Source organism: Chelonoidis abingdonii, chromosome 5 (genome assembly GCF_003597395.2).
Source record: "Chelonoidis abingdonii isolate Lonesome George chromosome 5, CheloAbing_2.0, whole genome shotgun sequence".
Taxonomy (NCBI): domain Eukaryota; kingdom Metazoa; phylum Chordata; order Testudines; family Testudinidae; genus Chelonoidis; species Chelonoidis abingdonii.
Window position 1 is genome coordinate 6,790,147 of NC_133773.1, and position 72,089 is coordinate 6,862,235.

A 72,089-nucleotide genomic window follows, 5' to 3' on the forward strand; every position below is an offset into this window, starting at 1 on the left:
TTTAGTAGCATCTTACTCTACAAGGAGTTCTACTGAAGTCAATGAAACATCTCACAGAGTAAGCAGTTACTCTTACTCACACCGAGTATCAGAAAGAGCATGCAATTCTCTGTTTTTTTCAAGACAGAGATCTTGATCTTTGCTTGCTCCAAAGGTATTTTGCATTTACATAACACAGAGGACAACAGGATATTTAAACATGAAAGCTAGCACCAAATCAGACTAGGCAGGCACCTAAACTGCCCTAGCACCATGCTGGTTCCACAATTGTTCTCACCAAGTGCCCTAATCGCTCAGCAGTGTTGCTATAGACATTGGGTGTGAAGTGACACAGAATTCAGAGGTTTCTAAATACATCATGATATATGTTAAGGTATTTTGTGGCTCCAGCTATCTTCAATAAAGCATCATGCATATAAATTATTTGGATTGCCATAGCCTGGAAAGCCTCTAACTAGAGCAGGGCCCCTTTGAGCTGGGTGCTCTACAATCTCATAGTGAGAGAGTCCCTGCACCAAACACACTTCCAATCTAAATGCATAAGACAGACGAATCGTGGCTGAAATGAAGGAGTCTCATTCCTATTTTACAAAGAGGGAATCAAGACTCAGTTTACATGACGTGCCCAAGTTTTGTGGCAGAGCCAGAATTTGAACATAGACCTTGCATGATGTGTTCTAGTACCTCACCAATAAAACTATCCCTCATACACTGGTTTGGGCCTTTTCTTATACCTGAGCTACAGAAAAATCTATTTTGCAAAACAATAACTAATGACATTATATATAAAAAATGGAAACATTGAATCAAGAAATGTTAGTGAAATGGTAGACTGAAAAGATGGGCTTCCCGTGAACTCTCAAATGCCAAAATTCTTTCTGATGCACACAATCAAACAGTGAGCACAGCTGATGGCCAAGTAGGAGTTAGTACATTACAAGTTGGGTGACCAGACAGCAAGCGTGAAAAATTGGCAGAGGGGGTAGGGGGGCAATAGGAACCTAGATAAGAAAAAGACCCATAAATTGGGACTGTCCCTATAAAAACCGGGACATCTGCTCACCCTAATTACAAGGCCATTCAGGATGGAGCTAGACATCATGTTTTATGGAAGAGGCAGCATCAAGAGAAAATGACAAGAGGGTCGTGTTGTTTCTCTGCTCAAAGAATGTGCTTACCCCAGGTTCAAGAAAAAGGTAGTACAGACGTTCTTTTTAATCCTCTTTTTCTCTGTCTCTAATGTTTAGGTAGATCTGCACTAAGTCATAGTTGAAGATTCCCAGCTTTGGATGGCTTATACACTGAAAAATGTTTTTGTTCTCTGCCTTCTCTATGGAGCAATATCCTACTTGATAGACCAAGAATCTGTCACAAAATTAAAAGTGTTCTTAGAGGTGACACGTAATTGGGCATGGGAAGGAGGTTGAGAGGTGTTTTTTCTTTTCCTTTTTAGTGATGTATAAAGACGGTTTGGTGTCAGCTCCTCAGCTAGTGTAAATCAGTGTAGATTCACTAAAGTCAATGGAATGGGGCTAGTTGACACCAGCTGTGGATCTGGCCTTTTAAGACTTCTCATCTGTGTTAAGAAGCATACCAACTGAAAATATAGTCTGAATGCAGGGCATCTGCAGAGGAGAATAAATACTTCTAAATGACTAAAAGCCTGTGTACGGCATAATCCAATATTGCCGCAGAAACAATTACATTCAAGGAACAAAAAGCAATTGATACAAGGCCATTTTGAAGGCATTGAGAACTTGTTATGCACTTCAAGAACAAGGAAATTAGTTTGCTAATTAACACATTGTTCCCAGTCATTGTGATTTACGTCTTTAACGGTTAAAGTGGTGTTAGTTACTTTTTTTTGCCCTAATATTCCCTCCAACAGAACACTTACCTTAAAAACTGTGTTTTTTAAGCCATATAATAAAAGCCAAAAATTGCAACTAGTCTTTACCCTTCCTTTTCACCCAATGCCTCATATAGAACCTTTTTAATCTTGGCTAATGTCTGTCACATAATGAGTCCCATTATATGTTGACACTCTAATGGTTAGAAAGAACTTGTGCAAGCCTTCAAGAAAGAAATAAACTTTAGATTTTTTTTTCAACTTTTAATTAACTGTGGTGCTCAGGGCACTGTTTAATTATGAATTACAATGTGTAATATCCCACCTGTACTTTTATCTGATGTCAATGGCAGATTTCATTCCGTTTTTTTCATACTGGTTCTGTCCACCTGATATGTGATATCCAATGACTTTGAAAGACATTCAGTTCACTGACACTCAACACATGTTACATGCTAAGGGAAAATTGGTGTGGTCTAGGGGCTAGTGCACTGGATTCAGACTCAAGAGCCCTAGGTTCATGTCCTAGCTGGTCTGCTAAGCGGCCTGGAGCAAATTACTTTCTTTCTAATGCCTCAGTTTCTCATTTATAAAACGGGGATAGCCATATTAAGCCTTCTTTGTAAAATGCTTTGAGGTTTAAAGATGGAAAGAATTGTATACTGGCTAGGCATTATTATATAACTGCACTGGTACTGGCCACAGTTGATGAGGGGATGTAGGAATAGATGGTCCATGTTACAGTGTAATGCTTTTTCTCCCAGGGAAGATTCTTTTGTGTATTAAATTTGGAAAATGACCAGTGACCAATACAATGACAAGTGGGTAGTGTGTGTCCAATACTAATCCCTAGCTCTTTGTGTCTGTAGACCTTCAAGTGCTTTATAAGGGTGATAAGTGGCATGATCGTCTACTTTATACATGGGGCAGACTGAAAGGTGAAGGGACTTGTCCAAACTTCCTCAGCAGGCTGGTAGCAGTCAGAACTAGAATAGAGGCTTCCTGAGCCCTAAGCTAGTCTCCTGTGTACCTGGCCGGCTGCTTTCCTTCACAAGCACTATGGTTTTGGCTCACACCTAGCTGAAGAGCAGAATTACTATATGTTTGAAGATTGCCATGCCCAAGGTATTGTAACAAATAGCAGGGCTCAATGTGGGACAAACTAGATACACAAAGTGCCACCAGGATTTCAGCTCCATTCAGTGGCACAACTTCGCAGCTATGTGCCTGCCTCCAGTTCTACATCAGTGCCCTTGCGCAAGTATGGAAAACATTTCAAAGCTTCTATGGGTGGGATCGTTCGCTAGCAGTCCTTTTGTACTGCAGTAGCAACAATGCCACTGAATGTTGTAGTCAAGGCACGGGTTATGGCCAAGGAACATCCCTTTTAAAGAGGATCGATCAATCGATGGATCTCTTATGGTCATGAATTTTACAGATAAGACTGAATTCCAGCTCCCTTTCTCATTCGCTTTGTCAGTGATTCATACTTGTTTACTTCTCTTTAGGCTGAAATATTTGTTTCTTAACGCCAAATTCTGCCGTGGTTTATGGATATGTAACACTTGTTCAGCTCCATGAGAGCTCTGCGTGCCTTATGGAGGGTCCCAAATAAGCAAAGCATCAAAGCACATATATAAATCCCCTAGACGTCAATGACACTGAAGGTGGTGCTTACAGTCAAGCACAAGCTTAAGAGCTTTGCTGCATCAGGGTGTTAAGGCCTGGTCTACACTAAGGGGCAGGGATCGATCTAAGATAGGCAACTTCAGCTACGAGAATAGCATAGCTGAAGTTGACGTATCTTAGATCGAATTAAAATTACTTACTTCATGCCTTTGCAGCGCAGGATCGACAGCGTGCTTCCCCGTCGACTTTGCTTCTGCCTCTCGCGCTGCTGGAGTTCAGCAGTCGACAGGAGAGCGATCAGGGATCGATTTATCATATCTATACTACACACGATAAATTGATCCCCACTAAATCGATCGCTATCTGCCGATCCGGGGGGTAGTGTAGACATACCTAGGGGTGCTTGTCCTTAGTCAAAGCCCCAAAGTGAACTTTTGGCAAATGTGAACAAAATTTGGGTTAGCTATTTTTCAGGTAAAGGAGCAAGGTTCCAAATGGTATGTTTGGGTCTGTACAACTCAGAAATGTTAGAAGGTTGGAATTTCAAAGTTGGCTTTGTTGTTGGCTGTAAGTGGCCTGTTAAAGAAGGAAAGACAAACTAAGGGCCTTCTTTGCAAAGAACTTATGGCTGGCCATGCTGGGTCAGACCGATGGACCAGTGCCAGATGCTTCATAGGAAATGAATGGAACGTGACATTTATTGAGCTATCCATCCCCTGTCATCCAGTCCCAGCTTCTGGTAGTCAAGGTTTAGGAACACCCAGAGCATGAGGTTGCATCCCTGACCATCTTGGCTAGTGACCATTGATAGACCTATCCCCCGTGAACTTATCTAGTTTTTTTTTAGCGCTCAGTTATAACTTTGGCCTTCACAACATCCCCTGGCATCAGCTTTCCCAGGTTGACTGTGTGTTATGTGAAGAAATATTTCCTTATGTTTGTTTAAACCTGCTGCCTGTTAATTCTGTTGGTGACCTCTGGTTCTTGTGTTGTGTGAAGGGGTAAATAAAACTTCCTAATTCACTTCTTCCACACCATTCATGACTTTTTAAACCTCTATCAGATCTAAAGAAGTCATCTCTTTTATAAGCTGAACGGTCCCAGTCTTTGTTAGTCTCTCCTCATATGTTGCCCTCCAATACTACCATATCTTTTTTTGAGATGGGGTGGCCAGACCTGCTTGTAGTATTGGAGGTGTAGGTGTACACTTACCCAAGCATAGAAGTGTTTGCTGAATTAGGGGATCGAGGCAGAAAGAGATTAGTTAATAGTTCTTAAATTAGTTGATGTTTGAAAATAAAATATTGGGGCATATATAATAACCCTATTAAGGCCAGCTAGGGGTTTGAAGGTTGGGACCTCAGGTACTAAAAGTCTGACCCCCATTACCTGAGTTAAAGGCATAAATCAGCAAGAATTTCTTAGGTGGCAGCTGTAGTAGATTTTCTCCTCTTTCATGTGGACCAGCCAGCAGAGAAGGACAAAGACTATCATAATATCTAGTCTGCACAGAAAAACTGAATCTACATCACCACCAGAAAAAAAAACAACCTGCTAGCTTATTTTTGATCAGTTTGATCTTATAATAATAAAACTGGCCTTGACTCAAGGACTATCCTGGAACTAAGGGGACTATCTGAGGCTGTGTCTTGACATCCCAGCTAGTCATGATTCCCAAGGCCACACCCAGCACTAAGGTCATTATTGCATAGTCTCCCATATGACAGGTGAACTGTAATCTCTTCTCTGTCATGACTCTCACAAACACAACACATAATGTGTGATAACACTGCTTCTGAGCATCTCCCACCCAGTATTGCCAAAATATTGTCCTTTAAAAGACTACCGGTTGTTTACTAAGATCCTATACCTCTTTTTTTGTTCTCCCCATAAATCTTTGAAGTAGTCTAAAGCATTTAGAAACATATGGTTTCTCTTTGGGTGCCAAGAAGTGCTACTTAATTGCCAATTACCCACAAGATCTGTGTCAAGTGTTGCCACTCAATTTAATGTGCTTCCTGACAAAGGATATCTTCCTGGGGATATCAGCATGAACATAGGAAAGTTCATAAAACCAGAGAAAAAAACTGATGAAATGATTGTCCATTAAGGCCTTTGACCTGCTGTTTGAGTGTGCATAGCCGCTGTGTGACAAAAGAGGAAACAGGCCCAGGAGAAAAGAGGTAGCAGGCAATCCAACAGAGAGAGAGAGATGTATTTACTGACAGGCCTTGGATTTCACTAGAAATAAGCATGAGAGACATCTGTCCAGCCGAAGGAAAGTAACTTGACATGCATTAATATAGTCCAGTGCTCTGACCATGGGTGCTGAGGCTCCCCCCAGACCTGCGTGGGAAAGGCCTCTTATAGGCCAGCCCAGAAGTCACCCTAAAATCTGAACTTGACCTTGCTTAGGGCTTGCTGGAAGCTACAGAGCCTATTTTATCTCTATATGTGTTAGAGCAACCAGCCTAGAAAAGCTCCTGCTGCTGCCACTGTTATAACAATCTCATTTCCTAGGAGCAGACTCCTGCTACAGCCTGTACATTCTAAACATCTCTCCACTACAAGTAATGATAGCATGGAAGGAGCAATCAATTGCTTTATACTGAAGAGCGAAGAAGTGGGAAGAGGGACAGTTGTCTATTGGGGGAAAAAAACAGTTTGTCAATTGCATGTTTCCATTCCAATTAATGTGCCAATTTAGATGAGATTTTCAACAGGAAAAGGTTTAAATGAGTCCTTTTGACTTTATCGTTTCATTGAGGTAAGAATTTTGATATGCTATATGAAATTATTAAATTGAATATATATTAGAGAATGGATATCAACATTATGCAACATTAAAATATTTTAATATCTTATAAAAGTCCAAATGAAACTAACTGAAACAAGAAAGTCAAAATGAAACATTTGATTGTATTGTGACAAAATGGCCAATGTAGTGTGGTGGGTCCTGTGCTTTTCTTGGTGGGAGGCTAAGATGCCACCCCTTGCCCCTGATCTTGGCACACTGAGGGCCCCACTAGTGGCCTGGGAAGGTGGTAAAGGGGGGAAGCAGAGGAGGGGTCTGGGTTTGCTCCTCACTCTGAGTCCCAGCCCCTCTCAACCCCTGCGGGTCCTTACCCTCTTCCCCCTTGAGTGAGGTACCTTCAGTCCTTAGATGTTGGGGCAGGGTCACCCTTACTCTGGTTTTCTGATCTTCCAGGTCTCACAGCACACCTCCAAGCTCCAGTCCTCTCTCCTTCTCCCCTGACTGCCTGAAGCAGGGGGTTTTATTAGGTTGCTAACAGGGCCTTAATTGTCTACAGGTGCTCCAATTAACCTGTAGCAACCCTCCCTAGTCTTCAGGGAACCACACCTTAATTAGCCTGGGGCTTATATACTTCTCCTCTCCCACTCTCCCACTGCTCCCTGTCCCTCCTGTATCACAGTATCAAAACATGTTTTAGTCTAAATGAAACAATTCAACATTACTGAGATGAAACATTTTATTAGACCTGAATCAGAAATCTATGGAATTTTCATTCTGTTGGAATTTTTTATTTTTCACTTGGGTCTGGAATGGAAAAAAAAAAAAAAAGAGATTTCAGAATTTCCTGCGGAACAGAAATTTCAATTCCTGACCAGCTCCACTCAAAAATGAGACCTTCTCATTCTCCCATACATCTTGACCATTTGATAATGTGAATATCCTCTTTTAAACTCAGTGTCCACTACTGAACACAATGTTCCAATTGTGTACTAGGAAGGTTTTGCATAATATAGCCATTATCTCTCTTGCTTTATAATGATTAGCCTGATTATGCATTCCAGAATTTTTAAGTGGATAATTTCAAAAGCACCCAAGAGATTTAGGTGCATAATTTCAATTGATTTCCATTGACATTTATGATTCTTAATCACTTGAGCACTCTTGAAAATCTCCCTCTTTCAGCATTTTATCTCCTGTTGGACACGATAGGTATTCTCTTCTTCCCTATTTCCATTTAATCAGATCAATATTTGAAATGCATCATGTCCCAGTGTTCCTGCCTACTTGCTAGGAAGAGGCAGATTTTTGCTTTTGTTATGCCAGCCTGTCAAAAGTGGGAAATTTCCCTTGCACAGAGGGTTATTCTAATAAATTATCTGTGTTGATTTCCTAAAGTATTTATCTGGCTAAAGGGTCTTCCATTATTTTAGCAAGACAACAATTCTGTTATACCCATTCTGATTATTCAGATCAGCAACACTGGCTTTTTAAAAATTGACATAATTGACACCCTTCTCAAGAGATATCAATTTGTATTTTACTCACTTATTTGTTAGGATGGGGCACTGGTTAGGAACTTAGATCTGGGGTTGATTCCCCACAGACTTCCTGTGTGACCTTTGGCAACTCACTTAGGGCCACATTTTTAATGGTATTTAGGCTTTTCACTAGGGCTAATAGCCTAAGTTATAGTCTATAGGCGAGTCTGGGGTTGAACTCAAATTTCTAAGATGAATTAAAAGATGAGCGGTCATGTCTTCACTGCTATTTTAACCTGAGTTATGTAACAAGAGCTAAGAGCACACCCTTTTCCCCCCACCAGTGAAAATATACTGTCAAAGGGAAAAGTAACATTCATTTCCTGTGGCATCTGATTTTTCACTGGCAGTGTCATTTCCATATTCTGACATGCTCAGCATGATGGGTTCACTCCTTAAGGTGAGAAGTCTGCAGAAATAATAGTGAGTTAAATCCTCATTCAGTATAAATTGTCTTAGCCCCATTGACTTCAATGGTCCAATTTTGATTTACACCAGCTGAAGATATGGTCGATTTTCTTCCATTCAAGGCCTGTCATTCTCATCTAAGAACGTCACAAGTAGAATAGAACAGTGCACCAAATGGATTTTCTATTACTCCAGTTGTGTTATGCTCCTACTCCGGACTGTCTACCATAAAAAGATTATTTTCATATAAAAACAATCAAAATAAGGTTTTTTTAAAAATAAATCATCTCTAACTAATACTTCCCAATAACAGCCTCAAAATCTGTAAAGAATATTACACTAGGAATTCTTCAACATTAAAGATGAAAAATATTTCATCAGAGAGAGTGCTTAACAGCAGGGAATCTTAAAGAAATCTGTAATGAGATCCAGAGTCACAATGTAGTTTAAAGTTAAAAAGTATCTTGTTATCAGAATTATGAAACTGGAGGAGATAGAAAAGGATTGCAGCATCTAGCTTATCTGGTTACCATCTGCTATTGCACAAATATATGTAGGTAATTATAAAACCTGACGTGCTTAGGGTATTACTAAATTAATGCACATTTGACTACTGAACACGGATTTCATACTTGAAAATGACTGTGTGGAGTTCCACTAAATATTGAAAACTCCTCTCCCAAATAGTTTGATAGCTGAAGGGATTTGAGTGACGTTTTTAATATATTAATATAATCTCAACATTCAGAACCTTTGCCAAAGTACCAAACTGTAGAGCCCAATTGTCATTAATGTTCCTTTATACCTCTTTGGCAGTATAAAGGAGTCTTCAAGTGGGTGGGAAGGTACTCAAATCCACTTTTAGGTCCCTTACATGGTGCAAACGAACTCTAATACAAATGGGAATCAGGTCCAGACCAGTCTGCTATGCTTGAGTTTTGAGGAGTTTAGTGCAAGCCACAATATCCCCTGCTCAGTTATGAATTCCAGACTGAAATAATCTCAGTGTTGCCTAGCGGTTTTACCATGAATCTCTCAATACCATGATGTCTTTCCTAAAGCTACAGCTCCTGGAGTCATGGGACTATGTGAAAATATCAGCTTTTTTTTAGTAAATTTCTGGCCCTCACAGTTGTAGGGAAAGTTTTATAGCTTGACCCAGGGCACTTCAAGTCTCAGAAATCAGAAGACCAAAAAAAAAAAAAAAAAACCCTAAAATTTATTACTTTTAAAATCTCTTTTTTTAAAAAAAAGTCCTTACTCATGCTGTTTGTCAGCGTTTGGCAAGTGCGTGGGGCTGTCAACACTCATCTCCTTTCCCCTATTTCAGTAGTTCTTACCCTTCTCTGACTACAAGCGGAAAAAATCATACCACCTGTAGCATTCCCATATCCAAGCAAAATCCAAAAAATGCCACTACAAGACAGCAAATAACATTCGAGTTCTGGCCAGCTTCTTGGATCATCCAGATTTATTTCCTTTTACTGAGTTTTTTGTTCCAGTGAATGTTCAGGGAATGAGTATTCTCTGATACACATTTTTTTGCTTGCATATTACTGGATGTGTGCCTAAGCAAAGCTATTTGGTGTTAATCATTTGTCATTCACTCTTTATCATTTGTTCTTTGTTCTGTCTGTCAGGTACTAAGTAGAGCTGAGTGAAATTTTGTGACCAAAACTTTTTTTTGTAAAAAGTCCAGATTTAGCGAGACCAAATCATTCAACAAATTCATATTGTTTTCAGTGAATTGTTTTGGTCCGAGAAAAAAAAAACTGTACTAAAATTCTGAAAAGATAGGTTTTCTTTCAGCATATTCAAAATAAAACATTTCAATGTTTCTGTTGAAAATGACTTTTCATTTTGAAATTTCCTTTTTTATGTTTAAATTTTTTTTAAAATTCTCAAAATCAAAATGAAACAGTCTGCTTTACATCAAACAAAATGTTTAGTTCAACCCAAAATGACTTTTTTAATTCACTGAACATGTCAAAGTTTTCTGTTCAACACAACTTTTTTTCCCCCTAAATGAGAAAATCCATTATTTGTCCAGGTCTAGGGCCAAGCAGCTTTAACTATAAAGATAGGACCAGGCATTCTGTCCATCTATTTATCTGGATATTTCTTGTGTCTTCCAACTCCATCGTATCTATATCCTTTTTTTATTCACCTTTTAATAAATGCTCACTCATCCAGTCAGGGAGCCAGACCTAGATAGTAGTAAATAGTCAGGGTAATCAGTTCACAAACTCCCTGCCTATGATTTCCTTGACTACTCATTGGATACTTATGAATAACAAACACAGTTGCAGTAATCAACACACGTCTGTGAATAGCAAATATGAATGAACAGCCCAATGAGTTTGGCCTAAGAGTGACTCAGCCAGCTATGCAGAGCCTCCACCTTCACTGTGACAATCTACGTTGGGGTGGGCAAACTTTTTGGCCAAAGGGCCACATCTGGGAATAGAAATTGTATGGCGCTCTGTGAATGCTCATAAAATTGGGGTTGGGATGTGGGAGGAGGTGAAAGCTCTGGTTGGGGGGGATGCAGGATCGGGGGGGCAGAACTGAGGAGTTCAGGGTGCAGGAGGGGGCTCCAGGTGAGTGGGGTGTGTGTGGGGGGATGAGGACTCTGGGGTGTGGCTGGGGATAAGGAGTTTGGGGTGTAGGAGGGCACTCCAGGCTGGGATTAAGCGGTTTGGAGGGTAGAAGGGGGTTCGGGGTTGGGGCAGGGGCTTGGGGTGCAGGGAGAGGCTCAAGGGTGCGGGCTCCAGGCAGCGCTTACCTCAAGAGGCTCCAAGAAGCAGCAGCATGTCCCTTTACTGGCTTCTATGCGGAGGTGTGGCCAGGTGGCTCTGCACACTGCCCCATCCACAGGCACTGTCCCTGAAGCTCCCATTGGCTGTGGTTCCCATTGGGTTGAGATGGAGACAGCATGCAGAGTGGATGCCCCTGGCTGCCCCTGTGTGTAGGAGCTGGAGTGGGGCTATGTCGCTCCTTCCAGGAGCTGTGTAGAGCAGCCCCTGACCCTACTCCCCAGTGGGAGCTCGAGGGCTGGCAGGCTGGATCCGGTCCACAGGTCATAGTTTGCTCACCCCAATCTACATGTATGAATGGTGCTGAGGGAACATAGACAGACAGAACTGCTTTTATTGATAGGTGAATGAGTCAATACCTCAATTGAATATACACATTCTAGGAACCCCTGAGAATGGCCTAGCTGACGTGTTTTATCTTGATATTGTAAAAGTTCTAAATACTGGGATTCGATTACAGAGGTACCTCTACTGAGATCAGGGCCCCTTTCCACTAGCCCTTGTTCACTCATAGGGTAGGGACAGTCCCTGCCTTATAGAATTTACCGTCTAAACAGAGGCACAGAAAAGGGAAGTGAATTGCTCACGGTTGCTCAGTAGATGAATGGCAGAGCTAAGACCAGTACACAGTACTATTCAAAACTTTAGAGACCCTCCGTAAGCTATGTAGCTTTCTGTCCTCTCAAAATCCCTCCCCAGCCAAAAGGATCTGTGACAGAACATTTTCCACAACCTGCACCTCAATCCTACCCACCCAGTGATGCATTTATACAGGGAATGGGGCCTGCATGCACCCCCTTGCGAGTCTTTGTTAGATGACTGACTATTCTTCCCAGTCTGCAGTGTTGTCATAGTACTTATCTTCAAAGCGCTCCATGGCTTGGGTCTAGAATATCTAAAAAATGCCAAAAGCTTCAAGATGAAGACTGTGGTTCACAACTCTGCTTCTCAGGCACAATGAAACAAAGCATGAGGCTTATCTGGGCAGGATGCAGAGCTTTCTTAGGGGCCAGGCCTGGACCATGGATCCAGCTCTCCCAGGAACTAAGGACCATCCCAAACCTCCCCAACTTCTGCCCCAAGTGCAAGGAGAACTTCTTTGACCTGCCTTCTCTGATATAAACACAGGGCACTGTGCATTTTCATAGCAAAAATAAAACCCTATGAAAACAAAACCACTGCACACACATTTCTCCGCTAGACATGAGGGAGAAAGAAGGAACGACACATGACAGATGTTAATCATGTCACTTGATGCACTATTGGCAGTCACTCATATTTCACTGATGAGGGTGGGATAAGAAGCTACAGAGACTAGAATAGATCTACTCCATCCCCCAAGCAATGTTAATAGTAAGTCCAAGAGGAGCAGTTTGCTGTTGAAGGACATTGCACTGAAAGTGGGTGCGATTGGGGGAAAATATTTCTTTTGTGCCTAAATACCGTGGTGTTTGTTTTTGTTTCTGTAGTTGTAGCAGTCATTGCCAAAGACTGCTCTATTATTACTTGTAGATTGTCCCTTTAGTCTCCCAAATTGTTCCTCTGGGCAAGCAAGAGTTGACTTCAAAGAAGACAATAGTAGAGAGGCACAGCAGACAAAAATCCAGATAATTTAGCCAGCACTAAAGCATACTGGGGAAAAACATGAAGGGCAGTAATGGAGGGAAATAGTCAAGCCAGTAGAAAACAATCTAACAATAACTCAGGAGCCAATGGGACATAACAAAGGGATGCTAATGTTGCGGGGACAGGAAGGAGGAGAGACAACCTATGAAGCTCATAATGTTGCAAATGAGTTTCATCTGGATAAAGACAGGAATTTCCTATATAGGGGCAAACCTAGATTGTGCACAAAGCCCTGAGCAGGAGGCAGAGTGGAACTGCACCACAACTGGTGACACACTCAAAATATAACAAATGGCACACTCAAGGTACATGGGGTTGTGCATCCTGCATCATCCATTAGGATGGCCCAGAGACACAGATTTCCCCCAGCTCTGCCGTCCCAAAGGTTCTAGCACTACTCCACATGTCAGTGTGGAAAGCAGGCAGGGTCATAGCTCCACTTCCTCCTTTTCTTTCAGAGTAAAATGCTTCTTGGTGGGAAATAGGGTCACCCAACAGTGTAAAGGAGATGAGAATTTGTCCTCTGGAATATTGCAGCTTGCTATTAATCCATCTTTATGTCTGCAATTCATTCACACCACAGTCAGAAATGAATTCAGGCACATTTAGCTTATTTAAGCCAACGGTACCTTTTCCCAGAGGCTAGAGCACCAGCCTAAAGCTCAGAAGACCTGTGTACTGGTCTTAGCTCTGCCATTCATCTACTGAGCAACCGTGAGCAACTCCCTTCCCTTCTCTGTGCCTCTGTTCACACTGTAAATTCTATAAGGCAGGGACTGTCCCTATCATGTGAGTGAACAGGGGCTGGTTGAAAAGGGCCCTGATCTCAGCAGAGGTACCTCTGTAATCAAATCCAAGTATTTAGAACTTTCATAATATTGAGATAAAACACGTCAGTTGGGCCATTCTCAGGGGTTCCTAGAATGTGCATATTCAGTTGAGGTATTGACTCTTTCACCTATCAATAAAAGCAGTTCTGTCTGTCTATGTTTGCATTATTCTGAAGTCTGAAGAAACAGAACATCAAAAGAGCTAAGCCAGAGAGAGGATGGAGGAGACATACAGGAGCTCTGTGGTATGCTTTCAGCTGCAAACCTGTAAGCTAAACATCTGATCTCCTTATTAAAACCCCACTCACCGTAGAGTGAAAGCAGATGCAAAGTCATGCTGGAACCTCCAGGGGAAGTGGATGCAATCTTCATATGACCACACAAGACTCAGAAAAGCCACCTTCAAAATACAACGTGCTGCTCAAACAAAAGTCATCCCAGGTGCATAATTGAGTTGTTCAGTAAAGATTATTTAACAATCAAAATTCAGACTTTAATATTTAATAGACCTCTGAGATCACATTGCATATTTTAATGTTCACGCTGGATAATTTGCTGATCAAGGTCCATATTTCACATTAAGTTGCCTTGTTGCATACTTTGCAGGTAGCTGAGTCACGCAGATATTTGTATGTAATGATCACTGTCTCTCTTCACATTTCGTCTTCTTCATTGAAGAGTGATTCTTTGTGCAGCCAGTTCCTTATATTGCACAGTGATAACCTCTATTTACCTCTATAAGTAGTGGGCTCCTCACCGTATTGCATCTTAGGCTGTCTGGTATGTAGAGTATAAACACTGCACATACTCCTAGCACGGTTAGAAATAGCAATGTAGACAGGGAGGCATGTTGGTGAGTAGAATAAATATATGACGACACCTTAGGGAATAAACCCTACATAGCTCTCTGCATGTCTGAGCAAGTGCCTCCCCGCTATTCTTAGCACAGTAGGGTCCTGCTGTCTTCCCACTTCCAGAGCCTTTCCCTACTTCATGTAGCTACTCACCGCAGTGCGGAAGCAGCCTGCTACTCACTTTGGCATGTAGCCACATGCACTGTGCATGCCACTCCAGAGTAGACAAAGCTTTTTTACGATGGACAGGTGCCACTGAACTGCTGTTTGAGCTAATTTACATCTTCATAACTTCAGCCCAGAGGTATTTAGCCTCCGAACTGCCAGACTAAAGTAATCAGCAGACTGAGGAAGATTCATCAACCTTGTATCCTGTTTCTGATGATGCTTGGCACCAGATGCTTCAGAGAAAGGAGCAAGAAACTCTGGGGTAGGCAGCTATAGGATACCTACCTAGTTTATATTTCTCTGATCATGTCACCTCTGTTCTGCCAGTGATACCCAGCCTTGATGCCTCCTTTCTCCATTTCTCTGACAATCTCACGGCAGCCTTCACTACACATGAAATGCCCTCTCAGTTCTGGACTACTAAGCAACTCCTGTCCTCTGAATCAGATGCCTCCTTAGGACTCACTCATCCCACAACGTCTACCAAAAGTCCATTCAGAAAAGCACCTGTGCCTGATAAAAGGGTGGCAGAGCTCAGCAGAAAGGAGGTGATCCCAGAGATAGGAACTCTCTCAGATGGTGGAGAATGAGGACAGCAGCTATTACCTTCTCTGAGGTGAGAGGAATGAATAAAAAGGGGCTAGCTGTGAAGAAGCTCACTAGGGTGGGTGTACTCTGTAACGGGAGTGACTAAGAGAGGTCCCACAAAGGGGTTATCTTGTTCTCAGAGGTCTGTGATATTGCAGGGGAGGCTGTCATATCATAGACAGGCCCCAGAGCAGCCCAGGATCAGGAAGGGGCAAAGGTGACTTAAGGCGATCATCTCTTTCACCTCCTCCCTGCTTGCCCTGGGCTGCAGCTCTGTTTGCTCTATGCTAGGCCTCTTAAAGTTGCAGAACAGAATCTCTTCCAGAAAACTGAAGTTGCTCGTCTGCATACAAACTAGGAGCGATGCTCATATTTTTTAATAAACTGTCTCTTTCTTTTTGCTGGTATCATAAAAAGGTGCTGCAAATTCTTCTCGGGAAAGACCATAAAGACGTATTGAACTGTCCTTGCTTTGTGCAATACAGGACATGCAGGTCATCTAGGATGACTATCTAAGTATGACACCTCACAGAGCTCTTCCATTCGAGAGCATCTGTTATTCCGCTGAGCTGCAGACTTGTTTCAAGTGTTGACACCCCAGTGCTCAATAACATGCCAGTATTGAGAATATTGAAGTGCAGAAAAGCTGAACTTCTTGGCCATGCCCCTTCCACACATTGTAAGCAGCAGCCACCCTTTTCAGTGAAGCTGTGGCCTCAGAAACAAGGCTGAAGTTCATAGAAAGGAGTGGGATATAGGAGCTATTCAGCAGATGGCATTCTCTCTCTCTCAGATCCACTGTGCAGGGCTCACTTCTGTTATTCCACTCGCCTGGCACACAAGGTCTCCTAAAACAAACTGCTGTGTCAGCCTGAAAAGTTGCATCAGCCTTAACACTGAGTTTCACAATGAACCAGTTCTGGGTAGCTACGATCTGCCCTGACAATCTGTTCTCTTGGTGACTCATTTGCAGCACTACCATATGTTCAAAATCATGTTCAAAGACACTCCTTCAGGCACAGATCAGCTACCTCCTTGGCATTGCTGCTTAAAACTCCATTGCCATGATGCCTGCACTGACAACGGTAGGCAGCTAGTGTGTTGAGACACCTGCTGCCAGTATGGTCTCATTGTTTCCTGGTGCTCCCCTGTCTGTCTTTTGATTCATACTTTGTTCCTACTCCAAAGAGCTTACAGTCTCTTTTCTTGTTTGCTGTTTGTACAGCCCCTTGCACAACAGGAGCCTGGTCCAAGACTGGGGCTACTAGATATTACTGTCTGGGACTAGAGAAAAAAGACCAGGAGAGTCATAGAGGAAGACCAGGGGGAGGGTTAGCCATGGGATTCTTCCTCATGTAGAAAAGTCTAGCAGAAGGACAAGAGAGACATGGGAGTGTGTGATGAACTGTACCAGGCCTCGTGGTCCTACCACATCCCACCCCAGAAGAGCACTGGAGGTGGGTCTTCTAGACTGCATAGAGACACTGCGGGAGAAGCAGCCAATCAGAGTGTTGCAGGCCCAGCTAAAAGTGTTGCTGCCTAGAGTTAGAGGAACAAGGCTGACTGAAGGAGCTACAGTACCAGGGACAGAGCAGTTGCTGGCAGGAGCCAGGGGAGCAAGAAGGAGTTCCTGACCAGCTGCCGTGACTTAATCTGGAAGAAGCCTAAAGTAAGGGCAAAGCCAAAGGTGAAGGGGCCACATGGGAAGGGAGGGGAAAGAGGCTGAAGACCCAGAAGAAGGTCAGCATTTGTGGATTCGGATATACATTCCTGGAAGGGAACTGATGTGAACAGTGACTCAGCTGCTGAGCTGAGGTCAGAGACAGGCTGCCAAAGGCGATGAGTTTCCAGAAAGGAAGCGCTGGGGGCACAGCCCATTCCAAGGGGGAGAGATAGCTCAGTGGTTTGAGCATTGGCTTGCTAAACCCCAGGATGTGAGTTTAATCCTAGAGGGGGGCATTTAGGTATCTGGGGCAAAAATCTGTCTGGGGATTGATCCTGCTTTGAGCAGCAGGTTGGACTAGATACCTCCTGAGATCCCTTTCAACCCTTGTATTCTATGATTCCAAGGTCAAGAGACAATTGAAACCTTGCCTGCAGTGGGGCTGTTGACATTGGTAATGGAGGGTTTGGTGATAGACTCCCAGGAGTAATTGAGGCCTGAGCCCAGGGGCAGGGCCACAGATAAAGCTATTGTTGAGGGCACCGTGGAAGGCCCTGTTGGACTTGTACCCAGGAAGGGCTCTGTTCTGTTTGTGGTTCACACAGACTGCAAGTAACTCGGCCAGAGGAAGGTGAGTCACTACAGGCCCAGAACGACTGACAGTGGGCACCACGAACAGCGCAAGCTGAGAAGAGTGCAGGCCTGGCTAGAAGGTGCTTGCATGAAGTGAGTGGCACCCTGTTACAGAGTGGAGAAGGCTGTGGTAGTGAATGCTGATAAAAGAGCAGGATATGGATTTCCAGGGAGAGAGTCCTTGGAGGTGTTCAGTAGGGGAACAGAGCAGACAGGAAGTTAAGAAGCAGGAAATGTCAGGCCCAAAGAGAGCGGAAATGGATTTGTTTACATTTTTGGTTTGAGATTTATTGGGGAAGTCCTGCCAATCCAGGCCCTGAATGAAGGGTGACTGTAGAGAGGCTGTGCAAGAGGCCTGCTGATAGGCTTGTTTAGAAGCCACTACAGAGGACAGGCCTGGGTTTCTGTATGAGCTGCTCATTGGCAAAGTGGCGTGAAGGGGATATGGACTACTGGAACCCCCTAGTAATGGGTGTATGGACCACTGGGCCCAGAATCCAGGGGCAGCAGACCAGATGGACGGATAAGATATTTGTTTGCATTGGACTTTGTTACCTCAGAAAGGGTGGGACTAAGCCTGATGTGGCTAGAGGGCTGAGCCATGAAGAGAAGCAGGCTACTGGAGGCCCAGGGTGATCATCGGCAGGGGGCACTAAAGAAGGGAAGCCCGCCGCAGCATATCCAGTCATGACAGAGCATGCCAAAGGTTCATTTCTGCATAGTGCCCCTCTAGAATAGTTGATTCACAAGTTAAGCCCCTAGAGCAATTAGGTAGATGCACACAACCACATCTGTCTACCTTTAGGGTGAACAAGCTATTCTCAACCAATTCTGAAATAGAAACTCGTGGGAAAAATGAGTGACAACAGATTAAGGGAAGGAAGAGGTAAAGGGCCAGATTCTCAACTAGGGTAAACCAGTGTTGCTCCATTAAAATCAAGAGCCATGCAATTTACATCAGCTGTGGACTTAGTCCACAATCTCCAAATCAAATAGTTCTTTGACAGTACAAAGTGGCAGAATATCCGTGAATTATGTGAGCTCAAATAAAGGCAAATTATTCTGGGAGGCAGTAACATGGCCTCATGAAAGATCCAGACAGTGAAGGGTAAACTCTAAAATCATTCTTCAGGGGTTTAGCCAAATGACACCCATTTTAACACCCAGTCCCAGGCACCGCTTTGAAAACTCTACCCCCAAGTCTGAATTTCTCAAGATTTATCAAACGCTGTATGCCAGAGATCCCAAAATGTGTGGCAACTTACAAAGGTTTTTAAATTTCCTTCCTGTCTGCAAGCTCAGTCAAATTGATAGGAATATATTGGATGAATGAATCATACAGGAGGAAATTGAGCTGGCTATTAAAGATCTTCAACAGCAAATGGCCCCTGCGCCAGATGAGCTCCCAGTGGAGTGTCACTACGTTTTAATGAAGTCTTTACACCAAAACTTTTAAAAATGATACTGTGAACTTTTAAGTATTTCACAGCCAGTCTCTCCCTGTCCTTGGTGCACCACCATCACAAGGCAATATTCCAGGACAATCAGTGCCTATTGGTCTTCCATGGAGGTATATTCTACCTAGTCATGATTGAAGCATACGGCTGCAGTCAAGAAATTAAGGCCAAACAACTAAGAAGTCACTATGCTCCTGCTACTTAAGTTCAGAGTAAAATCCAGAGTGTATCCCATCTCATGCGCATCAAAACAAACAAAATGTCAGAGCCTCAGCTGGGGTAAATCAGCACATAATGATTCATATCAGCTGAGATTTTGGCCCTGTACTTTCTTAACATGATATATGAGTAAGTTCATAGCTTTTCTGAAATTCCAAGTACACTACATCTACTGGATCCCCTTGTCTACAGGTTTGTTGCCTCCCTTAAAGAATTCAAATAGATTTATGACACAATATTTCTCTTCACAAAGGTTGTTGAGACTTCCCCTAATGAATTGTGTTCATCTGTGTCTGATAATTCTCTTCTTTATTGTAGTTTCAACCAATTGGCCTAGTACTGAAGTTAGGTTTACTGGACTGTAATTGCCAGGTTTGCCTCTGGAGTCTTTTTTAAAAATTGTCATTACATTAGCTATCTGTCGGTCATTGGGTACAGAGGCATGGATAGCAGTTTTGCAATTTAATATCTAACTTCCTTGAGAACTTTCGTCTCCTCCTCCTATCTAACCTCAAGTGAGATTGTAGGGGGAAGGCTTAGGTTTAGGCTTAGCCATTGTAAGGATTTGGGTGGGTTTGTGCATGACCACCAATGGAAGCTTAGATGCCTAGAGACTTTAAGAACCTACAAGATTAGGTGGCAGATAAGCAAGGGTTTTGAGAATTTAACTTTTGGACTTAGGTACCTAAATCCCTTTATAGATCTAGCCCAAACTGGGCCCCGCAAGGTGATTGCACCATTGTTTTGTTCACTGAGCCAAAAGAGAGTCAATTCAGTAGGGACTGTGCTAGACTTATCTCTGACAGTATCTTTTTTCTGAAGCTCAGTGGCTGGCAAACTTTTTCAGAGAGAACATATTGTCCCAATGCAAGAACAGCATATGGCAGGTGCATGTGGCCCTGTACGGCCCTTCTTCACAAACCTCTGATCCTCATTGCTGTGCAAAATGTTCAATTCTCTGGACCACCAAGAAGGACTTCTTGAACCATGGATCATGCTCTAAGACTTGTTATGGCTACTCCTTCGACCCTTCCCCACACACTCCTGCCTTTGCAAATCTATCTCCTTATAGCTTCAGACTGTCCTCAGTATACCTCTACCTTCAGAGCTTGCAAGAGGAACCAGCATAGTACCAGTTGCAACATCACTACACTGCTACTGCACTGGGATATTTCTTTCCTAGTCCCTTGCAGCTCCTATACTATCTCTACATGCAACTGGAGCTGTTCACAAGGGCTGGAATTGGCCATGTTACAATTTCCATCAATATACCTCCTGTCCAGCTTGCACCTGATGATTTGTTATGGACTGAGACACCAGAGGGCAGAAGGATAGCTCAGTGGTTTGAGCATTGGCATGCTTTGAGCAGGGGGTTGGACTAGATCAGTGGTCCCCAACCTTTTTCGTCTGGCAGGTGCCAGACACTGAGCCATGAACGACTGTGGCGGTGGACGAGCATCCTCCAAAATTCGCTGACAAGTGGCAACATTAATGGGTGTCGCCGTCAAAATGCTGCCAACAAGTAGCATCATCCAGAGGCGTCACCACCGAAATACCACTGAAAATCAGCGGCATTTTGGCAGCGATGCGTCTGGATGACACAGCTTATCAGTAGCATTTCAGCAGGTGCTTGTCCACCGGCTAGTACGTGGGTGCACTTAGACGCCCCAGCGGGAGCCATGGTGCCTGCAGGCACCACGTTGGGGACCCCTGGACTAGCTGACCTCCTAAAGTCTCTTCCAACCCTGGTATTCTATGATTCTACCAGTGCTGAAGAATATGAATGCCATATCCTCTGACTTTTCTTTGTAATTCCAGTGTGGCTTTGGTCATTCACAGCTACAGCCTCGGATGCTAAAAGGAATTTCAAGGAGTGTCATACCAGCCATTGTCTGCAAAAATTCAAGAAGTTCCTCAGCAGTAAGTTTCCAGCCACCAATATCATCCTTAAAGGGAAACACAAATGAAACACTGCCATTCAGCCATTGTGATGTCTGATCCTGGCACACAGTCAGTACCACAGGTCAGAACCTGATTAAGCTCAGTGCTTCACAGATGCTTGCAATGGAGCACACTTCAAACCAATCCAGTTCTCTGAAAACCTCTTCTGGTTAAGAGATTTTAGACTGTAAGAGCCTGAAACACAAAAGCACATTTCACGACAACTTCTCTGGTGTTTAAGGAGCAATAAATGTTTGAAAGGGCCCTAAAGACAGAAGAGAATGATGAAGAAATGGCAGGCAAGAGCAAATGGAGAAAATGATCATCCATCTGTGAGTTCCTGCTTTCACTTGCCAATAGTTAAAAGGCAGGAAGAGCCCAGGTCAGTGCCAGCTAAGGCCCAATTAAACTTAGCAACTTGCAGGAGTTTAGAGTGGAGTATTTCCTCAAAATCTTTTACTTAAAAGAGCAGAGTTCAGGTCCTCAGCTGGTGTAAACTGGCATTGTTGTGTTGACTTCAATGGAGCTATGCCAATTTATTCCAAATGAGGATCTGGATCATAGGACTTTGCACTCAACAATGAAAAGTGTTTGCTTAATTAAAAAGTGTTTAATTTTAAGTAGAAAATATAATGCACTCTGTCACAGTTCAGGGCAATGGCACTTGTACTCCTCCTGTTGTCTCTTGAGGGCACCCACTCTAGGCCACAAGCTCCTAAGCTATCACCTCTGTCTCCCTACCTCCTGACAGGAATTTTTCAGGCTATACATTTCCCTGCCAGCAAGTGAGACTCCTGAACCATGCAATTGCCAGCAATTTTAAGTTACAACACAGCTCTTTCTAAGCAAGCATGTTTAATCCTTCAGTGAAAGCATTACAGAGAAATCATATTAAAAATAATTAAAAAAAAAACTACACAAATTCTAAAATGCTTACCAAAGGTCATCCCACCTCACAGCCTTGGGCTCTGGTAGGTGTCAGTCTTTCAAAACTGGAAACTGGATCTTCTATCTGGTTACAAGTTCAAAACTGCCTCATATTCAGTATGAGAACAGGCATGAATAATTCCATATGTCTTTGATACAGCTTTGGCTTTTGATTTTTTGCCTCACATAACAGGTGATCAGCAGATAAAGGCCCCCTCTTGGGCTAGGTTTTGGGTAACCAAAGGAGGACAATGTGCAGGAAATCCCCTTCACAAGCATTGTCCTCAAAATTCCATTCTTGTATGGCACATTGTTCATATAGTCCTTTGATCACCCCGGCCTTATATGTGTCACAGCTCCCTTTTCAAGAATAGTTACATATAATCCTGGTCCACTGTAATACATAAACCAGTCTTTTAATAAAATAGACCTCAAAGATACTTAATCTTAGTTCTATAAAGTCTCCTGAGGATATGGCAGGAAATTTTGCTTGCCTAATAATTATTTTGCATGAATGAAGAACAATGATGCAGCTTGAACTGTATGATCATTCAACTAAATAGAGTAAAATTTCACTTATCTACCTATTTTATATTTCAGACTATACTTGGCTCCCTTTTCTGTTTATCGGGGGGAAAAAATTATTGCAGAGATAGTTCTGTAGTGAGGCCTCTTCTTAATAAAATGCACTGAACCTGGTCCTTTTCTCATTTCCACCTGTGTGTATAAGGAATAACTCCAATAAAGCCAATAGAAGGCAATGCAGATTTAGTCCAGCTGAGGATCTGGTTTTAAAAACAGTGCAAATCAGAGGAGAAACAGACCATTTTTTTTTTCTGAATGAATAAATACATTTTGGGATGTAATGTCTTTACTCTTCTATTATTGGGCTGCTCTTGTGCTTTCTGTGAATCTTGTTAGTGCAAATCAGAGAGATACTCCTGCAGTTTAAAGGTGTATTGTCAAGCATACAAAGGGAATAAACACAGTGTGGGGCTTCAGATCTGTGCTCCATTAAATGTGTCCTTTGATCCTCTTGACTAAAAACCAAAAGACTTTGGTCTGCCTTGTATCAAAGTTACTCACAAATTGCATCTCCATAAATTCAGTTCCACACTAATCAGATGGAGCAGTGACCTGAAAATACCTTTATAGTGTCTTTGTTTCTATCTGCTTCCTTATTTCTGTTGTGAAGATAAACATTATAGAAATTAAAGGTACTCTTTTTGCAGGGTAATCTGAAATCAAAGCTGGTTAGAAGACAGAAATCAAAGGGACAGATTCTGATACCCTTATTTATTATGCATAGCATGTTAATAGATCTTTGGTGGTGTATTGTACTATTCTGTGTCAGTAAGGCTCTCTGAATCAGAGTGGGAGTAAAATAACACTAATGAAGGTGGATAAAATGTGTGGGGTTAGACCCTCAGTTTCTTCAGATTGGGGTAGCTCTGTTGAAATCAGGGACACTACACTGATTTACAAGAGTTGAGGATCTCACCCATTATAATTCAGAGATTGCTATTTGGGTCGTGGTTCAACTTAAACAAAAAAATAGACAGACCAAATCCTCAGAAGTAATCAGGCTCCAAACTCCCATTGATTTCAAAGGGAGTTAGGCACCTAAATACTTTTAAGGATCTGACCCTTGCTGGCTAGAAGAGTGTCTACATAAAGCAGCTTTGACTAACCATAGTAAATGCTGGAGATGTCACCAGGCAGTAGCTAATCTGCTTCACCTTCTATTTTCTTCCCATATTGCACTGGGTAATATGTAGAAAGGCATTTCTACAGTTCTAACACAGAGATCTGCCTCTCTTGTAAAATCTGCTTGCTGGAATGAGTAGATGAATTAAATCGTCCTTCAAATTGCAAGATATAGGTACAGACATATGCATAGCATACCATTAATGGCAGAATGTGTAAGGGTGAGAAACTAGAAATTTCACACACTTCCAGTTAATCTGCAATTATTGAAAGAATGGACAAGCACAGCTCTGAGAGGCAGTATGGTATAGTGGAAAAGGCCTTGTATTATAAGCATTCCCAAATCTGGACCTTAGCGTCCAGAAATCTGGGTGCCTGCATGAACCCCTCTAAGCTTAATTACCAGCTTAGCTCTGATCTCGCTGCCACCATCCAAAAATTCCAGGGTTTTGGCTCCCTCTGGTCTCCCCAATCCCTTCCCTGGGGAACCCCAAGACTCAGAAGCCCTGAGTCTTACCACAAAGGGAAATAACCCACTTCCCTTCCCCCTCTCTCTCCCACCCAGACTTTCCTCTCTGGGCTAACCTGAGAGTTACTGATGCAATCTCTTTACATCACAATACCAAGAAGCATGTCTCCTCTATTCCACAAAGAGACAAACCCCAAATACAAGGAAACAGAAATGATTCTATCTCTCTTCCCCCTCCCACCAATTCCCTGGTGCTGCAGAGCTTACCCTCCGTAGATCTAACACAAAGAGAATTCCCCTTCCCTTCGTTCCTTAGCCTACCCAGAGAGAAAAACTCAAACAAGTCTTAAAAAGAAAGCTTTATATAAAAAAGAAAAAAAAAACACATAAACATATGATCTCTGCATTAAGTTGACAATACACAGGGCTATTACTTAAAAGAAAAATATGAATAAACAGCCTTATTCAAAAAGAGATACAATTTAAACATTCCAGCAACTACACACATGTAAATCCAAAAAAAACAATAACAGCCTATTGTTTTTTCTACCTTTGTACTTACAACTTTGAAACTGAAGATTAGAAGCTTACAGATAGAAAAGATCCCCTCTCATAGCTGAGAGCCAGACAAAGACACAGACACAAACATTCCCTCCCCTGAGCTTTGAAAAATCCGGTTTCCTGATTGGTCCTCTGGTCAGGTGTTTGGTCAGGTAAAAGAAACATTAACCCTTAGCTATCTGTTTATGACACCTTGGACTCAGAGTGAGGGTCTGTTCCTGGCACTGGCTTGACATGCTGTGTGACCTTGCATAAGTCACTTGTCTCGCTGATGCTGTTTCTCTTTTGTCCATCTCACCTGTTTTGTCTGCGAAATCTTTGGGGCACTTGCTATGTGCACATCTCTTGTCACATGTATGTGCAGTGGAGCTTCTAAGTGTTACTGTATTATGGATAATAAAGCTTGATAGAGAAAATATTTTCTCTTTCAGTGACAAAATGTCGGGTGAGGAGGAAATACACTCAAAGTTGATGTCTCCATATTTTTCTTTATCAAAAACCTTTTGTCAACTTTTAACCAGCTTCTGTCTGATTTTTATATTGTTTTCACGGAAAAAATAGGGTAATATTCTGATCCCCTTACATCCAGTGGTATCTTAGTCCTACTGAAACCAATGAAATACTCAAGGAGTAGCATACTCAGCTTTAGTAAGGACCATAACAATTTAGTCCTTTATAAAGAAAATTGTGTCTCTATATAGACGGGATGCAAACTGGATTTTGATTGGAAATAAATTGGCCAGAAGTTTGCTCCAAACTTGAAATCAGCTTAAACCTTTTTTTCAACAAGTTTATTTATTTTTTCCCACTCATTCTTTGCAGACCCCTCCAAATTTTGGCTTTAGTTTGGACAGGAAGTAATTATGCAAGAGAGAAGGTGTTTTCAGCTTCTGATCTGATCAATAGCACAGATAACTAGAAATAGGGTGACCAGATTTCCCGATTTTATAGTGACAGTCCCAATTTTGGGGTCTTTTTTCTTATATAGGCTCCTATTACCCCCTACCATCACCCCATCCCAATTTTTCACATTAGATATCTGATCACCTTAGCTGGAAATCTCCAATGGAGGGCTCTTCTCCCATGATTCCCAGCCATATTGCCTGAGCAGAGTTTTGTCGAAGTGTCTGTGTTCTGACCTCTGAACTGTTAGCAGATGGCTCAGCCCCAAGCCATGGACTGATGAATGATCTGATGGATGAAGTTCCATATCGGAACGGTGACATTTCCTGATGGTACAAAGGGCCTTGTTGAGAACCTGTTCCTCTCATTGGTGAGCTCACACTCAATTAGCTCAGGTTCCCTGGTGCTACAAAGAGGAATAAGATGCACTGGGCCTACACCTGACACAGCGTACATCTGCCCATGTGCCAGCATAGCTGTGATGCCCCTTCTCACCCACCTGAGGGTGACATAGCGGCTCTTCACAGCCTGCACCCTTCCCACCCTGAGTAGCAGTACAGGTAGCCAGCCAAGAGGGTGCAGCTTATACCTCCTTTACCAACTTGCATGAGTCTGCAAGACAGGCCATAATCGGGCCCTAAGAGAGCAAAGGCATTCCAGTAGGACCTAACCAAACCTGAAGCTTTGTGGTGCCACCCTTACTCTCCTAAGGTAGTGTCACACTCCTCCACTGGTGCCAGGGCCTATGTGAAGCACCTACAGCTGAGACAGTGGCTCAGCCACCTCTTGGTACCACAAGCATCCAGAACCAAATCATTGTCTCGAGGTCCGGGGTAAGTGGGCCCATGCTGGGAATGCCTTAATAAGTTCTCAGACCCTAGAATGGCTTGGACAGTGCAGACACCTCCTGGAGTGCCTTAGGGGCCTCATCTTTGGAGCTTTCATGAGCACTTCCAGGAGAACCAAACAGTTTTTGGGTTCTCCAGGTTGCACACTGTAAGTTAGATTTCTTCTTGGTACATACTATGAGTCATTCTACTGATGAGTAAGTTTAAGTGCCTGGGAATTGTTGTACGTTAAGACAAGAGCTGAATGAAGATAGATGCACTGTGTAAATCCCCTAATGTGCATAATGTCCTTTGTCTTACGCCCAGAGATGTGCAGGTGCCTAACAAAGAAGATGAATCTTTTGGCAATAATGCTGCCACCAGGTGCAAATACATGGAATGGCAGGCAAGCGGCTAAGCATGGCATGAGGAGCAATAAATCATGCCAAGAACACTTGACAGCTTTATCAGTGGAGGGAAACAGCTAGTCACAGAAGTGTAAGACATTTTTTCACGCACCCATTCTCTTTATTATGAGATCCCAATATCAGATGCCTGCCACTTGCATTGTGAGTCCTAATTGGAATGCCAGTTCTCCACCTCCACCTTCTGTTTTTATTGTAGCTGCCTTTTATCCCCATAATCCCACCAAATAGACTTGCTTTGTGTCACATAGATTCTTTACTAGACTCAGCCTTAGGTCTTTTGAGGTAATGACAGAATGCTAAGATCTAACAGATGTGACTGTGGACTCTGTCAACCAATCCCCAGCTTTTCACCAATGGCCAAATGACTATCGTCTTTTTATCAGATTATTCCTGATATGCTGTGTTTTATTTGTCAGTCTGCAGGTGCCTTGCTTTCAACAATTAGGAAAAGCATTACAGAAAAATCCATCATCATTAAGGATTTTTTTCCTGTAGCTTGTACTGGCTCTGAAGTACAAATCAACACTATTTTGAAGCATGTACCTTTTGGGGGTCAAATCCTAGGCCGGTGTAAACTGCAGTAGCTCAAAGGAGCTATGTTAAGTTACATCAGCTGAGGATCCAGCCCTTTGAATTTCAGGGTGCTACAAGAGTGTGTAAATAGATGTCTGTATAGATGTAATTAGTTTGCTAGTAAGGTGCCAGTAGATGGTGCTCAAGAACAGGTAGCATGGTTCCTGCGTTTTGTAGGAATAATAAAAACACATTGTGTTGGGCACTACCAATGACCACAGGTGCATCTATTTACATGGAACTTTCAACATAGCATCAGAAGTAGGATTTGAACCACTTACTACAGCTTTTGAGGCACACGGACAGCTGAATAAAATTAACTTGCGTGAACTAATTTTCTGTTTCAGTGTTTCTGCTTCCTCCAGTTCCAGAGTTGTTCACGGTACTTCGATTGTTCTTAATGTGAACAGCTGCTTGGAGTCCAATTAGTAGAGAAGCAGGCAGCAAAGGTCATCTGCATTGAACAAGTTCAAATCGAAATGGGGCCTTTTCATGGATTATGCTTGTGAAACCGAAATTGGAAAACAACGAAAACCTAGCTAGTCTGGATTCTGTAAATGACTATTATTTGGATTTAAACGGCATAGGAATCAAAAGTTGACTCTGTTTGCTGATTTCACCTCATTGTTTCTTCTTGAGTCTCCTGCTGTTCATAGAATTGAAAAATCAAGCTGAGCTGAAAGTCCATTGCCTTGGGTATAATTGAGTATCTCTTTCTCTCCATGATAGACACTATCAGAGAAAGACCAGTGAAGAAAATGCTTTCCTCACTAGTCTAACATGCACAGTAGAGTCTCTTCTTTTTTGTTCCTTCATGCCGTGAATTCACATGGGCAGTGAAAGGAATGAAAATGGTAGAATCACAACATTGCTTATAATGTCGCAATTAGAGCTACACGACTGACAGATTTTTTTTTCCACTTCACTGGCAATAATTAAAATCACTTTGGATCAAACCAAAAACATTTTTTAACAACTGGCAAATAAAAATATTGAAAAAAAAATTTCAGGTCAAAAAAAATGTTTTGATGTTGTCAGAACAATATGTTTCATTTTCATTTTAACCATGTAAAATATTTTTGGTTTATCATTTTTTAAAAAAAAAAAAATTGAAGCCAAAAGGTGTTTCAAATCAAAATGTTTCATTTTGATACTATGAACATGATTTTTTTTTTAAATTTTGGGATGTTTAGGTTATTTTTCAACTGAGACAACTTGGTGAAATCAAGACAAACTCTTTAAATGTTTCTGTGTTGCTGACTGCATTTGCTGGCAAAAAAAATGCACAAAAAAATTCACCTCATTCTAGTTCTAAATGTTAAGTTGGTGTCAAGACATCCAAAATAAGGGAAGTCTGGCAAAACTGTTTGTCAGTTGGACTTGCAAAATATTCCTTTTCTCTCTTCTCTTTCAATAGCGAAGCCGGTGGGGGGGAGTTCCGCCTCTATCATATGATGCAAGTTTTAGCAATAAACAAAAAACCCCCACAACTATTAAAAACATCCTGGAATGATTCTGAAGGAGTAGACCCCTGCATCCACTGACTATATGTGTGCTCTGAACGCAGATCACGACACAGAAAGAGGGTTGTGTGATTAAGAGAATGCCATGGACCTTGGATGACGTGGGTCTGGGAGCAGAAGCGATGGCAAGCGAGACGCTACTGGGAGTGGGCATACCGACCTGCAGCGCGAATCCCCAAGATGACCAGCAGGAGGTGCTAGCGTTGTGAGAGGAACCCGTTCCACATGGTATTTCCTCATTTACCTTGGTGCATGACAGAGGGATTAGGGACCAAAATATCTGTTTCTAACATAATGTTCTGGGATTTGAAGTCACCGATCATTAATTTATTGCCCAAGAAATTGCAGAGTTATGATACCAAATGTAATGGGTTGGACTCCCCTTCTGGGATGCCACCTGATGTACTGGGGTTTCACTGAGCCCCTCCTGCTCTACAGGCCTGGATTCCCTGTCCCTCTTTTGCTGAATTAGGCTCTCCGGCCTCTTGCAGCACACACCAAGCTGCAGACACAGACTGAAGTCAGCTCTGTGTGAGAGGACTCAGCCAGCCCTCACGTGCACACCTCTGCTGGGGGATAAACCCAAAATAATACTGTCTTGTGCTGTATAGAAAGATTTGCACAGCGCAAGCTCATAAAAATGTGCCCTCTCCCTCAAGATGAAGAGAGATATGCATACCTTCTTCCTCCCCAGTTAGTAATTGCACAGAATGGGTTTAATAATAAACAAAACACTTTTATTAACTATAAAAGGCAGGTTTTAAGTGCATATAAGAGATAGCAAACAGAACAAAGCAAATTACTGAGCAAATAAAACAAAACATGCAGACTAAACTTAATAAACTAAAGAAATTGACTACAAATAGTAATTTCTCATCCTAAATGTTATTTCAGACAGATAGCAAAGATTCTTGAAAGTCAGTTGCATTGGCCTGCAGTTGAAACATCAGGTATTATTACTCACAGGCTAGTCACCCTTCCAGCCTGGGCTCAACTCTTCTCCCCCTCAGTTCAGTTCTTGTTTCCAGGTGTCTCCCAGTGTCTCTTTGGGTGGGGAGGCAGAAGAGAAACCACAATGATGTCACTCCCCTGCCTTATATAGCTTTTGTGTATAGTGGGAACCCTTTGTCTTTCAGTGGAAAAACACGGGCATTCCAAGGCGGGGTCCGGTACCAGGTGGCTCAGTCACATGTCTCTGCAGGGTCCTAGCAGCGATTACTTGCAGGCTGTTTGGAGCATCCACAGGAAGACTAAGCTCTTTCACAGTCCATTGTCTAGAACATTTGAAATACAGATACATAGTCAGCATTCCTAGCTTCAAAGGCAGAAATGATACAGGCATACAGATTGAACAATCACATTCAGTTAATCGTAACCTTTCCAATGATATCTTACATGAGCCATCTTGCATAAAGTATATCTTAGTCATGCCATATTCATACCATAACCATAATTCTATGAAGAATATGGAGTGAAGCGTCACACCAAACATGACCTGCTTCTTCCAGGATTGGTAGGCTTTTTGTCTGCTGAAAAGTGTATACTATACCGTGCATTGGGAGGACTTTTCAAATGTATTAAGACACAATCTCAGAGGTATGATGTGGGTGTTTCTATGGTGCACCTCTGTATAGCACCTGAAATAGAAACACAGGTGAAGATTCTCAAAAATGGGATAGGGCGGTTACAATTAGATTCTAAGGTCCAGATCCTCAAAGGTATATAGGTGCCTAACTCCCATTGAAATTAATATCTTAGAGCAACATTTCTCAAAGGGTGCTCCAGGGGGTCCATGGGACCTGCTGATCATCTCCTCCCCCTTCCTCTATCTCCTAGAGGCTACTGAAGCCAACCGGAGATTTTAGGTGCAAAAGTCTAGCAGGGCTAAGGCAGACTCCCTGTCTGTCCTGGCTCCATGCCACTCCCAGAAGCAGCCAGCACCCCCCTGTGGCCTGTGGCCTGGGGCAGGGGAGTGCAGAGGGTCTCCGGCCTCAGCCCAGAGCCTGCATCCCACACTCAAACTCCCTTCCAGAGCCTGCCCCCTGCACCTCCTCCCACACCTCAACTCCCTGCCCCAGCCTGGTGAAAGTGAATGAGGGTAGGGGAGAGTGAGTGACAGAGGGAGGGGGGATGGAGTGAGAGGGGGGTGGGAAGAGGCGGGGTGGGGGTGGGGTCTGGGGCTGACTGGCAGGAGTTGGGGAGGTCCCTGAAAATTTTAAAATCAAAATGGGGGTTCTTGGCTTGCAAAAGTTTTAGAACCATTGTCTTAGAGGATTTGGCCCAGGGGTCTCAAAGTCCCGGCCCATGGGTCATCTGCGGCCTGAGAACCTCCCCACTGCACCCCATGGAGGAGCGACGCAGGCAGCCATGCTGCCAGCAATGTCTGCTGCATGCGCCACCCCCCCCACAGCTCCCATTGGCTGGAGGAGAGGGACAGAGATACCATCTGGGCAGAGTCAGTCCTAGAGGCAGCATCACTAGTTACTGGTCAGAGACAGCCATGGAAGCAGCGACACTTTTTTCCACAATGAATATAAACAAGTCAAAATACCGAACACAGCTACCTGATGCACACCTTGCTGCAATCCTGAAGGTTTCAACTGCTCAGTCACTGAGGCCAAACATCAACAAACTGACAGAACTGAAGTGTTGCCAGGTGGCTGGCAAACATTAAAAACTCTCTGGCAGGAGAAGAATTGTATAAAGTTGTACGACAGTTTTATTATTTCTAAGAAATTCTATATAAACAATACAATATAAATATTTTCTTTTCTGAACACCATCTTCAGTGACGCTGTTGGCCTGCTGGGAGGATTTGAGGACTGGCACTGGCCCTAAGGCCAGTTGAATTTGAGACCCTGATCTAGACTGAACTTCATATTTAGGCACCTAAATAAATGGCAGGCTTTCAAAATTGCTGAGAAACTAGCGGCTGTCATTGAAATCAATCAAAGAATATTTCTGATTCTTCCCTTATGGAGAAGCCCCACTGAAGTCAATAGTAAACAGAAATCTGGGCAAACAATAAAGAAAAATCTCATGAACATTTCATTGCACCTTCCTTCCTTTGCCTTTTCTTCCTTTTATTTATTTTTTAAATGAAAATTCTAAATATTTTGACTGGCTTTATTGCTCAGCATGTTGGAAAGCACGCCCCATATTTAAGCACTTAAATATGGACTTTAGAGCCTAACTTTAAGCACCTACATTTTGAAAATCTTGGCTTCCCATATAATTTATCATAGAACACAGAGGAAAAGGGACAAAATGTTAGTAATTAAAAGCACAGTGTTGCTTTATTTCTGTGAAATCAGCAGATTTAATCCAGTAACAATCTCTTTACATTTTATTGGTGCATTTTCTACCTTGCATGTTAGACAAATACTAACATCACGTATGCCATCTGTTCCCAGAATTTGAGATGACTACACTTAAACACATGGATCAACAGTGATGATCTTTACCTGACTGCTAATATGGCCAAGCATATTTCTTTGACTCAGGGCTTTAATTTAATAAGACTTTTCTGCTGTTGGGGAGTCATTGTCCTAGTATTTAGGTTAGAACTAGCACAAAAACTGCAATATTTCCAGTTCTTCTAATGTGGCTCCGTTGGGAAGTATGTTCCCTGCATCCCAGAAGCTATTAAACATAAGAACAGCTTGACACTGAATCATCTTTATACAAGTGCTGGAAAATGAGTCTGCAATAAACTGCATTTATGTAAATCAGTACAGTAATATTAGTCACTGCTCCCCACCCCCCTTTTTTTAAGAGGAAAAAAGCACAGATCCAGCCATACCCTAGAGTCCAAAGTAGCATTCACTGGAAACATTAGTCCAGCTAAAAATCAGTTAAACGACCATTAACTGCAACAGGTCTTATTTTTAATAGCTTTTGTATGGGAGCCCAGAGCTAGCAGAAAGTAAGCAAATTTTCAGAGCTGTAGTGCCACCATTCAGTCATAAAAGCTATCAGCCTTAATTTGGAATGCTGAAGTCATTACTCCCAAGTGTTCTCAGTTCCTCCTCTCTTATAATTTGATGTCTTGGGTAGCTTATGGCCTTGTATGCTCTGTGGTCAGTTCTTCCAACAGATGTCAGCTCAAAGTCAGAGGGATTTCTTTGTCATCCTCTATAGAAGTTTTTGACATCTGTATTGAGCCTGATCCTGCTTCCATGTAAGAGACAGATTTTTGTCTCAGCCCTCAGCAGCTCCCACAGAGTAAGCTCAAAATCCAGCCACCTACAGAAGTGGCTAAATGGGATCTGCTAGGTGAAATTTTCTGTGCACAAAAATAGTTTTTTCATTGAAAAATGAAGATGTGGGTTGACCACTATGACCTGTGAATTCAGATTATTTAAGCGAATAGTGTCTGGAAAGAAAAAGAAATGTCAAAACAGTTCAAAGAAGCATTCCTGAAATTAAAATTTGTCTTTCGGGTTTGGAATTTTCCTTGTTTATTTATTTTTTTAAAATATTTCATTTCAGCTGAACATAACACTTTGTTCCATCTGAAATCCATTTTTTTCATTTTTGTTGTTGTTGTTTTCACCAAGAAATTTGAAAAAAAAATTGTTCTGAAACTTTTTTTCAGTTTGACCAGTGACCCAAACAACCGGTTATTAGCCCAGTTCAGGTGCTGAGATATTTTGTAAATCTGGCCCTGAGCTGCTGCAAACCTCTTACTGGGAACAACATTGGATCAGCTGATTGTCACTGAAGACTTTACTATGCTAAGAAAAATCAGGTCTTATACAGGAAGCTCCCCTCAACCTTAACTATGGTACAATAAGATCAGCTGTGTAAAAAAAGAAAATCCCTACAGTGAAGATCATTAAAATGTTAGCATTAACTAATGGTTCCCCTATAACTATAAGGACCAATATTTTCAATTATTGGACTCCAATTACGTGTCTACATCCCTATTCAGGCATCTACTGGATTCAATGATAGCTGTTGGGTGCTTAGCACCTTTGAAAATCAGATTGCTTATTTCAGCGGCTGAAGATGGATTTTAGACCTTCGACCTGTGACAGAAATGGCAATTTCCTGCAATATACTGGACAAAGTTTACTGAATTAAGTTGAAATGTCTTAGGAGTTCATTGTATTAAAAAGCATATGTGTGCATATGATTGTGGGATTGCATGTAGACCTGGCTAATGTAAACCCTGAGAAGAGTTATGAGCTTCAAAGGACTATTTGAGATAATGTTCCAGATAAAAATGAACATTTAAAGTAAAGTCAGCTTCCCAGAAAATCTGGGGTGTCTGCAATGTACTTCCTCCAGTTATGTAAGAATTCAGCCTTCGAAGCTTCACTCTGAGAAGGGGACCTTGGTCTGCTAATTACATGTTACATGAAGAAAAGATCAGAGTCCCAAACTATATAAGAAAGTGACTCTCACATCCAGGGGTGAGCTTGTTCTGAACCAAGGTGATTAGGCAGTAACCATAGGAAAAACCCTGGTTAGAGTTTTAAGGTCTGACTTCTGTCAGGTCCCTTTTTGGAGTAGGGGTGATCTCTGGTAAGCTTATTAGCACACATGTAGGTTTTTATGGGTTTAACGTTCTATCTGTAATGCTTTAACCTTAAGAATAAATGTGCTTGCTTAGCAAAAGCGGTGTGGTACCTTTATGACTGTGGACATGTTTTTGTAACCTCTGAGAAGAAAGGAACACAGTCCTGCTTAGTCAGTCTGACTTGCTGGGGAACTCACACTATAGACAGGGAACTGGGCAGCCTGGAAATACCTTCGTCAGGAGGGAGAGAGATGTGAGCTGAGGAGCTGGAAGTCTGAAAGTAGGTAACATTGGTGGGCCATAGACAGGGCCAGCTCCAGGTTTTCTGCCACCCCAAGCGGTGGGCGAAAAAGAAAAAGCTGATTGGTGGCACTTCGGGAACAGCTCAATCACACCGCTCCATTCTTCAGAGGCAGTTCAGCAGCGGGGCCTTCACTCCCTCTCTTTCTCTTTGGTGACACTTCGGCGGAAGCTCAAAAAGGAAGAGAGGGACTGAGGGAGATGCCACCGAATTCCTGCTGAGGACCCGGATGGGCCGACCCAATAGCAGACGGAATGCTGCCCTTTGTATTGGCCGCCCCAAGCACCTGCTTCCTTCGCTGGTGCCTGGAGCCGGCCCTGGCCATAGACAGGGAATACATATGCAGTTGTCCTGAACTGTGACAGGGGCTTTGTACTGCCAATCAAAAACATTGTGTTTTTTTTTAATGTTTTTACTGACAATTCTATTTTTGGAAGCTAACTAAACATTTTGGACGATATTTTTCTGTTGATAATGGATGGATTTTTTGACCTGTTCTAGGCTCTATTTTTTAACAGTCTTGGCCTTAGTGACTTGCCCAAGGGCACCCAAAATCCTGAGAGGAAGCAGGGATTGAACCCTAGTGTCCTTAGTCCCAATCTAGTCCATCCCAGTCGACTGCATTTCCACAAGATCCTCCTTCATTCCTTGTGCCTCTAAGACATTCCTCCCCCCTTTCCTTTCCTTTTTGCTTTAGAGCTGCTCTAAACATTTTCTAGCTAATCTGCTTTATGATGAATCAGGAATAAGGGGGAAGAACATTTGTTTTTTGTTGACATATTTGTAGGTTTTGACTGGAACACAAAAAATACTGATTTTTTTTAAAGATACATTTGTGGGGGGGGGGGTTCAAAATGTTTCCTTGCTAATAAAATAGATTTCTCAACCAGCTGTACCAATTTACCCATAGCACTTCCTCTCTTTCACACTCTCTTGTCTCTGCCCAATTTTCCCCATCTCTATTACACTCCATCATTCTCTCTCTCTCCCCACCCTGGGGCCTTTTTGTCTTCCAAGCTTCCCTCATCTCTCTTGTCATTATTCTCCCCTCTCATTGAGTCGTTGCCCTCATTGGGAAGATTAAATGAAATCACAGCCTCACTGGTAATAGAAAATGGCTGTGTGCTCAGAGTCTATGCAAATAAAGGTAAGACAACAGGAACTGAAGTTTGGGCAAGCAAAAAGGAGTGTTCTGTTTTGTTGGCTTGATTCTCAAAGGGCAGTCGTGATCCATGGCCTTTTCTAAACAGTATAGCTATATGTCAGGAAGGTGCGTTTGTGTTTTGTTCTATCCAATGCACGATCCCTAATGTAGACTAGAACTGGGCAGGAAATAGATTTCCCGTCCTGGGAAAAATTGAGAGAATTCAAAAAAATTTCCAATCTCGAATTGGAATGAAAAATCAATCTAAAAAATGCCATGAACTGGCAAAAATAAAATATCAGCTCAGGTCAATCAAAATGTTGAGATTTTGAAATATGGGTTTAATTTGTCTATTTTATTCTCGTTACAAATACCTGAAATGTCTATAAAAATTCATTTCAAAATGTTGAAATGGAATGTTTTCCTTTTTTTAAAAAAAACAGACCTTTCAAAAAATAGGAGGGGAAGTGATTTGCCCAAAGTCATATACCAAGTTAGTGCCAGAGCTTGGATTTTACCCCATTTCCCTCTGTCTTAGGCCAGAGCCCTAACCACTAGACGTACTGCCTCAAGATACTAGCATGTGCTTTGCAGCTGAGGCCCATCTCTAACACATACCTTCTTCACAGGGGGGTGTATAAAGATGTTCCTTGAGATCCATGCCTGAAAGGTTTTTCATAAACAGGAAGTCCAGTACTGCTCTCTAATACACATCTTAGCATGATGTAAGTGTCTGAGGTGATGCTTTCAGTTTCTGCATGCTTGATATTGTAGCTTTGAACTTGGTTCCCCCCACGAGGCAGCATGCTAGAGTGTCCACAGGTAATCAGATTGGTGCAGCTGCCTACATGTTCTTTTTAATTGGATTGAAGTTAATCACAGCAGGATTAATTTGAAGAGATCAAGGAAACAGTGATTTTTGGTGGAAAGCAGATGGCTTCTTCCGGATAGAATAAAACTTTGATAGCAGGCTGAGTTGTTTAATGTTTTAGGTTTACAGAGATAAAAAACTCAGCTACTATAAAAAAAAACCCCTATATTATATTTAATCTATGTGCCATGCCAGTAAACCCTACATTTTGGAAATTATCTGTGTGTCTTTCAAATGCAAAGTGGTTTACTGAAAGGTATAAGCATTGGAATAGCAGCATGCACTAAGCCTGGAGTCACTTATAAAAAACTACAGCCAAAGGCATCATAGTTATTCCTAAGTAAAAAACAGAACAAAATGTTGTTAAGATTAAGCCATATTTCACTTTAAAGTGATGTTTAGAAAGTGTTTCTGTTAATAGAATAATAAATGGCCAAGATTTTCCGTAGTGATTCATGAGTTTGGGTGCTTCCATTTGTGTGTATCTGGCTTGAGGCATCTTGAAAGGGCTTGATTTCAGAATGTGCTAAGCACCCGCCCTCTGAATATTAGTCTGTCTCAGATTGGGCACAGTAAAATGAAGGCCCCCAAAATCACCAGGCACTTTTGAAAATCTTGACCAAATGATCTAATGAACAAGAAGGTCAGTTATATTACTTGGGTTCTGTTCTCTCCGTCCCTGACAGGAAGAAAGCATACTCAAACATGTCTCCTCTCCTCCTCCCACCACATGCACCAAGAAACCCTGATATCTAGACCACGTCGACACTAACAGACTGACTCCTGTCCTGTGTGGTATAGAGAAGGATTTTCAAATGATAAGGAGATGTGAATAAAAATCAGCCCAGAACAAGGAAGGATGAGGTCTAAAAGTTCAGCTGCATTGTAGTCAAAGAAAGATCTCTCTGGAGACCAGAGGGGCAGAAGTCATTTAATTTCAGGAAAAGGTGAAAGAAACATGAAAACCCCATCAATAGTTAAACAAAAGCTATAAGATTCAGTGTTTTACAGTTCTATGCAGCTCCAGCTTGCAATGTATTTTCCAGGTTACATGGCTGGATTTTCTACGTCAACTTTTTCAGCTTTTCTTTCATTAAGACCAGTTAAGAGACAATTGATAAATATATCTGTGCAAAATCAGCTGGTTTTTTTTAACAAAAAATCTGCCACACCTTACCAGCTGATTCTGTTATGCTACAAATTCTTTGTCACTGTGAGTTCGCTACTCTCATGAATGCAGAAATTCAATATTAGTATTCTTGGAGTGAGCAAAATGAGAAGACTCCATTCAGGTGTTACTGAAGAAGGCTATTCAGGAAGGCAAGATGATAGAGGCACTTGGCACATTGCTCCACAAAAAGGCAACACAAGTTTTATAGGAATGGGACCTATTCAATCATGAATGATAAGAGAACATTTTGCTATAAATCATGCTAAAGTAATGTTCATCCAGTGTTACGTACCTATCAGTGATCATGAGTAACGAATAAAAGACATTTTTACAATGAGTTGCAAGACCTACTAAACCAAGTTCATGCATATGATGTCATTCTGGATATGGGTGATATGAATGCCTAAATTGGTAACAACCTTGAGTGTGAGCATTATGTGAGTAAACATGGATCAGAGGGGTACACGGACAATGGTGAAAGAGTCATCAAACTGTACAGTATGTATAACCTCTGCATTGGGGGAATACGTTTCCCTCAGGGCAAGAAACACAAACTAACATGGAAGTCCAATGATGGACTTACCAAGAAACAATTGCCTCACATTGCCATTAGAAAGACCATGGAGGTAATCACTGCTGGACGCACACTCTTTTCTCATACTTCTGATATCAGTGACCACTGTCTTTTCATCGGAACGGTTAGAATGAAGCTAAACCGACATGCTAGTAAGAAAAGAGAGATGGTATTTGATATGAAAAAAACTGATTGACCCAGGAGTCTGGAGGATTTTAAAATCCAGTTCTCAAATGGATTTTAAGAGTGGCAAGTAATGAATGATGATATAGAGGAACAATGGGCTCGCTTTAGAAATGTTTGCCAGGAAGCTACCACAACTTCACTTGAACCAAGAGGATCCAAGAGGATCAAGGAAAGAAGAATAGCTACTGCTGCACATATTGAAACTGATTGAGGAAAGACAAGCCTTAAGTGCCAAGCACAGGTAACACAACAAGATGAACAACATATGCTGTACAAGGAGTATGTAAAGAAGAAGTAAAGGAATTATGTCGGAAAAATAAAAGGGTGGCTTGACAAAAAAACAAGAGAAGCTAAAGAAGTATCAGTGAGAGGTGACGCCACACCTGAAACGATTTCTTGTAAACAATTGTCATCACAGCTCCAGACTCAGAGCTATCATAAAAGTGAAGATACACGATTGTCAAGGGAAACAGATCAAAAGGAACAATGGTAAAAGCACTTTAATGAAGTACTCAACCATCTACAGCCAACAATTCTAACTGATGCAGAATTAAATATTTCACTGCTATAAATTTCAAAAGTAGACATTTCTAATAATTAAGGAGCTTAAAAATGGCAAAGTGCCTAGTCAAGATAAGCTCCCTGCTGAAATGCTTAAAGCTGGTGAGGATGTGGTAGTCCATGAACTATATAAAATTTCTAATAGAGTTTACAGAAGAGAATTCTGCACAGACGATGGGAAGAAAGACTTAATCTATAAATTGCCAAGGAAAGGTAGCCAACTGGAGTACAATAACTGGTGAGGAATAATGCCATACTCACATTATTCTGTAGTGTACTGTTGACCAGAATCAAACTGGTCATAGATGGGAAAAACAGTGTACTGAGCAAGCAGGCCTTACACCAAAAAGATCTTCCATAGATCACATCTTTACCTTGAGACGATTGAGGAATGCCTTGCTTTCCAGAGAAGATTAATCCTGAACACCATAGATTTCACCAAAGCTTTTGACTGCACTCAAAAAGAGTTGCTATGGAAGATCTTGCAATAGTGTGGACTTTGTATAAAGCTAGTGTCACTTGCTGTATGAAGGTTCAAAATACTGTGTAGAGTTAGAAAGTGGAGAAACCAATTTTGCTTGATTATCATAGGCATGTGGTAGAATTGCATTTTATCACTCCCTCCTTTTCTGTATTGTGATAGATTATGGGATGCTCAAAGCAACATCAAAGGAAGCATCAGGAGTTAACTGGAACAGAGGAAAACATCAAAGTGTTGTCTTTGCAGATGACATTGTTCTGTTGGAGATAGATAATGAAGACTTCATGAAAAAGTCTACTACCATTGTCAAATGTGAGGCTGCCGAGGTAGGATTAAGAATCAACCAAAAGAAAACTAAGGTCATGAGCCCAGAAAGAAGTCAGCAATGTTGGTGCATACATGATTGATAGTAAAGAAAACAGAACGATTAATGAGTTTGTATCTTGGAAACACAGTCAATGCACATGGCCATCATTGCCAGCAGATCAAGGGATGTGATCATGCGCCTCTATATGGCATTGGTGAGGCCTCATGTGGAGTGCCATGTCCAGTTTTGGGCCCCACACTACAAGAAGGATGTGGAAAAACTGGACAGAGTCCAGTGGAGGGCAACAAAAATGATTAGGGGGCTGGAGCACATGACTTATGAGAAGAGCCTGAGGGAACTGGGATTGTTTAATCTGCAGAAGAGAAGAATGAGGGGGGATTTGCTAGCTGCTTTCAACTACCTCAAGGGGGGTTCCAAAGAGGATGGATTTAGACTGTTCTCAGTGGTAGCAGATGACAGAACAAGGAGTAATGGTCTCAAGTTGCAGTGGGGGATTAGGCTGGATACTAGGAAAAACTTTTTCACTAGGAGGGTGGTGAAGCACTGGAATGGGTTACCTAGGGAGGTGGTGGAATCTCCTTCCTTAGATGTTTTTAAGGCCAGGATTGACAAAGCCCTGTCTGGGATGATTTAGTTGGGAATTGGTCCTGCTTTGAGCAGGGGCTTGGACTAGATGACCTCCTAAGGTCCCTTCCAACCCTGAGATTCTATGATTCTATGATCTCCCCAATAGATATTTGCCGTACACACCTAAACAGAATTCAGGGTTTGCAGAGCATGCACTGCACAACAGTTTCTTTCCACCCACAGCTAGAAGATAGTGACTACAACCAGTGGAAGCACCTCTTGTGGAACTCTCTTAAGGCACATTTACATTTCAAACCACAATTTATCCATGCACGCAAGGGAACATTTCGTCCACAGCAGTTGGGTTCACTTCCACAGGGCACTTGAGCGCTGTAGATTTATGCCTCATTTTGCCAATAGCAAGTGCTCATATAGACATGCCCTTATTTCAGAGTGTTGTTCTTCTCTTCACATGAACCTTCACTCTCAACAGAGTTTCTCTATGACAGGAAATGGCCTCCCTATTCAAATAGTTCCTCATTTTCCACCGCAGCCCCCAATACAGCAGTATCTGAAAGCCTCACACTGTTTTAATGTAGTTAGCCTTACTGCATCTCTGGGAGGCAGTGAAGTACTAATATCCCCATTTTACAGAGGGGGAGCTGAGGCACAAACAAAGTGACTTGTGCAAAGTCACAAAGGCGATCTAGCAGAGGAAGGAATTGAACCCCACTCTTCCGTGTTACCACCCTGATCAGTGGCCTGCACTTGAGCTAGTGTACTTATAGGCAGTATTGACAATTGTATATGTTAGCAGGGCCCTGAAAGGTTAGTGTTACACTCCAAGGGGATTTGTGCAGTGTCATCTGCTTGCAGTGCAATAAGACTTCACTATAAGCAGTGAAAGTTTCACTGTAAGGATAATGAAATCGACTTTAAACAAAATTTATCTGCAGCAGATGCTATACCTGTATGTAAAGTATTGTCCGTTCAAAAGTGAAGTGCTGCTTCAGAGACACACATTGCCATGTCACAGGCCAGTGGGTTGCCAATGTCTATGAGCAGAGTTTTTAACTCCCAAATAGATCACATGGCAAAAAAGCCATCAAAACTTTTTTGAAATAGTTCTGAAATAGAAAGAAACAAACTCAGCAAGGGAATGAAAAATAAACAAACATCACATACATTTTTCTTTCCTGTATCTAACTACTCACATACATTCTCTTAGTATCTTATGAACTCATCTTCAATTTCAGAATCTCTTCAATTTCTATTTCATTTCATTATCAATGATGGTGGATTCCAGTAAATATCTCTAGCAGTAGTCAGCGGGGTCCCCTGAAAATCCTTAGGCTTGACTCTGATCTCATTTACCCTGGTGTAAATCAGGAGTAATTCCACCAAAATCCGTAAGGCTGTACTGATGAGCTGGCAGAGAGGCCCTCATAAATAACACACTGGTGCTTATACATCTGGAAAGTATCCAGCCTGTTTATAGTGGCACAAAGGGAGGAGACGGTGGCCCTGTCACAACATCTCAAAGAGGCCTGATTTTCAGAGGGTAGTGGGGCTTAGCCCTTTTTGAATATTTGACCCCTTTAAAATGTCTCATGGAGGGCAACCCATAGTGGAGACTCTCAAAATCTCTAGTCACTTTTGAAAATTTTGTATGATGTCTCCTCCAGGTGAATCCAAAGGGAGCATATCTCTAACCAAACTGAGGTGCTTGTTTCTCAGCCGGAAGTCCTTCCTCACATATATAGTCAAGTTCAGAACTCTTCAGCCCCAGACCAGTGCTCTCTCCCTTATCCCACAGGTAAAGCCAACTGATGTAACACACCAGCTAAGGCAGAATACAGGCCAGATCCTCAAGTGATGTAAATCCACACAGCAGTATTGACATCAATAGGGCTACACCCATTTACAACAGCTGAGGATCTGACCCACAATACTGAACATAACATCAGTGGGACGGATAAAGTAGGGTATAGTAGATGATAATGAGGTGAATGAACAGAGAATAAGAACAACCAAATAAAAAGTGAACCAACAGCATATAGATAATGCCATTGTTTAAGTCTTTTTTCATTCATTGATTGATTGATTTTTAAGATACTGCTTTGTTTTTGTTATGCATTTGACATTAGTTGGGAATTTTTTTGTTCTTGGATGTTGCTGCAATTATTTTCTCTTTCTTACATAAATGACAATAAAGTGCTTGAGGACCCTTTTTGTGTGTGCAGCCTTTTAAAAGACAAACAAAGAAGCAAGGAAAATGAAGAGGAGGCTGCAAACTTGATGCATTTCCCCAACTTCTCATGTTTCCAGCACAAATATTCTCAATGTGCAAACTTACCTTGAACTCAACCAGTACAAAATCATTTTCCATGGTGCATAGTGCTGCCATTTTAGATTGAGAAATATGGCCCACATTCTGCATAAAAATGACAGTTAAGCAAACAATTCCCTGTGCACCTTTGTGGTTGAGTGCATAAAAGACTTTAGTGGCAAAAGTGTGAGCTTTACTGAGGGGGAAAGAGCCTATATTTTCTCTCCCATAAGCATATTCATGAAAGATTTCCAGATTACAAAACCATCACACAGTGTATATAGAGAGTAAATAACAATTAATAGGATGAGTTTTGTTTTTAAATCATGTGTTGACCAAGGGAGGAACAATTTGAAAAAGAAGCAAAAAATGTTCTGTGGAAAGTCAAGAAGTTCTTAGTAACGCCATTCAGATTACAATAGATCCTAGGCTTAACTCAAGATTGGTGCCCTAATGTCCTAGGTGCTGCACATATTCATAGTGAGAGTATGCCATTCAAACTAAGGCATGATGGGAAAAAGAAAGCATTATCTCCGTTTTAATAGATGGGAAACCAGAGAGTAGAATTTTCAGTAACGCATCCACAGCAATTTAGGCATCTACATCCCATCAAAAGTCAATGGTACTTCGGCTCCTAAATAACTCTGGCACTTTTGAACATGATGAATCAGAGGTTAAGTCATGTGCCCGAAAGTAAAGAGACAAGGTGGGTGATGTAATATCTTTTATTTGACCCACTTCTGTTAGGGAAAGAGAGAAGTTTTCATGCTCCATAGAGCTCTTCTTCACTCTATCTCAAAAACATGTCTCTTTCACCCATAGATTTTGGTGCAGTGAAAGATATTCTCTCACTCACCTGGTCCCTCTGATATCTTGGGACGAACACATCTACAACCACACTGCAAATGACAACAGAGTTAAAAAGGAGATCTATGAAAGAGCAGTGACCTAAGCTCAGATGTTCCATGTCCCAGTCCAGTGCTTTAGCCACAAGCTCAAGTTTCCTCTGAATTTTAGTCCACTATTTTAAGCACGAGACTCATCATTTGCCCGTGCTTGTGTCTTTATAAGCCTCCGTAGGGCACCTATGTCATAGTTGTCACTTGTCACTGGCCACTTTCACTTTTGCTAAGATCATGCCTCTTTTAAGTTCTAGGGAGCTCACAAGCAGGAGAGGAAGGGGAATGGGGTGTGGTTTTGTGTGCACTTCACACTTCTTTGCTCGCTCATTCATACAATCTGTGCTACCTCAAATCCTGTGCAAGATCAGGGCCAGGATACCTTTACATGGGTAAAAACATGACCACAGCGTAAGAACATGTAGCAAGCAGCTGTCGACAGTGCAACCAGTCGCTTCCCTTGATTGCTCTTTTGGTGTTAAGTCCTCATCCTTCACACATCTTCTGCAGGAGAGAATTTTCTCAGCTAATCAGTGCTCTAATGAAACAGTTGTTCAGTTAATAAACATTTTAGAAACTGACAAAGAAAAAATAAATTGCTTTGCAAATGAGCCCTTCTCTTCTGCTAGAGTTCCCATTCAACTTGAGTACCACAAAATAGCACCTCCATCTAGTGTTAAATCCTGAGGACTTCAGCTGTGGATTTCTTTCTCCCTGGTAGCATGAACCAATTAAAAGTTCTCAAGGAGAGTCCTGTCAGTAAGTCAACCACATTGTAGTTATGATTTCCTATTGGTATGATGCCCCCCGCCCTTCGCCCCCCGGAGCCCCAACTGAGATTGGAGCCGCATTGTACCAAGCACTGTAGAAACACATAAAGTTCCAAAAAGCTTACAATCTGAATAGACATATGAGCCTCCTACTCCACATGCTTATGGCCACAATAAGGGGCAGCCTACCCCCACCTCCTTGAATAGGGCTGAGACAGACACCAGGCCGTTCAGCAGAGACTGGGACTTACACCGTGAGCTCACTCTGCACAGGGAAGGAGCAACTATGAAACTAGGGCGGGGGTGTTGTTTGGACTCCTAAATGGGCTGGAGAGTATTGACCTGTATAGCTAGGCACTGGGGTCTCTGCACTGAGCTATTGGAGGGGGAAAGGTATGTGTAACTTCCCATAGGATCTCATGAATGGCTCCTTGTATTAATTAAACTTTTGTCCTTGCTTACATAGAAGTGTTGGTTTATAGCTGAGCACAGCACTTATTTCTGGGGTTCATTCCTGCTTCCTTTAAGGCGGTGGAAGGGAAGCAGGGGGTTGGACCTAGTTGTTGGCAAGCAGGCTTCTCTCAGGCATGTGGTTTGAGATTTGGTAATGAGTCCAAGTGCCTGTACCACAGAAGACAGAGGGCTGAGCAGGAGCAGACAGAGAGCGACTCAGTGGTCCAACCTTCACAGTGATGTGGGCCACACACATAATTGTGTGGCACTTCCATGGGGCACCCAGAGAAACCAAATGGTTTCCATGCAGCATGACCTTGCCTTTACGCTGCATGCAAGGTCATGCGGTGTCCAGGAGACCATGTTATTGGGCAGGTCAGTTACAGATACAGAAGTAGATCATTCAGAGGCCAGACAGAATCATCCGGGCAGTGAGAGGCGAGATGGAAAAGTGGAGTATGTGGGAGAGGGAGAAAAGGCACAGAAGGTGGGGAGCATGTAAAACAGGCAGATTGGGGCTAAGAGACTGAGAGGGAAGGGGTGGGAGAGAGTGGGAACAAACAGCCAACCAGCACAAGACGGACAATGTCCAGAGTGAACACAGTAGTAAGCAAAGCTGGTTGGAATACACTTACTCTGATATAACACAATCTGATATAACAAGAATTCGGATATAACGCGGGAAAGCAGCACTCTGGGGGAGGGGGGAACGCTGTGCACTCCGGCAGATCAAAGCAAGTTTGATATAACGCGGTTTCACCTATAACACGGTAAGATATTTTGGTCCCCGAGGACAGCGTTATATCAGGGTAGAGGTATATTTTGGAATTTTTCAGGGAAAGACTGGCCAAATTTGTGGTAAAAATTTATTCCATTTCTCATCCAGATCTTGTGGAAAGCAGCTGGGCACTGATGACTGGCTGTCTCTTCTCTTGCCCAGCTAGAATTTCTGGAGTTTTTACTTGCATATGTGGAATATCAGGTCCTCGGTCCTTTCTTTTATTGGAGCACCTGAGCGAGATATTTGGCCATCTGAATGGTGATGTTACCTGAGACCTTAATCTGAACTGTAGCTCTCCCTCCAGCTGAAGGTGTGGGGAGGGTGAATGCTGCTTTTTATATTCTCTCCCTCTATTGGCTGGGAGGAGCTGACTCCGTTCGAATGACAAGCTCATGTGATATCATTATAGCTGCCAAATAGTTTGCAAAGGTCCTGCGGAGAAGTAAGTCAGACACTGTTCTTCCTAATATTTCAAATGCATTTTACACACTATAAAGGAAACAGGTGCAGGTATAGTCAGTTTTAGTAAAGATATTCTAAAGCTAATACATTAAAATTTTGCATTTATATGGTGCCAGAACTCTCAGCAATTTACAAAAAACAATAAAAAAAAATCACTGTAGTAATTCTCATTTCTCAAGCTCAAGCTTTCACTTCCGTGTGGTCTCCTCATGTCCTAGGAGGATCTCCTCCACCTTGGAGTTCATCTTCATGAATCAGTCACCATATGTTGTGTTTTCACTCTCTGTAGCCTGATTTAACCTAGAGAAATCAAAGTGTTGGAGGCTTCTAGAACACTTACAAAACATTTTGTACCAAAGGTAAGATTCCCCAAACAGCCTACAAATGGTTGGAAAATGGCCTAATAAGTGGCTAGAACAGACTATATTTCAGCAGGTTTCATAACAGAGATGGTTGTAGTGTGACCAGACAGCAAGTGTGAAAAACTGGGACGGGGATGGGGAGAAATAGGAACCTATATAAGAAAAAGACCCAGAAATCGGGATTGTCCCTATAAAATTGGAACATCTGGTCACCCTAGCTGGTTGGGAATTCACCAGCAATTTTTTTTTGGTCAAAATATGCTGATTTATCAAAACCAAAATTGTTCACAGGAAAGAGTTGGTTTCAAGGAATCTCCTGATTCAAAACTTTTTTTGAAATGTTTTAAACATCCCATTTCAACCTTTCCAAAATTAAAAGTTTAGTTTTTCAGTTTGATTTTCTTTTATAATTTAGTTAATTTATACCAAAAAAGCTAATTAAAAAGTTGCAGTTCAAATAAAAAGTTTTGAAATTATCAAAACTAAAATGTTTTTTCACCCAATCCAGAACATTTTTGAAGATCAGTTCACAAACATGTTCGAGATTTTGACTTTTCATTCTGATTTGGGACAGGAAGACATGTCAAAATGAAAGTCAATCTTAAACTCTCACGAGACAGGAAAATGATTTCCCATCAGAGATATTTAATAACTGTGTAAGCTTAACTGGTTGTGTGTGAAACGATTTAGTGTTTGTATGGAAGCAGACTAGTTTCAACTATTGGACCAATGGCTTGTAGTGAGAGAGATAAGTTTTTGAACTACACAGAGCTTTTCTTCTGGTCTGGGAATTATACTTAGAGTGTCACAGCTAAATACAAGTTGGAACAGAATGTTTAGCATAAGTAGCTAAGACATATTGTAAGACAGCATTCAAGATGAAACGGCCTGTTCACACCCCTATAGTCATGGGACATAGAGGGGGGTTAGTGGATTACAGATTGTTCTAATAAGCCATAAATCCAATGTATTTATTAAGACTGGTTTTTAGCATCTAGCAAAGTTACGAATTTAATCTCCCAGTGCTTCCACTACTGTCTCACACTGAATCAGTGACTTTGAGAACTCTCCCAGAATGCCTTGCTTCTGGGAGCTGAGCCAGGAATTGTGGGATAGTCAACATTTCAGCTGAAACATTTTAGGGAAATGACAGTGTGGATGTGGGGCAAAACTCAAACAGATTATGTTTGGCTAGTATGAACAGAGAGAAATGGCTGAGATTAAACCACCTCAGTCCAGTATGTTCAACTATAAATAGAGCTGGCCGAGAAATAGTTTTCCCATCCCACAAAAATCTGAGATATTGAAAAATGGTCATGTCCTGAATTCAGAATGAAATTTTTTTGCAAACCAAAAACCCCAAAAGAAAATCATTTCATGTTAGTCAAAAAGTTGCTTAGATGATTTTTAAACTTTTGTGTCTATTTTAACTTTTTTCTTTAACCTTTTTTTTAGTTTAAATTTACTGAAATTTCTCACAGTAAATTATTTTGACTAAAAGAAACTTTTCATTCAGAAAATGTCAAAATGGACATATTTCTAATTTCAAAACATTTTCCCATTAATGATGACTCAGGAGATTTATCATAAAGGATCTCCTTCTATGAAGTTTCAGGTTTGACGCTTCAGCATTTTTGGCCAAATTAAATGGTTCTGCAAAATATTCCTGACTAGCTCTAATTGTAAGTTCTTTAATTCTCAAATATATGTCCCTTAGTCTGCAAAGTAAAGTAAAAATCATCTCAGCTTTGGCCATCTGTGCTTTCATTACTGTCTCATTTCCTGTCCCTATTGTTCTAATGCTTCAAATTTTACAAAGCCCTTTGGAATAGTGCACTAGAAAATTACCAAATACTCTATGAAAAAGAGTACTTTTAAAGCTTCAGCAAAAAGAAACTTGACTCATTGTACAACTTTCATCTACTGCTAAATCTGTCTCTCCCAAGTTTCAAAAATAGTGTGTTTACAGGTCAGGTCAATTCCCCCCCCCCCCCCCCCTCAAACATACACAAGAGAAAGAGACTCCGTTTTTATCTTCATTATCCTGTATCAATAAGTTAAAGGGTTAAATATTTACACAATTAACGGGAAATTAATGGCTCTGGGAAAGGAATGGTTCAAGGGAGTGGTATATGTTGTAGAACTCTTTATTATATGTTGTAGCTGAATCTAGCTCTGGCTGGTTTTAATAGAAATTCCCTATCAGGTGGTTCTGTGCATTTACAAAGGCCAGGAACAGACCATTTATAAGGAATAATGGACTTTTTTTTTGTAGCTGTTAAGTATTCTGCTTAACCATGTGTTCTGACAAGCTATATTTCAATAACTCAGGCTAACCTTAACATCTTTAACCTAAATGCATCATATTTACACTTGAATGTATTTTGGAAACAGTGACATGCCACGTATCAATGTGTAAACATGATTTAACTGGAGTTTTGTTCCATTTGTAAAACAATAAATATGTATGTCTTCAACACCCTTCAGCTTTCTGATGGTCTGGATGTCACCTCATGTTATTATGACACAGGCAATGATGATTGGAATTAGTAACATTTTCTGACTTCTTGCGGTTTGTTATGGAACTAAAAATTCCAGGTGCTTTTTGATTAGTACATCCCTTGAGGCTAGATTTTAATTTTGGCTGTACAGAGAATTACAGCCGCAATTTTAGGGACATCGGGGTGAAATCCTAGCCCCACAACGGTCAATGGCAAGAACTCACATAGACTTCAATGGGACCCAAATATCCAATCTCCCTGTTCTCCCAAATATGGATCTAATCTCATATGTGAAAGTCACACAGAAATTTAAATGGATGTACATGAGGCAATGGTTTGGAAAAGGTTCCCTGTGAGAACTTGGTAAAACCATTTGGCCTGTATTTATTTCCCAAAGACGTTCTCTCAGCAAGGTGGCACTGCAGCTGTAGGTTTGTATGTTGATATTTACAAATGCACCCACTAAAATTTAAACATCAGCAAATCTATTACCATATGTAAAAGCCTAATTTTTAATGTACAATATATCAGTGACAAATAAAATCTTTTTTAGGGACTAATCTAGCTCTGGTAAAAACTGGAATTACAGAACACGTGAATGTTGTCCATTACCTTCTGACATTGCATTTGCTCTTTGTATACCCCCTCCAATATGTGAATGGTGGGCCTGATCCAACTTCCGTTGACTACAATGGGAAAGTTCCCATTCATTTCACTAGAAAGACTCTTATTGACCTAAAGAAATGTTGCATCAGGTCCTTTGGGCTCAATCCACAAAAGGGATTCACACTTAGGGCTAGTCTACACTATGGGGGAAAATCGATCTTAGATACGCAACGTCAGCTACGTGAATAACATAGCTGAAGTCGAAGTATCTAAGATCGAATTACTCACCGTCCTCACGGCGCGGGATCGATGTCCGCAGCTCCCCCTGTCGATTCCGCAACTCCGTTCGGGTTGGTGGAGTTCCGGAATCGATATAAGAGCGTTTGGGGATCGATATATCGCGTCTAGATGAGACGTGATATATCGATCCCCGAGCAATCGATTGCTACCCGCCGATACGGCGGGTAGTGAGGACATAACCTTAGTATTGCAACACCTAATGTTAGGGGCCCTGGCACCCAGTGCAATCCACTGCCCTGCATTAACTACCTGGGCTCCCTGTCACATGCACGTCATGAGTTAGATGCTTTAAAAGCGGATCTCCAAAAACCAGCATACAGAGCAGGGAGCTGTCTAGGATAGCCAAGGTGAGCCTAAGTCCCACCCCTCAAAAGGATTTAGGCTCCTAAGGTGCAGTCTGAAGAAGGCAACTACACACACACATACACACAGACCCTTGTAGTCTTTAGTCTAGTGGTTAGAGCACTCACCCTGGATGTGAGAGAGCCGCAGTCAGATCCCCTGTCTGCCTGATGTGGACCAGGTATTCGAAACCACATCTCTCAGGAGCGTTCCCTAATCACTGGGCTATGACATATTGTAAAGTGGGGCCTTTTCTCCTGGTTAAAGCCATTCCACTTTGTATAAATATTAGTAGCTGAAAGTCCCTGCTGTCACACGGGTATAATTCATGAAGTCATGTGTTTGGGGGGAAAAAGCCAAAAATAGAGGAGAACTTTAAAAACGGGTGGTAACAGAGCGCAAATGCCAGTGATAAGTGAACAAAAAGAGCTCTCCACCACACTTGTAGCTGTTTCCATCCTGTCCCACTGACTCAGACATTCTAGGCCTCAGAGTAATGATGTTTTGGGTTACTGTGTGCACTCTGGTCGTGTGGGTAGTTGTGTTGATTTGTATGTGGGTTGTGTTTTGCTGGTGGGAGAGTTGTGTTGATTTGTGTGGATGGTGAATGAGGGGTACATTCTGTTGTGTGGGACTCTGGGTTATTGTGTATGCTAGTTGTGTGGTTGTGTGGGTGGGGTGTTGATTTGTCTCTGTGGTGATTGCACTGGGGGATTCACTGGATGGAAACACACCACAAATCTCATTGGTGAATCAACCTGGTGATATTCTGAACAAAAAGAACCCTTAGCCATTTTTGTAGCTGCTTCCATCACTTCACATGGACTGTGCAGACATTCCAGGCTTCCAAGTGACACACAGTGACAATTGTGAAATCATATTATATAGAATAAATGGGCCACCAAAAAGCATGACTGTATAACTTAGTGGTCATGGCGTTTGCCTGGGATGTAGGAGACCCCAAAGACTTTATCGGTGGAACACTTGCCCTGGGACTTTAGGTGTCTCCTGAATTAGGCATCAGATAAATGGTGGTTTGAGGATCTAATTTTTGGATTTCGCTACCTAAAGTGGCAATTATTCACCTAAATATCTTTGTGGATATAGCAATTTGTGTCCAAAGGAAGTCCATGGAAAATTGATTCAGTATAAAATATATTTTTGTATACACAGGCTGGTAAAATTGATGTTTCTCCTGATAAAAGTTTCTCCTGATAAAAGTCAAGGTATCAGGCAAAATGTAGGGTTTTTTCCTATTGCTGTTTCTCTTGTCTTTTTTGCAGTTAGTAATATCAAATGCAACTTAAGTGCCTTTTAGCTGTTATTCCACTAGTCACTGAATTAAACTGATTTCCCTTTGTATTTTTTAGTTTCAATGGATTTTGATGTTGCTTATTGAAGATACATCAGATCACTTACTTGAATTCAAACCACTATATTTGAACATATTGGTCCTTTCTTGCAATTGATACTAGTCTTATATGTTCACATAATTGGATCAATTGCTTGCTGGAACAACATGAAAAGTACAAACACCTATTAACTCAGCCTGAATGGATATAATGTTTAATCCTTTTACAAGGAAAGGGAACTAGACCTTTTTCAGTCTACATGGGTTAAAAAAATTATATGAAAATGAAGCTGCTGAATCTTCCTGAAACAAAGCAGTATGGTGTTACTTTTAAAAGCATTAATTTTTGGAGGCAGTTGTCAGTGGGTTTTGAGATGTAACCTCAGATAAAAACCTGCTGGAAACAGTGCAAGAAGCATAAAGGTAATGCACCTTATTTCCTTCACACACACCCTCAGCTTGTCTGTAATATAGAATGGAGGAGCTTTAGCTGTCATATGATCCTTTGTAAGCTGTGATGGGTCTTACAGCTTCTTCCACTAATGAGCAAGAGAGTTCTATTTTTTGGCATGCTTTACTTTGTAAAATCTATTCTCACCTCTTCTCAGTATAAATTTGTTCCACTGGGACTTGGTCTGGTGGCAGGGGTTTAAACTGGAATACGTTTGAAAGCCGTGTGTTGTTCAGAGGAATGTTTGCAAGTGTCATTCCATGTGAATTTCACACACAAGCACCAACTGTGTATTCTGACGAGACTGTACTCTGTCAAATCTACTCCCTCCTTTGGTGCCTCCCTAAAGCAACGGCTCTACTGATACAGTTATGCCGTCATAAGGTCTCTCGTGTAGCCACTCTATGCCAAGCTGTCCCATCGACAAAATTAACCCCGCCCCCAACAAGCAACGGCAACCGTGTCAATTGGAGAAGTTCTCCTGCCGACTTAGCACTGTGCACAACCACTTATGCCAGCGAAACTTATGTTGTTCAGTAGGGTGTTAGAATGCAGTGCTGCAGCTGACTCTGTAGTGAGGGCAGGAAGGGATTGACTTATTGAGAGGATGGTTGGGGCATTGGTTTAACCCTTATGACACTCTGTTGAAGTCCCTGTTCTAGCACAAACTTCCTACATGACCTTGGGCAAGTTACTGAAGCCCAGAAATCGGTGGGAGTTAGGTATCTACATACCTTTGCAGGTCTGTGTCTTAGACGATGATCCATGAAGGTATGAATCCCATTTGTAGGTACCATTGTGCTCCACATATCTCCTGGTTGACTGCTGCCTAATCCGGCAGGCACCTGCTTTTTCACCTCTGGGTGTGTGCCTTACTCTAGCTGTTTGTCTCCTGCCCAAGACCATGTCTACACTACCACGTCTGCTGGAAAAATGTATGTCACTCAGGCAGGGCCACCCAGAGGATTGAGTGGGTCTGGGGTCTTCGGCGGCGGGGTTCCTTCCGCATTGGGTCTTTGAGGCACTTTGGCGGTGGGTCCTGGAGAGAGTGAAGGACCCGCTGCCGAACTGCCGCCAAATACCCAGAGCGGAAGGAGCCCCCGCCGCCATATTGCTGCCGAAGACCCAGAGCGGAAGAAGCTTCGGGTCTTCGGCAGTGGGTCCTTCACTCTATCCAGGTGTGTTTGGCGGTACTGAAGGACCTGCCGCCGAAGACCTGCCAAAAACTCTCATGGGGGCCCATGAAAATTCTCATGGGGGCCCCTGTGGGGCCTGAGGCAAATTGCTCCACTTGCCCCCACCCCCAGACGGCCCTGCACTAAGGGGTACGAAAAAACACACTACTGAACAACATAAGTTTCTCTGGCATAAGTGGTTGTGCACAGTGCTATGCCGGCAGGAGAACTTCTCCCATTGACAAGGTTACTGCTGCTCATTGGGGGCGGGGTTAATTTTGTCGATGGGACAGCTTGGCATAGAGCGGCTACACGAGAGACCTTACGACGGTATAACTGCATCAGTACTGCCGTGCCGCTGTGAGGTTTCCAGTTTAGACATAGCCTAAGTCTCAGAGCAATTCACAGGCTGGGAGAGATAGATGTTAGGGTGCCTAAGTCGCATGCAGGAGGTCTGACTGAGTTGATGTGCTCAGACACCAACTACAGGATCAGCCCTCTCAGGTGAGTTCACAGAACAGCTGGGAGGGGTGAAGATGACCTCCCACATAATCTTTAACCCAATGGTTTGGGTTCCAATGGGTCAAGTACCCCACTCTGCCTGAGGGGGAGAAGAGATTTGAATAGGGATCAACTGTCTCTCAGGTGAGTGCCTAACCGCTGGGCTATGGGTTATTCTGTCAGAGGGCATGGAGGAAGGCTACTTTTCTCCTATACCTTTTCTTCTACTTTTCTCCTACTGAAGCTGTTCCACTGGAATTATATTGAATAATTAAATATTAATTGGGTAAACGAAAGCATTAGAATGACTCTAGGGCCTAGTGATTAGGACACTTATATGAGAAACACCCAAGCCCAGTTCAAATCCCTCTCCCCCTCAGGTGGATGGTGAACATGACCCAGGCATCTCCCAGGCCTTGGATTAGTACCCTAACCTCTAGGCTAAGGAGCAGAAGTGAGGTTGAGACCTTCTTCCTCCTTCCTCCCATCTTGCTTCAGGCCCCACCTGTGATTGAGGCAGCCAAATGCCTATCTTCCCCCAGTTTGTTGCTCGGAAGCAGAACCAGGCAACTTCCTGCAGCCCAGACATAGGCACCGCTCTCAGTGAGGATGTGAGGCCTAGCACCTACCCCTCTTGTTGGCATCTCCCACCGGCTAGCTTAGGCAGCTCCCCACTCAGCTGCTGGCTTTTGTGGATCACATTCTTAGTCATCTATCTCCCCGCATTCATAGTATAGGAAGCCTAGGCACCTAACGAAGGCTTTGTGAACATAAGAACGGCCATACAGGCTCAGACCAATGGTCTCTCTAGTGCATTATCCTCTTTCCAGCAACCAGTGCCAGATGCTTCAGAGGGCTTCAACAAAGCAGGGCAATGTTGAATGATCCCTCCCCTGTCATCCAGTCCCACTGTCTGGCAGTTGGAGGTTTAGGAATCCCCGGCATTACAATGTTGCTTCTCAGTTACCTAAAAGTTTAGCACCGTGATACTCAGCATTGGAACCCTACAGGGATGTGAATCTAGGCTTTCTTGCCTTAGTTCCCCCTCTGTTAATGCATTAAATCAGAGTTCCCTAGGTCACATGGTGTTGTGGGAATAAATATGCTAAAGAATATGAGGTGCTCAGATACTAATACAGTAGGGTATGGGCGGAAGTGAATATATAAGTAACATAAATAAAATAGCTATTCTACAAATGTATCATATTTTCATTTAATGATTCCAAAATGCTTTACTAAAACTAAAAAATTAAGCTTCAAGACTTGCCTGTGAAGTAGATACACATCGCTCTCCCCTCGTTACAAATGGGCAAAGTGATCAACAGAGTGGATATGGTCAACCTTCTTAAACTGTGATGACTAAAGTTGACCTGTATCAGTGAGTGTTGTGCCATTCAAAGTATCTAAGTCGGAATGTAGGTAACTAACTTTTGACACCCAGGTTTGAAAGTTTCAATCTAAGACCTAGTTAGCTGTGCAAATAGATTTTCCAGTTTATTGAAATTCCCCCAAAAAATGAAATAAAATTTTGTTTAGGATGAAACAGATAAGAAATGTTGATGTTTACAGCAAACTAGAAAGTAAAAATACTCATTTTTTTAAATGAAAGGAAAGGAAATTTTTAAATAGTAATTTCAATTAAAAAAAAACAAAATACCTACTTAAATGAGGGTTGATGAGATTTAAATCCCACCACCAGCTTTGGCTGCCAGGCAGGGGCCGGCATTTAAAGGGCTCCACTGGGCTCACCGCGACAGGAAGCCCAGTGAAGCACTTTAAATGATGGTTGCTGGAGCTGCGGGCTGGGATTTAAAGGGCTTGGGGATGTAATTTTGAGTATATGCGGTTTTCGCTTTACGCGCTAACTGCAGAACGGAACCCCCGTGTAAGATAAGGCTTGCCTGTAATGTGAAAAGTATGGGGAATAAGCAGGAAGAATTCCAAATTCTAGTAAATAAACACAACTATGGCATAGTTTGCACCACAGAGACTTGATGGGATAATATGCATGATGACAATATTGGTATAAGGGTACAGCTTGTTCAGGAAGGACAGGCAGGGAAAAAAGAGAGACGCTATTGCCTTATATATTAAAAATGTATACACTTGGACTGAGGTTGAGATAGAAGTAAGAGACAGACTTGTTGAAAGTCTCTGGGTAAGGATAAAAGGGGTAAAAAACAAGGGTGATGTCTTGGTAGGGATCTACTACAGACCATCAAACCAGGAAGAAGAGGTGGATGAGGTTTTTTTTAAACAGTTAACAAAATCATCCAAAGCACAGGAGTTGGTGGTAATGGGGGACTTCAGCTACTCAGACATTTATTGGGAAAAGAACTCAGCAGGGCATAGATTATCCAACAAGTTATTGGAATGTATTGCAGACATTTTTTTTTATTTCAGAAGGTGGTAAAGCTACTAGGGGACAGGCTGTTCTAGATTTGATTTTGACAAATAGGGAGGAACTGGTGGAGAATTTAAAAGTGGAAGGCAACTTGGGTGAAAGTGATCATGAAATGGTAGAGTTCATGATTCTAAGGAATGGTAGGAGGGAAAACAGCAAAATAAAGATGATGGATTTCAAGAAGGCGACTTTAGCAAACTCAGGGAGTTGGTAGGTAAGATCCCATGGAAAGCAAGTCTAAGAGGAAAAACAATTGAAGACAGTTGGCAGTTTTTCATAGAGACATTATTAAGGGTACAAGAGCAAAGTATCCAACTGTGTAGGAAAGATAGGAGGTATGGCAAGAGACCTTCAAAGATCTAAAACTCAAAAAAGAGTCCTACAAAAATTGGAAACTCAGTCAAATGACAAAGGATGAATATAAACAAATAACACACGTATGTAGGGACAAAGTTAGAAAGGCCAAGGCACAAAAGTAGATCAAACTAGCTAGAGACATAAAGGATAACAAGAAAACATTCTACAAACACATTAGAAGGAAGAGGAAAACCCAGGGCAGAATAAGTCCGTTACTCAGTGAAAACGGAAAGACAATAACAGAAAATGTGGAAATGGCAGAGATGCTTAATGACTTCTTTGTTTCGGTTTTCACCAAGAACGTTGGTGGTGATTGGACATCTAACATAGTGAATTCCAGTGAAAATGAGGTAGGATCAGAGTCTAAAATAGCGAAAGAACAACTCAAAAATTACTTAGACAAGTTAGATGTCTTCAAATCACCAGGGCCTGATGAAATGCATCCTAGAGTACTCAAGGAGCTGACTGAGGAGATAGCTGAGCCATTAGCGATTATCTTTGAAAAGTCATGGAAAGGTCAAATATAGTGCCCATCTATAAAAAGGGAAATAAAGAGAACCCAGGGAATTACAGACTAGTTATCTTAACTTCTATACCTGGAAAGATAATGGAGTAAATAATTAAGAAATCAATTTGCAAACCCCTAGAGGATAATGAGGTAAGAAGTTACAATCAGCATGGATTTGTCAAGAAGAAATCATGTCAAACCAGCCTGATAGCTTTCTTTGATAGGGTAACAAGCCTTGTGGATGTGGGGGGTGGGTGGTAGATGTGGTATATCTTGACTTTAGTGAGGTTTTTGATACTGTCGCACATGACCTTCTCATAAACAAACTAGGGAAATAGAACTTAGATGAAGCTGCTATAAGGTGGGTGCATAACTGGATGGAAAATCATTCCCAGAGAGTAATCAGTGGTTCACAATCATGCTGGAAGGACGTAATTAGTGGAGTCCTGCAGAGATCGGTTCTGTGCCTGGTTCTGTTCAATATCTTCATCAATGATTTAGATAACGGCATAGAGAGTACACTTATAAAGTTTGCAGATGATACCAAGCTGGGAGGGATTTCAAGTGTCTTGGAGGATAGGATTAAAATTCAAAATTATCAGGACAAACTAGACAAATGATCTAAAGTAAATGGGATGAAATTCAATAAGGACAAATGCAAAGTACTCCACTTAGGACGGAACAATCAGTTGCACACATACAAATGGGAAATGACTGCCTAGGAAGGAGCACTGCGGAAATGGATCTGGGGGTCATAGTGGACCACAAGCTAAATATGAGTTAACAGTGTAACACTGTTGCAAAAAAAGCAAACATAATTCTGGGATGTATTAGCAGAACTATTGTAAACAAGACACGAGAAGTACCATATATACTCCATCATAAGCCAGTTTGTTTATAAGCCAACCCCCATAAAATGGCTAAGTAACAATGGAAAATTTTTATGACTCAGTCATAAGCCGACCCTATAATTCAGCGGTCAGCAAACTTTGGCTCCCAGGCCATCAGGATAAGCCGATGGTGGGCTGAGAAGGTTCATTTATCTCGAGCGTCTGCAGGCAGGGAGGTAAACCTAAATAAACAATATGTCCCAGTGCACCAACTGCTTACCCTGATGGGCCGAGACAACAACTGGTGGGGACATGTTTGCGGGGGGGAGAAGCTGGGGGTCAGGGGAGTAACCTCTGTGACCACCCCCCACATGACCCTACCCCTAGCCCAGGATCCCCACACTCTCCCCATCCCATCCCTTCCCATCTTATCTGGGGAAGGCCAGAGGAGGATGTCTCTGGCCTGGTTGGAGCTGCTCTGGTAGGCTGGGCAGCATGGCCACAGCCTGCTCTGGCAGGCCAGACCGGGCGATGCAGCTGCAGCATGTACCAGCAAGCTGGACCGGGTAGAACGGCCACACTGTGCTCCGGAGGGCCGGTGTGACGACACAAAAAGCTCCCTCTCCCAATTCTCTACTTTGGGAGAACAGAGTATGCTCACCCAAACTGAGCATGCCCTCTCCTTGCTCCCTTTGTTGGGGGAAGGGACTGTGTCCCACCTCTCCCTCTCTGTACCCGTTCATAAGCCGACTGCCTACTCTGGTGCTTCCCTTTTTTATTAAAAATGTTCAGCTGATGAACGAGTATATACGGTAATTCTTCCGCTCTACTCCACGCTGATTAGACCTCAGCTGGAGTATTATGTCGAGTTCTGGGTGCCACATTTCAGAAAAGATGAGGAAAAATTGGAGAAAGTCCAGAGAAGAGCAACAAAAATGATTAAACGTCTAGAAAACATGACCTGTGTGGAATGATTGAAAAACTTGGGTTTGTTTAGTCTGAAAAAGAGACGACTGAGGGAGGACAGATAGTTTTCAAGTACATAAAAGGTTGTTAAAAGGAGGAGGGAGAAAAATTGTTCTTCTTAACCTCAGAGGATAGGACAAGAAGCAATGGACTTAAATTCCAGCAAGGGCAGTTTAGATTGGACATTAGGAAAAACTTCCTAACAGGTTAAGCACTGGAATAAATTGCCTAGGGAGGTTGTGAAATCTCCATCATTGGTAATTTTTAAGAACAGGTTGAACAAACACTTGTCAGGGGTGGGCTAGATAATACTTAGTCCTGTCTTGAGTGCAGGGCACTGGACTAAATGACCTCTCGAGGTCCCTTCCAGTTCTATGATTCCATTTTTCATTTCCAAATTCTCAAAATGTTTTGAGCTTTTTTGGGCAAAAAAAAATACCAAAACTGTCTGGCAAAATTGTCACAAAATCACAACACATTTCAGTGTTGATAAATCTGTATTCTATTTGCAGGGGGAAAAAGGGTTTAGTGTGTAAAATTTCCCCGAACTCTAGACCTTGTTTACAATGAGAAGGTGCATGGGTGTTTCAGCAGCCTGATTACACTGATGTAGTTGCACCAGTGTGAAGAGTGACTCATGCCAAAGCATCTCACCCTGGTTTCAAACTGGCTGACCTGCACCAGTAAAAGGCATTTTTACACCAGATAGTTCAGAACATGTAAAACAAGGATTTTATTATTACACTGGCATAGTCACACTGATGCAAACTGATTTATTCTTTGCATAGTTTCATAATATTTCCTTTAAAAATAAATTCTTCCAGAGGAAAGATAAATGAAATTTTCTTGAATGTCAAATGGAGATAGCTGCCAGAGTTTCTGTGGTCATTATTTAATTGTTTGCAAAAGAAAAAACTTCAACAGAAACAAAAAGCCACAACAGTAACAAAAATCTGGCGTAAAAAATTTAGGAAGAATTTAGAAACCAGTGAGGAGTTCACTTGAATCAAATGAAAAGTATGTGCAGTATTTGAATCTCCTTTGTGTTTTGAAGAACATATATCAAGGCATCTGCGATAACTAAAAACCTTTTTCTTCCTAACAGAGTCTACAAGGAGTTCTTATTAGGGCCATCTGTCAAACCCACTTATATTATTTCTCTAAGAGCTCAATACAAGGTCCTACTCTTTGCAGCTTCAGTAAGTAAGCACACGTAATAAAAATGCTATTGCTTTGTTAAGTTGTCCAGTGCCTTTGTGCAATAACTTTGGGTTGCTATGGCATTTTCATAATGCCTAATTGTTTCGTTCTTGCAAGGGAAAAAGTACAAAAAATATGTGTGTGTGTGTATATACATATATATACTCAGAAGATAGTGCTTTTGATACTGCAGTATGTGCAAGGACTAAAAATATATTGGTGAGCTGAATCACAGTTCTGTGCAACGTTATGCTACTTAGCACTTGCTTTTAGTAGGGGACAGCTTCTGAAGGAATACAGATTAAGGCTGGTTGAAAATGCCTTCTCAAATTATAAGATTTTTTTTTTACAAAACAATGTTTATATTACTTGAATTTTTTCTGATTTCCAGTTAAATCAAGGTTTTTAAAGTGTGTGTTTTGAATCTATTTAGAACATAAGAATGGCCATACTGGGTCAGACCAAAGGTCCATTGGGCCCAGTATCCTGTCTTCCAACAGTGGCCAATGCCAGGTGCCCCAGAAGAAATGAACAGAACAGGTAAATCATCAAGTGATCCATCCCCTGTCACCCATTCCCAGCTTCTGGTAAACAGAGGCTAGAGACACCATCCCTGCCCATTCTGGCTAATAGCCGTTGATGGACAAATCCTCCATGAATTTATCTAGTTCTTTTTTGAACCCTATTATAGTCTTGGCCTTTGCAACATCCTCTGGCAGGGACTTCCACAGGTTGACTGTGCATTGTGTGAAGAAATACTTCTAAAAATCTAAATACACTATATCCACTGGATCCCCCTTGATCACCTACTTGTTGACCTCATCAAAGAATTCTAGTAGATTGGTGAGGCATGCTTTCCCTTTACAAAAACCATGTTAACTCTTCGCCAGCAAATATATGTTCATATATGTGTCTGACCATTTTGTTCTTTACTGTAGTTTCAACCAGTTTGCCTGGTACTGAAGTCAGGCTTACCAACCTGTAATTGCCAGGATCTGCTCCAAAACCTCCTCCAAAGACACCTCAATCTGAGACAGTTCATCAGATTTGTCACCTAAAAAGAATGGCTCAGGTGTGGGAATCTCTCTCACATCCTCAACCATGAAGACCAATGCAAAGGATTCATTTAGTTTCTCTGCCATGGCCTTATCATCCTCGAGTGCTTCTTTAGCATCTCAATCATCCAGTGGCCCCACTGGATGTTTAGCAGGCTTCCTGCTTCTGATATACTTATTTTTCTTATTTTTTTTTTTGCTATTACTTTTTGAGTCTTTGGTTAGCGGTTCTTCAAATTTTTTTTTGGCCTTCCTAATGACATTTTTATACTTCATTTGTCAGAGTTTATGCTCCTTTCTAGTTTCCTCACAAGGATTTAACTTCCACTTTTTAAAACATGGCTCTTTGACTCTCACTGCTTCTCTTACTTTGTTGTTTAGCCACAGTGGCTATTTTTTTTGGTTCTCTTTTGGTTCCACTCTTTGTAATTAAGAATCTTCATTATGATTTTATTTGAATCAAAAACAAAAATTGAGATTTGTGGGGCTCTTTTCAGGCTAGACTCTCTGGCTGGTCTATATTTTCGGTGATGCACCCTGGCTTCCCTGATTGTTGAACCATCACAGTGCACCAGTGCACAGTGGCTTATGGGCATCCCACCATTAAGAACAGGTACATAAGGCACCCATACTACAACTCACATGAGGTATCATGACAGCAATTCTGCATCAGATTTCAGTTAATTTTCATTTATTTATTTATTTTGGTTTTTCCAGTAATTTTTCAATGAAAAGTCAGTTTCCCCAGAAAGAAAACACTTTCTGAAAAAAAGTTTTGATTAGTTATAACTTAGTTTCCAGTGAAAAAATATGGAAATTTCTCAGATAGTCCTAATTCATAGTCACTAAACTTTCCACAGACTCTGGTGCTTTTTTTTTTTATGATGATATTTGTTATTCAGAACACTTAACAGAATTCCTGCCTTGCCTGGCTGGTCTGGAACTATTGTTTTGCTAGATGTCCAGCTTTAGGGACAGATTTACAGTGATATCTTTGAACCAAATAAAGTCTCCCTTGAAGAATGGACCAGATTATCCAATAATGCAGTTAGACTAATAGCTTTCTCAACCTGTAACTCTCTGGCCTCATAGCAAGGTCTTGTAAAAGTATATTCAGCCAAACAGAAATAGACACAAAAAGAACAGGAGTACTTGTGACACCTTAGAGGCTAACAAATTTATTTCAGCATAAGTTTTCGTGGGCTACAGCTCACTTCTTTGGATGCATAGAATGGAACACACAGAAAGAAGATATTTATACATACAGAGAACATGAAAAGGTGGAAGTAACCATATCAACTGTAAGAGGCCAATCAACTGAGATGAGCTATCATCAGCAGGAGAAAAAAAACCTTTGAACTGATAATCGAGATGACCCATAGAAGGTGTGAGGAGAACTTAACATGGGGAAATAGATTCAATTAGTGTAATGACCCAACCATTCCCAGTGTTCTTCCTTCACCAAAAGCAACAGCAATCCCGATTTTTGTTCATGAGAAATTCAGCATACAGATCTGTATTGCCTATCATGTTCTCTGATAACCACAGGGCCTACTGCACAGCTTTGGGCAGTTGTAGGCAATGCACTGTTAATTCATATTCATCATGCCCACGTCCACCTGCATGATTTGGACATGTAGCATCATGCTCAGAAAATAAAGGAACAATGTCCAAAGGAAAATTTAAGCCATCTTAGAACCATGGTACCAGGTTTCCTCTACCTCAGTCATGCACCCAATGCACTGACAGGTAGTCTGTTTAGAAGCTGCAGTTTAAAAGGAGATATTAATTTCTTTTGGTGCCTAACAAAACTCTATATGGTGTCATCATTATAGGACAGGCAGCATTTTATACACCTTTCCAGTCCCTTTTGAATGCATCCCTCGGGTGATAGACTTGGCTTCAGAAGGAATGAACAGAACAGAAACATTTTGATTGATCTATCCCTTGTCATCCACCCCAAGCTTCTAGCTGTCAGAGATTTAGGGACATCCAGGGCATGGGGTTGCGTCCGTGACCATCCTGGCATTGATGAAGCTACACTTCATGAACTTATCAAATTCTATTTTGAACCGATTTATACTTTTGGCCTGCACAATATCCCCTGGCAATGAGTTCCACGGGTAGACAGTTCCCTGTGTGAAGATTTTCTTTCTTATGTTTGTTTTATACCTGCTGCCTATTAATTTAATTGGTTGAGCCCTGGTTCTTGTGTTATTTGAAAGGGTAAATAGCACTTCCTTATTCACTTTCTCCTCACCATTCATCATTTTATAGACCTCTATTATATTTTCCCTTAGTCGTCTCTTTTCTAAGATGAACAGTCTTGGTCTTTTTAGTCTCTCTTTGTATGGAAGCTGTTCCATACCCCTAATCACTTTTGTTGTCCTTCTCTGAACCTTTTCCAATTCTAATATATGTGTATATATTTATATTTCAGAGATGGGGTGAAAAGAACTGCATGTAGAATTCAAAGTGCGAGTATACCATGGATTTATATAATGGCACTATATTTTCTATTTTATTACCTATACTTTTCTTAATGGTTCCTAATGTTCTGGTAGCCACTGTCACTGAGCAGATGTTTTCAAAGAACTATCCAAGATGACACCAAGATCTCTTTCTTGGGTGGTAACAGCTAATTAAGACCCCATCACTTGGTATTTATAGCTGGGATTATGTTTTCCAATGTTCATTACTTTGCACTTACCAGTGTTGAATTTCATCTACCATTTTGTTGCCCAGACACCCAGTTCTGAGAGATTCATTTGTAACTCCCACAATCTGGACTTAACTATCTTGTATTTACCACCTCTCTGTTTATCACTTTTCCAGTTCATTTAGGAATATGTTGAAGAGCGTTGGTCCCATTACAGATCCTTGGGGGACCTCACTATTTACCACTTTCCATTGCGAAAACTGACAATTTATTTCTACCCTTTGTTTTCTATCTTTTAACCAGTTACAGATGCCTCTTACCCCATGCTTGCTGACTTTGCTTAAAAGCCTTTTGTCTAAGACCTTGTCAAAGGCTTTCTGAAAGTCCAAACACACTATATCATCTGGATCACCCTAATCCACAAGTTTGTTGACCCCCCTCAAAGAATTCTAATAGATCAGGTAAGGCATGGTTTCCTTCACAAAAGCCTGGTTTACTCTTCCCCAACATATCGTGTTCAGATATGTCTGATCATTCTGTTCTCTACTATAGTTTCAACCAGTCTGCCTGGTACTGAAGTTAAGCTTACTGGCCAATAATTGCCAGGATTGCCTGTGGAGCTGTTTCTTAAAAATTGGTGTCACATCATCAGTCACCTGGTACAGAAGCTGATTTAAGCAATAGGCTACATACCACAGTTAGCAGTTCTGCAATTTAACATTTGAGTTCCTTCAGAACACTTGGATGAATACCATCTGGTCCTGGTACCTTATTACTGCTTCATTTAGCTATTGATTCCCAAATCCCCTCTATTGGTATCTCAATCTGGGACAATTCCTCAGATTTTTCACGTAAAAAGTATGGCTCAGGTGTGGGAGATTGCCCCTATATCCTCTGCAGTAAAGACAGATGCAAAGAGGTTATTTTGTTTCTCCACAGTGGCTTTGTCTTCCTTGAGTCCTTTGGCATCAAGATTGTCCAGTGGTCACACTGATTGTTTAGCAGATTTCCTGCTTCTGATGTACTGAAACAATTTTTTGCTGTTAGTTTTTTTGGGTCCTTAACTAGTTAGTCTTCAAATTCTTTTTTGCCTGCCTTTATGTACTTTTACACATGACTTACCAGAGATTATGGTACTTTCTATTCTTCTGGTGAGGATTTGACTTCCAATTTTTAACACATGCCTTTTTTGACTCTATCTATCTATCCTACTTTAAAGTTTAGCCACAGTGACCTCCCCCACCCCACATCCTCTTAATGAAATTCTATTTGGTGTATAGATTTAATTTTAGCTTCTATTAAAGGGAGGAAATAATTCCTCAAAAGAGTCAAAATATTTTGTTTTGACATTTTCAAAGTGTAACATTTTGACCTTTCATTTCAAATAATGTTTTGTTTTGCAATTTAGCTAGAAGAAACAGAAAAATTTTTTACAAAATAAAAATATAACACGAGGCTTCATTTTGGTCCAAAACAAAGTTTTATGGTTGTTTTGGCAATAAAAACCAAATATAGGCATTTTTTTGGTCAATTAACACAATTTTTGATTCAGCCACAAAATCTAAAATCGATTATTCACTCAACTCTAGTTGGCCTACAGAGGATTATGCCCCCTTATTCCTATTTGGCTGCATGGGAGAAAGAAACCATCTAGTCCTTAGTGAGTAAATGTTGATGTTGACTGCTGCAGAAAGTGAAGCCAGGCCATGAGTTGCAGCACTTGCATTGTGATACAGGACCCCATGAAAGAGCTGGGTCCTAGGCAGGGGTGAAAGTAGAAATAGAGACTTACCGGTACGGGGCTGGGTTGGGGACGGCTCTGGCCCCCGGAAGGGTTGGGGCCTCGGGTGGAAAGTATGGGATGGGGGGCTCAGAGCCAGCCCCATCCCGCCCTGTACCAGTAAGTTCCCTTCCCCTACACCCTCCCCCGCCAGGGTAGCAGCGGCAGTCCGGGGCTCCGGCAGCAGTTTAAAAGGCCCAGGGCTCAACCGCCGCTATGGCCCAGGGCCCTTTAAACCACTGCTGGAGCCCCTAGCTGCCGCTGCTACTCCAGGGCTCCGGTGGCTATTTAAAGGGCCCAGGGAAGTAGGGGCAGCAGGAGCCCTAGCCTGTTAATTAACCCCTGGAGCCCCACTGCCGCTGCCACAGGGCTCCAGCAGTGGGAATCTGGCAGCAATTTAAAGGGCCTGCAGCTTCAGCCACTGCTCTTGCCAGTACCCCGTACCGGGGAGTACCGGCTTACTTTCACCTCTGGCCCCAGGTATTTGTGCTTGGTCTCTCCCTGAATCTGCCTGTCTACAAGATATAGATTCCCATCCACACACCAAAACACTAACCTAAGCTCTATAGAGTTTGAAAATCACGTTGAGATTTTCTCTTCTCAAGTGTGCTAACACAGGCAAATGTCAGTCAAAGTAGTTTGCTGAGCTAAATCAAAATGCATGGTTAAACTGCCACTTGACCTTGCTATCTTGGCAATATCTGACAAGCACAAAACTGCATAATTATATCTCTCTTAATCCAGTCATACATACATGGTGTCCTCATTCAAGCAGAGTGCATTAAGCACCCTTTATGAACAATGTGAACTGTTACTCTGAATTTTCCTCCCCATGTATATATTGAGGGTGATTACTGCTTTTCTTTCGGGCCTACTCTGGCTTGGTGGGATTCACTAGCCTTCCAAACAGGGCATGGAATGGCAGGAGGCTTTTGCACCATTGCCCTTCACTGAGAGGGCTTGTCAGGGGAATCATAGAATATCAGGGTTAGAGGGGATCTCAGGAGGTCATCTAGCCCTACCAGCTGCTTAAAGCAGGACCAATCCCCAGACAGATTTTTGCCCCACATCCCTAAATGGCCCCCTCAAGGACTGAACTCACAACCCTGGGTTTAACAGGCTAATGCTCAAACCATTCAGCTATCCCTCCCCCATTGTGGATGGGGACTTTAAATTGTGAACTGGTTTCTAACAGCAAACCTGAAGGTCGAGCTTGCCCAGGGCATGCACTGAAGCAGGAAAGCCACTCTCTGACAATTTCCACCCACTTCTGGGGCTCAGCTGGCTGTTGATTGGACCTCCAGAGCAGGTTGATGGGTGACCAGCACAATTACAGTCTCCCTGTGGGCAAACTGGTAGCTGTCAAAGGCCCTATACCCAGAGGACACTGCAGAGTTCTGTCATCCTTTAACATCAAAATTCGTACTGCTGTGTTTGGCTCCACAGTTTGTACCACAGCTCCTCTTAGTCAGCAGTAGTGTGAGGAAAGGCATTGTCAGTATAATCCATGTCACTGCAGTCAGTACTGAGCTTTGGCAGACATATGGACAATTTACTGCCAACGCTTTCCATATCTAACTGTTGTTTCAGATCAGACATTGTGCATGTGAATGCTGCTTCTGCAACCTCTCTGTTTCTTTTCTCTCACCAACACGTCCCATGTGTTTGCCTCTCCGATTAACTCTGCATTTAAACACAAGGGCCCAGCTCCTCAGCAGGTGTAAATCAGCATAGCTTCATTATCTTTACTGGAGCTGTGCCAGTTTACACCAGCTGAGGAGTGTGTATCAGTTGTTAGTGTTGTATAAACCACTAAAGGATCACACAGCCACAAAATCTGTCTATAACTATAGAGCAACAAAGATTACCTTGCTCTAGCTATTTTACAGCCCGCATGCCTGACCAGCACTACTACTTAGAGCTTTCTTTTTAATTTTTATTTGTTGTATTTTGATGTAGTTCTCTGCTATATTTCTGAAATAGCTTGATTTTACAACATATCCTGCTCAGCAGCTTAAGTCATAATCACCGAAGCTAGTGAAGTTATCAACAGGCTGAGGTCCAAAAGGAAACAAATGGAGGCTTTCTTTTGCTTTGCCTTATGTGGTAGATTTATGTATTATGTAGAGCCAATTGAGCTGTCTGAATCTGAATAGTATCTGTACTTCCTCTAGTTTCCCTTTGTACGTAAGTATAACAGAGATAAGACTTTTGTGAAATTACTCTGCATCAGCTTGTATTTCTACTTTGAAGATCACCCTCTTATAGTAGATTATAGCTAGAGGCTGAGGAGAGGAGAGATCTAACTGGAGTGAAGTATCTTGCTATGTGTTTCAAAACAAATACATTGGTATCAAACACTTACATGTAGACAGCTAGCTAGAATAGCACAGAAGGTTTCCTCTTCCCAGTTTCCTGCCACCGTAGATCATTTTGGGCCCAATCTAAAACCGACTGACATCAACAGGAGTTTTTCCATCTCCTTAATCTTCCAGACAGTCTCAATATGTAGAGGTTTAGTTTAGATCTCCAGAACAATTCATATTTATTCAGCTAAATAGTTTGAGAGAAATCCTGACCTTGTTGAAATCATTGTGAGTTCTGCCATTTACTTTAAAGAGATTTCTCTCTACAATTACCTCCATGATGTCAGGAAGTCACACTGACCAGAAAAACTCTAGGGCGGGGATTGGCAAACTTTGGCATGCGGCCCATCGGGGAAATCTGCTGGCTGGCCAGGACAGTTTGTTTACCTGCAGCATCCACAGGTTTGGCCAATCGCAGATCCCATTGGCCACAGTTTGCAGTTCCAGGCCAATGGGGGCTGCAGGAAGTGGCAGCCAGCACATCCCTCGGCCCCCGCCACTTCCCGCAGCTCCCATTGGCCTGGAACGGTGAACTTCAGCCAGTGGGAGCTACCATTGGCCGAACTTGCGGACACTGCAGGTAAACAAACCGTCCCGGCCTGCCAGCAGATTTCCCTGACGGGCCGTGTGCCAAAGGTTGCTGATCCCTGCTCTAGGGCTTGCATCCAGCTCCAAACAGAAACTTGCACAGTTCCTGTAGTCCCTAAATGGATGATGCAAAAACATGTGCATCTAAGTACTGCTGCTGACATGCATCTTAATGTTCTATAGGATCTGTACGGAAATTCGGCACTGTCTGCTTTTCAGGAGACTCCTAGTTTTGTGTCAGTATTCCTCTTTTGAGCGTTCATCAGTGTTAGCATTTTTATTTCTGCTCCAGGAGAGTATCTTTAGAGTGCATTGCTATAAAGCAATCATCTTCCGCAACAATTTTGCTAAAAGAAAGCCCACTTATAGGATGTTATCATGCCGATGGGTTGTGTGGCTATTCCCCAACTTATTTTACATCACATTCATTTGTATGAAGTAAAAGACCTACATAGTAATATGAAATACAACATGTCATTTTAATAACATTGCATTCAAAGACACTTCAGGTTGTTTGAGCTTATTGTATAAAGAAAAAGACTATTAGGTATCTGGCATATAGCGAGAAAAAAAGTCAACTCAGATAATCAATGCCCAGTGGTTTTGGTGCAACTGGAGCACGGTCCCCACAAATAAATATTTCCTAAATTGGTGGCACTTATATGCCGCATCACTGTAGTATGGCTGCCTCTCAACCTTTAGTGTATTTATCCACAACATCTTGGTGAGGTAAGGCAGTGATGTTATCCCCATTTTAGACATGGGGAATGGAGGCACAGAAAGGATCTAGGTGACTTATCGCTAATCACAGAGGTGGTCTGGGTTGGAGTCAGAACTTGAAGCCAGGTCTCTGCCTAGAGCCCTAGCCAGTGTTCCATCCTTCTCTATATAGCACAGCACCTTTCAAATACCTGCTGAAGAATTACTTTGAAAATAATCTCAGCCCTAGAAGACTAATTCCACAGGCTGAAACAACTATTCTGCATGCACTTCAACCCACGTGTATAATCAATCCAGAGACGGGGCATCTAAAAAGTCACTGCTAAACCATAGGCATGTGGCATACAGTGTAGAGAACACAGCTCCCTTGAAACCACCCACAGACGTCTACTGCATCAATTAAGTAGCCAAGAAGGCAAAGACAGGAGCCCAAGTATAACTGTTCATAGCAATTGTTGGATTAAAAAGAAATGTAGGTCACCAAAAAATAAACATAAAAAAAATCACCCATTCATCCAGACCATTTTAGCAACTTTGGACAAATTTTCCTCAGCAAGGCTCTCTCCCTTAGCTACTTTCATTAATAATCAGGAATTTGCCCCTAGGAAATATTAAAATGACTATTTGTTATGGGTGAGAGCTGAGATTTTTATATTTAAAATGCCGCTCACGAGTCCTAATTTGAACTCATACCAAAATATACATAATAATGTAAATATAATGATCCTACATTTCCGAGATTTACAAGTCAAGCATTTTATTGTGAAATCTGGAACCAAGGCCGATCTTTCTAGATCATTAACAGCATTTCAGAAGTTGACCAGGAGCAAGCTGGGATAAAAGATTTAATTTCTAAGGGCCATGTGCAGGGCTCTAAAAAACCCGCCTCAATAAAGGACACAGCTCTCAGCGCTGGGGCACTGTCTACGCTGGTGCTTTTCAGCGCTGCAACTTGCTGCACTCAGGGGAGTGGTTTTTTACACCCCTGAGTGAGAAAATTCCAGCACTGTTAACTGCCAGTATAGACAAGCCCTAAGACATGTACAGTTTTGATTGAACAGGATGTTCATAAGAAAATGATGCAGATGAAAAGATGAGAGAGGGATTTGGACAAAGAAATTGATCTGGATGAGTGGGTCTCTGTATGGAATCCCTGGCTGACAATTTGACTGTGTTATGCAGGAGACCAGACTAGATGATCAAAATGGCTCCTTCTGGCCTAAAAAAATAACATAAGAACGGCCGTACCGGGTCAGACCAAAGGTCTATCTAGCCCCGTATCCTGCCTACCGACAGCGGCCAATGCCAGGTGCCCCAGAGGGAGTGGACCTAACAGGCAATGATCAAATGATCTCTCTCCTGCCATCCATCTCTATCCTCTGACAAACAGAGGCTAGGGACACCATTCCTTACCCAACCTGGCTAATTGCCATTAATGGACTTAACCACCATGAATTTATCCAGTTCTCTTTTAAATCCCAGGGCAGAGAGGTACTGCAGCAGCTGGCTGCTTGTCTAATGACATCAGCAGTGATGTAATGAGCCGGGTAAGGTAAGCCCCTCTGATGTGAGGTGTCTCCCAGAACCAAAGCCCTGGCAGTCCCACAAAGTTTCAGCCAGTGAGGGATTTGTCTTGGTGCGTGGACTCAGTCTGGATGTTAAAGATGACAGTTCTCTGGCAGGTAGTTTGATCTTTCATTTATACCTAATTGTACACACTATTAGACTATTTTTCCTTTATTTGGTTTCTACAGCAGCATTGTATTTCATTGGAAGCTTCCATTTGTGTTGGCTAGAATGTTCTTAGCTAATCTTGGTAGCATTTTCTTAGAATACTTTAAAATACACATGTGTAAGTTTTCCTGAAGGGAAAAGGATAGTCATTTTGGCAGCCCTGTAGGTGGACTGGAAGCAAAGTCCCTGATTCATCTGGAGAGAGCACTGAAGGAACAATGACTACCTAGAGCAGCATGGCCTAGTGGATGGAGCACTGGACAGGTATTCAGAGAAACAGGTTATCTTCCAAGCTCTGCCCCTGGCCTACTGTGTGACCTTGGCCACTGTACTGCTCTGTGCTTCAGCTTCTTCATATGTAAAGTGAGCGTATGGATATCAGTCTCTTTGTGAAGTGCTTCCAGCTCTACTGAGGAAAAGCACTATGTTTTGTGACAAGTAAAGGGGGTAACCCGTAGCTGCCCACCTCAGGAGCAGTGACTCTCAATATCAGCTCCCTCCCTCCTTTCTGTCTTCTTCTAGTCAGTGGCAAAGTGATCTGGCCTATCCCAGGAGCAGAATATTTCCCTCTGGTTCAGTTTTTTTTTTCCTCACGTTTACCTGGTTGTATCTATTACATTACTTACAGAGTAGCTAGGCAGAGATGGGAGATAGGAGGCCACAGTCAGGAGTAAAACTTAGTGCTTGATCTCTGGGTGCACCAGATTCTTGGGCTGCTGCTGTTCAACAGAACCCTGGCATACAGCAGCTCACTAGCATCACATTTCATCTCCAGCCTTGGCACACTCTCGTCATTAGCTAGGGAAGCCATGCTGAGTATTGGCGTAGCACTGGGGAACAGACACCAAGCCATTGCCAAGAGGGCTCGAGTGGCCTGACTGCCACAGAAAAGGGGGAGGGAGAAGGCACCAGAGAGAAAATAGGGATACATATACAAAGGATGTATCAATATTTAATTCAGCAGCATCATCTATATCCTAGATCTTTAGTCCCATTTCCTAGTAAGTTCTCTTATGTCTCTGGCAACTCCCAAGATAAC